A 70304-nucleotide genomic window follows, 5' to 3' on the forward strand; every position below is an offset into this window, starting at 1 on the left:
AATTCCATACTACAGATAAAACCATTTATGAACTAATTATCAAAAGGATTCAGCTCTTGTTGTGACAGAGCAAACAGAGTCCATCACAACACCAGAGTCTGAGGTCAGATTGTGTGGCTACAAATAAATAATAGCAGTTTTAAAAAAGAAGATTGCAGTTTGTTATTTACAATAAAGTGAGATCTAGACAGGATCTCCTCTTGGAATAAGCTTCAGCAAACCTGATACCCCATCAGTGTCTCATATGACGTTACATAAAGAAAAGAGATTAAAGATTATCATAAAAACGTGCTGTTGTATTGGTTCTAGTTTTCAAGTACCAGCTGGGAATATGGTGGATTTCTTCTGGACTTTGCCCAGAATTTCCCAGACCTTTAAATGAAAGTGAGCCTTACAATTACACAGTATTAAGAATCTATAGTAACTAACTAATGACCGCGCAGTCAAAATATTTCCACTGATGATACAGAGAGGCTGAGGTAAGATGTGCAGGAAAACACAGCATTTTAACATTCACTTGGCCGGTGTAAACCACAATCAGAAGAAGTCTCCAACAATATCAGAAAAATAAAAATTAAAAGGGATGTCAGATTGATTTCTGCAGAGTACAGGTGAATAACAGCTCTGATTCTGCCATCACAAAGCAAGAGAGAGATGCATTTCACCAGTATCACAAATATCCAGGCTTACTGCGATAAGTAAACGATGCATTTTGATTGTTTCAGAACAAATCTAAGACACTTTGCTAGCAAATGCAGAAAATAAACTTTCTCTCACACACTTGCTTGACACAGGGCAGATCTCACAAAAGCTGTCAAGCACAATGTACTGACATTTTACCCTAAGATTTATTTATTTATATATATATATATATATATATATATATATGTGTGTGTGTGTGTGTGTGTGTGTACATTGACAAGTGTTAGGAGACAAAAAATAAATAAAAAGACAGTCTCCATTTAAGCAAAATATAATTTCTGTAATTGACATTTTTGTGAGGTCTGTCCTCTATTTCGTGATTATCCATCTGAAATCTGGTTCATCCCAAAGCAGTTGTGTATATTCAGAGATCTTAAAGATGACATTTTACGAAGATGTTTATGATGATGATCATATTTTTCTAAGTATCACATTATATACGGTTAAATCTGATTTGAATTTCTTGATTAAGTTCAAAAGTGAGCGGCGACATTCATTTCTGCTGTTTGAAAAAGAAAAACCTGAGTTAGTTCCAAAAGCAGCTTTCCATTGCAGCTTTTTGATTGGTGCTTGTGTTTCCCTGACAACCTCCCTGACTAATCAGAGCTGTCGGGAGGGAAGGGGGCGTGGCTCATGTCCTCCTCTTCTCCTGTAGTGGAGGCTGTTGATTTCCCCTGAGATCCCGGTGACAACTGCTGTGCTTTGATTGGACAGTTGGCCACCACGTGGGTGATGCTTTGGCAAAAATGGCACTTTTTTGGCTGAGGTGGCAGCTGGCATTCTTTGGCGTGATGATTCGGCCCGCCACAGTTGAAACATCTGGAAGTGGTCAAAGAAAATGTGTGATTTACAGGAAAGAGCACTAGAGGGCGCACAAACATTAAACCATAAACAGCTTTAAACAGTAAGAGCCACTGAGATATCAAGATTTTAAATGTAATTGTTATTGTCCTGCTTTATTTACAGAATGATTCAAAGGAGAATGAGAGTTGTGTACATCTACAGCACTATAGAATCAAACACATTCTCTTTTATGATTCTTAGAATTATAACAAAAAGGTGAGTTAACTGTGATGAATGTGACTGAGCTCTAAAAAGGATGTAAATAAAATGAATGAGTTTATAAAAAGTTATTCACAAATTATGTCGCCAAATCAACAAACAAATGAAATTACATTTAGTATTATAACATTCACAATCCTGTTTACAAAATCACTTACATTTTACAAGATTTTTAAATACTACTACTACTACTACTAGGGGAGACCGGGGATGGTTGTAACACTTTTTTCTTCAGCGCCTAAAATTACCTTTTTCTTTTGGCTACACGTCTAAAACTTCTAGGCAAATTACCCACATGTTTATACTACAAATGGCAACAATTTAAATTAATTCAACTATATCACAGACTTTGTGAGATGATGACAAATACAAGGTGGTCCTTTGTTACAACCTACCCCACTACTGGGGTAGGTTGTAACACATACTGGGGTAAGTTGTAACAGGTAGACAAAATATACAAAAACTAAGGGTACTTCAAGTGATATGCCACAAAAACAGTTTTATTTTAAATGAATGGCTGCAACAATAAATATGTGTGGATATTGGGAGTGTATGAGCATATTGTGTGTTTTTGTGCATGTGTGCCTTTGTGTGTGTGCATGTCTGTACGTGCACATTCATGTGTGTGTGTGTGTGTATGTGTGTGAGAGAGTGTGTATGTGCTCTTGTTTTTGTGACATATCAGGACACAACTTTGTATAATGACATGGGTATGACACAGGTATTACAAGGAGAGGGTGACTTATGAGGACATAACCCATGTCCCCATTTTTCAAAATGCTTATATTTTTTGAGAAAGTAAAAATGCACAAAGTTTCCTGTGAGGGTTAGGATAAGGTGTAGGGTTGGTGTAGGGCGATAATATATACAGTTTGTACAGTATAAAAACCATTACACCTATGGGATGTCACCACTTTTCACAAAACGTGTGTTTGTGTGTGTGTGTGTGTGTGTGGGGTGGGGGGGGGGGGGGGTGAGCAAATTAACAGACGTATGTTTATCCCCACTCCAGAGAATGAACAAATGAAATGCATTCTTTACCAGTCACAATGGTGACAATAAAAAAAAATAAAAAAAATAAAATAAAAAACACTGAAAGTCTGGGGTTCCGCTTCATAAATGTGCCAAACCAATCAGGCCCTGCCATTTTCTTCTCATTTTCTTCTCTGGCTTATGACAAAGTCTCCTCCTGCTCCCTGGCGAAGACCTGGTGTGGACTGTAGTATCCTACATGAGAAAGGTCCCTCAATCCCTGGTCTTTCAGTTCTTTATATTTCTGCCAATATCTGTTCAATGTCACATGGCAGATTCCGTGGGATTTTGCCACTGCCCTAACAGACTTTCCTTTCCTAACTTTCTCTGCTGCTCTTTTTAAAAGACTAGCATCGACTCCAATATCTGTTTTTTCCCAACCAAGTTCTAGGCATTCTGTAGTGTTGTTAAAATCACAAAAATGTTCTTGGTTGTATGTAAGGGGATGGTTGTAACACTTTCAAAACACGTGTTACAACCTACCCCTTCACTGTCACCCATTGTTTAGCAAGCTGTATTAGCATGGTGCTTTGAAATTGGCAGAAGGTTGATACACCATTCTTTACTAGAGAAACTACAGTTTGATCTGATATAACTCATACAACATTATCTACAATGGTAGAAGTACTAAACAAAATATTATCTTGTTATTTTTTTTTACTTTCTAACCTCAGAATTAGATTTTCTGCTGTAGCTTCAGGAGAGATAGCAACAGAGACTGGAAAACCTCCATGTGGTATTGTAAAGGAAGCCTGATGAAACTGAAATTGTCACCTGACTCCTATCTTGTCCCTGATTCATGGAATTGGTAGGGTTACAACTCTCCTCGTGTTACAACCATCCCCGGTCTCCCCTACTAATAATAATACTTCTAGTACTGCATGCATCCTCTTTATTATTTATTTTTAAAATGACACTGAAGTAATGTATTAAAATTTACTTTATATACTCTAATATACTTACATTTACATATAGTGGAGTTGAAATATAAATATAATAAAAGAATATAATAAATGAGTGCAGTATACCATTTACAACTTATTCACAATTTACTTAAATACATTAATACAAACAAAGTAGTTCACATTATTCAAGCTATTTTCCAAGCTGTCTGAAGCTGCTTATGGAACCAGAATGGAAAAAAATAATTATTAGTGACACGATCACCTATAAATATAATGTAATTATAAAAATATTTGTAATATTGTATTAAACTCCACCTCATATATTCATGTGCCATGTACTAAGAGGAGTTTAGTACAATTTCAATGTCATTTAAAAATATAATAAATACTATAATTTTGTGTTAGCGATTAATTTAAGTGAAAGCTTCCTGTGTATTTAAGCCCAGCAGCTCTCGGTCTTGTGGGGGGAGTTATTGATCGGCCGAAGGAAGGGGGTGTGCCATCTCTGTGGCTCTTTGTTTCAATATGCAGCCTGACCTTTGCACTTTGATCCCTGCTCTCTCCTGCCTACCCCCACTGCGCTCCCATACATCACACCTCATGGTTGCCATGGCAGCGTTCACCTCTGACCTTTCTCAGGCACCTACATCTGTTATTAATGAAACGGACAGGATCTGATCCTCCATCAGGAGCCACAGGTCCAGAGAGATGTAATATCAATGATAAACAGTGTTATTTGAGTTGTTGCAAGCACATGTTGAATGTTGTCTCTCACAGAACTGTTATTACTGCAAAAATGCAGCATAAAAAGCATCACTATCATTCATGCACAGCTGTGAAAGCTGCGCTCACTCGGTTCTGGATCCACACTCAAGCAACGTGATTAGATGCAGCTGAGCATTGTGGGAGGACGGTTGGGCACGGGTGACTCTCTGTGAGCATAAATTCTGAGCTATTAGATTTTAAACAACCTATTGATCCAGCAGGTCAGGTCACACAGGGTGGGGGAAGGAAGTGCTCTTCTTTTGGTCAGAACCGGAGATATTGTGCTAAACAATCCAGAAGCAACATCTCAAACATTTACATAGAACCGCAACATCTCATTATAGGTAGTAAATGCGAGGGTATTTAGTTTAGTAATTTACCAACCCCAATAAAATGTTCAGGATTTTAGGAAAAACTCAAGAAAAGGAGAATGAGTCTTATTTTTTCCAACCTATAATCTTCAAGAAATTAATTCAGAAAACAGTGGACTTAAATGGACTTAATTCTCATTAAAATAATGGTTTTATTTTATATGTAGAAGAGTAGGCAAACTTTGAGATGCATCACGTCCTACAGTTGTGTCTTTAATGGCCCACTCTGTCACATGGTTGTATGCACCCTCAATATTTCAATTTATACTCCTACCATACAGGAAAGAAAAGTAACAGTAATTATGGATTTAAAAAAAATGTTGATTATTAGTACATCAACCCCCTTTATCTAAACCTCTGTCAGTCATGTACATCTGCCATGTTTGTGGTTTTTAATAATGCTTTTTATTTGCATTTGTAGTTCAGAACTGAATCCTTCAAAGCACATTGGATTGTGGGCAATAAAAGTATTCGCACTTAAAATCTACCTAAAATAGAAATCCATCCGGGGAATTTTGGCATAATCTTTTCAACATACTATGATTTGGATCAAATCTAAACTCTATTGGGGTTTGACAACACTTCTCAGGACCTACTCATTATCGAAATCATACTCTAGATTTAATACTGTCACATGGAATTGATGTTGACAGTGTTGAATTTATGCAGCCAAGTGCTGATATCTCATAAATCATTATTTAGTTTTGTGCAAACTTCTTACAGCTAAAACTGTAAATTCTACTTCTTGTTACAAGTATTGAAGAACCATCACTTCTACCACAAAAGACTGCCTTTTTAAGTTATCTTCCTGATGTATCCGAATTCCTTAGCATATCCAAAACCTCACAATAACTTGATGTAACAAACTATGGACTCTCTCTTTTCTAGCATTTTAAATTCAGTTGCTCCTTTTACGCTTAAGGAAGGTTAAGGAAAACAGTTTGACACCATGGTAATGAGCATACTCGCACCCTAAAGAGAGCAGCCCGAAAAATGGAGCGCAGCTGGAGCAAAACAAAACTAGAGGTATTTCGTATAGTAACCTATCCTACAGAAAAGCATTAAAAACTGCTAGATCTGATTACTTTTCTTCTCTTTTAGAAGAAAACAAACATAACCCCAGATATTTATTCAATACAGTGGCTAAATTAATGAAAAATAAAGCCTAAACAAGTGTTGACATTTCCCAACATCACAGCAGTAATGACTTTATGAACTACTTTACTTCTAAAATCGATACTATTAGAGATAAAATTGCAACCATTCAGCTGTCAGCTACATTATCACATCAGACAGTGCACTATAGACCCCCTGAGGAACAGTTCCACTCATTCTCTACTATAGGAGAGGTATAGAACTGTATAAACTTGGTTTAAATCATTTAAACCAACAACATGTATGTTAGACCCTATACCATCTCCTAAAAGAGTTGCTTCCAGAAGTCATAGATCCTCTTCTGACTATTAATTCCCAATTGTCATTAGGAAATGTACCAAAAAACCTTCAAACTGGCTGTTATTAAGCCTCTCATTAAAAAAAACAAAACAACAAACACTTGACACCAAAGAACTAGTTAATTATAGACAGATAGCGAATCTCCCTTTTCTGTCCAAGATACCAGAAAAGGTAGCATCCTCACAATTATAAGTGAAGTGAAAGTCGTGTCATTTGCCAAGAAAGGTTACCCATACTCAGAATTGATGCTCTGCATTTAACCCATCCAAGTGTGCACACACACAGCAGTGAGAAGTGAACACACCGGGAACAAACACCTGGAGCAGTGGGCAGCTATATATTCAGTGCCCGGGGAGCAACTGGGAGTTCAGTGCCTTGCTCAAGGGCACTTCAGCCATGGGTATTGAGGGTGGAAGAGAGCACGGTTCATTCCCCCCCAGCACCTCAGTATTTGAATGAGCTCTTGTAACATTATAATCCTCCATGCCCACTCCATTCTCAAAACTCAGGCAATTTGATAATACCTCGAATATCAACTGGGGGCGGCAGATCCTTTTCTTATTTGGGGCCTAAACTCTGGAATAACCTACCTAACATTGTTCAGGAAGCAGACACACTCTATCAGTTTAAATCTAGATTAAAGACCCATCTCTTTAACCTGGCTTACACATAACATACTAACATGCTTCAAATATCCAAATCTGTTAAAGAATTTTTAGGCTGCATTAATTAGGTAAACCGGAACCGGGAACACTTCCCATAACACCCGATGTACTTGCTACATCATTAGAAGAATGGCATCTACGCTAATATTAGTTTCTCTCTTGTTCCGTGGTCCGTAGCCACCAGTGTGTATCCAGACCAGATGGTGGATCAGCACCTAGAATAGACCTCTACAGCCCTGATAGACAATGGAGACCATGGCAACTAGAGCCCCAGATACAGATCCCCTGTAAAGACCTTGTCTCAGACGACCACCGGGACAAGAACTGCTGGTTTCATCTGGTCAGAGGAGAACTGGCCTCCCAACTGAGCCTGGTTTTTCAGTTGCTTTGACGCAATCCTTTTTGTTTAAAGTGGTATATAAATAAAGGTGACTTGGCTTGACATACTTAAGATGGATAGATATGAACATTGGGACACAGACCAAGTTAATCAGATGATAAATTCTGTATAACTTCATGAAGTATTCGTCAATAGAGTAAGAACACAGAATGCTGTAGCTCTGAACAGCACTCACCGATCTCCTTTTGAATGCCGTTTTTGAGTTCCCTTGTGTTTCTTCTCGCTGCCTACACACGGTGTCCCACCTGGTCCCGTCACCCATAAGGACTCCAAACCCTTAGAGGACCTTTTGAAGGTGAACTCCACAGCTTCTCCTTCCTTCAGACTCCGAAAGCCCTCCATATGAAGCTTGCTCTGCAGGGATAAGTTAGACAGTGCTTTAGAAGCTTAATCACATTTATACTGTCTTTATCTATAAATAAACACTTGCATGAATAAAGATTTAACAAATTCATCAACTTAATAGAACTTTACAGCCATTAGTGAAACGAAACAAATAAAGATAATATTAGGAGAGGGACACACAGCAGCACTAGCTGTGAGATACGTATGGATGTGCTACAGCCTGAGAGACAGCAGGTGAACGTCTATGTGTGTGTACGTGTGTGTGTGTGACCCTATTGTGCACCACAGTGATCCTTAGTATGTTTGTGTATTTCAATGTAAGTTAATGACTATGCTATCAAATGTTCACATTATAATTTGTTACAGTTTAATATTCCAAGATGTTGTAATAATCAGTTCCATTACTGTGATGTTAATTCTTTTGTTATTTATATATATATATATATTTTTCTATGTACACTAAACTTTGGCAATATTGTATCTTTACATTCATGCCAATAAAGCAATATTGAATTTATAGACAGATAGATTGATAGAGAGACAGACAGACAGATAGAGAGACAGACAGACAGAGACAATATACAAATAGAAAGACTGACATATAGATAGTTGACAGACAGGCGATATAAAAATAGACAGAAATACAGATAGCAGAACCGCTTTATTTCTTGTACCATTGTTTATCTAAAGAAGGTTTGAAATAATTGGTATTGTGAAGAGCTATACAAAATTTGACTGGATATATTGTAAATAAATTGAAGTGGAGTATCGTAGAGGTGTGGTTTAGTTTGTTGATTGGTGTCAATCTAGTTTAAATAGCAGGAAAACTAAATACATTTTTGACTCTACTCAACAGCAGTCTGATAAAAGTATGTGAATCTCGAGCTGTGAGGAAAAGCCATGCAATCCTTCACGATGCATCTCATCCTCTTTGTGGTGAATATGAGTTTTTACCATTGGGTAGAAGGTACAGGGTACCATTAATACGGTCTGCCAGTATATATCATCCAGTATAGTGCTTTTAATTTTTTTTTTTTTATATATCACAGTCATTTAACATCTATGGAAGCAATTCTGTTGTTGTGAGAGGGATGTTGTTTGATTCTAGTTGCACTGTATTTTTTAATGTGTTGTAACCTGTTGATGTTTGTACTTGTTAATTATTGTTGTTAAGGACAATTAACTAATAATTTATTACAGATTTTTAAAAGTTATATACTAAAAATTCATCAAATATTTTAATAGCACTTTCAAAACACATGCAATACACACCATTTCAAATGGTACAATCATGATGTTAATGCTTAGAATAAATGTACATATAAAATGTAAATGTACAACAATCTACTTATGCTTTCACAAACAATCTAAAACAGTACTTGAATTTTTGTGGTCACAGGTTGTATTTGAGTGCAGTGTCAAAATAAAATAAATAGTTTGAGTTAAAAAAAAAAAAAGTCAGTCTTTTGAATAGACTTGAACACTTTGTTGCCATTAATGGAAGTGCATTAGCATGGTTTAAATCATACTTATATGACCGCCATCAGTTCGTAGCAGTGAATGAAGATGTATCATATCGATCACAAGTGCAGTATAGAGTACCTCAAGGCTCAGTACTAGGGCCGCTACTCTTCACGCTTTATATATTACCCTTGGGAGATATCATCAGGAAACATGGTGTTAGCTTTCACTGCTATGCTGATGATACTCAGCTCTATATTTCTTCACGGCCCGGTGAAACACACAAATTTGAAAAACTAATGGAATGCATAGTCGATATAAAAAACTGGATGACGAGTAATTTCTTACTGCTAAATTCAGAAAAAAACAGAGGTGTTAATTATAGGACCTAAAAACTCTGCATGTACTAACCTAGAACACTGTCTAAGGCTTGATGGTCGCTCTGTAAGTTCTTCGTCATCTGTTAGGAACCTAGGTGTGCTATTTGATCGCAATCTTTCCTTAGAAATCCACGTTTCTAGCATTTGTAAAACTGCATTTTTCCATCTCAAAAATATCTCTAAATTATGGCCTATGCTCTCAATGTCAAATGCAGAAATGTTAATCCATGCATTTATGACCTCAAGGTTAGATTATTGTAATGCTTTATTGGGTGGTTGTTCTGCACGCTTAGTAAACAAACTACAGCTAGTCCAAAATGCAGCAGCAAGAGTTCTTACTAGAACCAGGAAGTATGACCATATTAGCCCGGTCCTGTCAACACTGCACTGGCTCCCTATCAAACATCGTATAGATTTTAAAATATTGCTTTTTACTTATAAAGCCCTGAATGGTTTAGCACCTCAGTATTTGAAGAAGCTCCTTTTACATTATAATCCTCTACGTCCGCTACGTTCTCAAAACTCAGGCAATTTGATAATACCTAGAATATCAAAATCAACTGGGGGCGGCAGATCCTTTTCCTATTTGGCACCTAAACTCTGGAATAACCTACCTAACATTGTTCGGGAGACAGACACGCTCTTGCAGTTTAAATCTAGATTAAAGACCCATCTCTTTAACCTGGCTTACACATAACATACTAATATGCTTTTAATATCCAAATCCGTTAAAGGATTTTTAGGCTGTAATCATTATGTAAACCGGAACCGGGAACACTTCCCATAACACCCAATGTACTTGCTACATCATTAGAAGAATGGCATCTACGCTAATATTTGTCTGTTTCTCTCTTATTCCGAGGTCACCGTAGCCACCAGATCCAGTCTGTGTCCAGATCAGAGGGTCACTGCAGTCACCCGGATCCAGTACATATCCAGGCCAGATGGTGGATCAGCACCTAGAAAAGACCTCTATATTCCTGAAAGACAGCGGAGACCAGGACAACTATAGGCCCAGATACAGATCCCCTGTAAAGACCTTGTCTCAGATGACCACCAGGACAAGACCACAGGAAACAGATGATTCTTCTGCACAATCTGACTTTGCTGCAGCCTGGAATTGATTTCTGGTTTTGTCTGGGATTGTATTTTGTTTAAAGCGCTATATAAATAAAGGTGACTTGACTTGACTTAATGAATGAATGATGCATTTATATAGTGCTTTGCGTGTTGTTGTACACCCAAAGCGCTTTATAATCATGTGGTGGGGGGTCACTCCTCAACCACCACCAGTGTGCAGCGGTCACTTGGATGATGTGACGGCAGCCACAGGACAATGGCACCAGTGCGCTCACCACACAACAGCTACAGGTGGAGAGGAGAGACCCACAGAGCCAAATCAAGTGGTTGAGGATTATTAGGAGGCCATGAATGACAAAGATGAAAGTGCAGTGAATGACATTAATGGGAGGGTCAGATATATGCAAAATAACTCCATCTGTTTAAACCTTACCCGGCTCACCAGTGCTGAGGGTCTGCAGTGGAAAAAGGTGGGGGAAGCTCACATTCCTGAGATACTTGCTCTAGAAGCACATTGAAATGGAGCTTGAGAAAGGATCTACCTTTAAAAACAACCTTCAGCTTGAACTCCTAACAAACAACCACCAAAAATAGGAGACCAAAAATTGGACTAGTTGGTATATTTGTGAGATTGTGCATCAAGCTGACTCCAGCCTTGGTGTTCACAGAACAATCTGCTTTAAGGTTGTGTTGGTCTGCTACCTTAAAATCAAGCCTTGTAATAAAATTGCTTATCTTGTTTAATGAAGTGATAGAGATTTTACCATCTATTACCCCAAATGCATTTCTTTCTTCTGCATAAAACAAAATATATTAAGAATTTTGACTGTTTTCAAAGTAGCTTCCCCATCATTGGTAGCTACTACACCAGGTGAGAAGTCCACAAACATCCACACTTCGGATCTCACACAACTTCAGGTTTAACTGACACCCATCTCTCAGAGGGGGTGGGTCGCTAGGAAAAGCAATTGGGCAAAAGTGCCTCCCAACCCCCTCCAAGGCTTCCTGAAACCATCCAGAGGTCCATCCTTTGACCTTCTCTACCACTTTCCTTCCTCTTTTACTCCAGAGTTTTTTTTTTTTTTTTATGAATGAGGTCAGCTAACAACCCCCTCCCCCAAATATTCCCTCCCTTCCTCCAATCTCTTGGTCTCCATTCCCAACAGGCAGGGTTTCCTCCTGTGGATTTGACAATGACAGCCATTGTCTTTTTAACCTGGTAGGTCCCAAATTATCAATATACTTGATCCACAGAGACTCAGGTCAGCTTGAGTGCTGCTTGATTCCTAGTTATCAAAACCAAACTACTCAAGAATATCCAGAAATCTGCCTCCTAACAAGCCAAGGTCAAATTCATATTGTACTGCACTACAAATGGGTTAATGTATTAATTTTATTTATTATATATATATATATATATATATATATATATATATATATATATGGGTTTTTCCATGATAGCTGAGGTCTTAGGGGCTATTTATCTACCATATAAGCTTTAAAACAGTCAGTCCACAGTAAAGTGCACACAGCCTGCATAAAGTATCTGTAATTTTTCATGAACTGTTGTGATCAGCGGTAAATCTCTACTCGTGCGTGATTTCACATGGAGCAGCATTAACTACACAGAGCCGTTGTTCACTGACAAGCTGCACTTGACATCAGAACTAGTCACCTCCTTCAGTCACTTCCAAGAGCACCGCCCACCATCCCACTCTCCTTATGTCAAACCCCCAGACAATATTGCGTTTGTGCCATTGTTGAGCACTGAGCAACAACAGCACTGAAACATGTCGAAAAGGTTAACTAACCACAAAACCAGATCAGTCAACCTGTAACATTACACTCTCACTCAAAGGATGGCTCAGCGTTACTCTCTGGTCAGAACTATTTTTCCAGCCACCAAAGACCAATTCAAAAATAACCTGCCTGATCTATCTCAACTGCTATTTGTACCCAAAAATACACATGAACTAGATGAAATGGCTGGCAATATGGGCACTATTTTCTCTAATACATTAGAAGCTGTTGCCCCCATCAAATTGAAAAAGGTTAGAGGAAAAACTTACTGTGCCATGGTATAATAGTAATACTCACTCTCCCAAGAAAGTAACTCGTAGTCTTGAACGCAAATGGAGAAAAACTAACTTAGAAGTTTTTAGAACTGCATGGAAAAACAGTATGTCCAGCTATAGACAGGCTCGAAGACTGCTAGGGCAGAGCATATCCACAAACTCAAAAGAAAAAAATAACCAAAACAATCCAAGGTTTTTATTTAGCACAGTGGCTAAATTAACAAATTACCAGACGCCACCTGATTCAAATATTCCACCAACGTTAAATAGTAATGACTTTATGAATTTCTTCACTGATAAAATAGACAACATCAGAAATACAATAACAAATGTAGATTCTACAGCGTCTAAAACTTCAGTTTCATCCATCACACCCAAAGATAAACTGCAGTGATTTACAACTATAGGACAGGAAGAGCTAAATAAACTTATCACTGTATCTAAACCAACAACATGTTTATTAGATCCTGTACCCACTAAATTACTGAAATAGTTGTTACCTGTAGCCGAAGAACCGCTTCTCAATATCATTAACTCGTCGTTATCTTTAGGTCACGTCCCAAAACCATTCAGGCTGGCAGTTATCAAGCCTCTTATTAAGAAACCAAAACTAGATCCTAGTGTACTGGCAAATTATAGGCCTATTTCAAATCTTACATTTATGTTTACATTTTTAGAAAAGTTGTGTCTGCTAAATTAAGCTCTTTCCTGCAAAAAAAAAAATATATGTATGAAGAATTTCAGTCAGGTTTCAGGCCCCACCATAGCACAGAAACTGCACTTGCTAAAATTACAAATGTCCTGCTTCTTGCGTCAGATCAAGGCTGCAACTCATTGCTAGTTTTACTTGATCTTCGTGCTGCATTTAAAATTATAGATCATGACATAGATTGATAACAAAACTATACAGGTATTCAAGGGCAGACTCTAAGATAGTTTAGATCCTAGCTGTCCGATAGCTACCATTTTGTTTATTTAAATGGGGAGTCATCTCATTTATCACCACCAAAATATGGAGTGCCACAAGGATCAGTCCTAGGTCCCCTTCTATTTTCAATATACATGTTGCCCCTTGGTAATATTATTAGAAAGTACGGGATTAGCTTCCACTGTTATGCTGATGATACTCAGCTATATATCTCAACGAGACCAGATGAAACTTCTCAAATATCTAAGCTAACAGAGTGTGTTAAAAATGTAAAAGATTGAATGACCAATAATTTTCTCTTATTAAATGCGGATAAGACAGAGATATTAATTATTGGACCAAAAAAACAGTACACAGAATCTTGTAGACTACAATCTGCAACTAGACGGATGTACTGTTACTTCCTCTACAGTCAGAAATCTGGGTGTTATATTAGACAGCAATTTGTCTTTTGAAAATCATATTTCCCATGTTACAAAATCTGCATTCTTCCATCTTAGAAACATTGCCAAGCTACGAAACATGTTATCTGTTTCTGATGCAGAAAAGCTAGTTCATGCATTTATGACCTCTAGACTGGACTATTGTAATGCACTTCTAGGTGGTTGTCCTGCATCTTCAATAAACAAGCTACAGGTAGTCCAAAATGCAGCAGCTAGAGTCCTTACCAGGTCAAGAAAATGATCATATTACCCCAATTTTACAGTCTCTTCACTGGCTACCTATTAAGTTCCATATCAGTTACAAATTATCATTACTTACATATAAGGCCCTAAATGGTTTAGCTCCTGCATACCCAACTAGCCTTCTACCACGTTACAACCCATCATGCTCCCTAAGGTCACAAAACGCTGGAATTTTGGTAGTTTCTAGAATAGCAAATCCACTAAAGGAGGTAGAGCTTTCTCACATTTGGCTCCTAAACTCTGAAATAGCCTTCCTGATAATGTTCGGGGTTTCAGATGCTTTCTGTTTAAATCTAGATTAAAAACGCATCTCTTTCACCAAGCATTCAAATAATGTATCTCTTAAATTGTGACTGCAGTTGTAGCTGATCAAATGTGCATTCTTATTCTTTAGCTTGGGTTAAACGAATTAATTTTACTTTGTTGGAACAGCGGCTATGCTAATTATGTTTCTATTTGTTTCTCTGTTTTTGCTGGGATCTTCATCCCATGGTTACTAGGATTTACACAAGCTCCAGTCTGGATCCAGAACACCTGAGAAGAGATGATGCTGACTCCCTCAGAGGACCTCAGATGATGCTAACCCTGAATCAACAACAGAACTAACAAATATTACTACACGTGTGATTGCATCATATAATAACTGCTGTTAATAATGTTGATCGTCTGGCTGAATACGTCTTGTATTAATTTTTCTGAAAAATGCTGTCATACGCACAAAAACTGACAATCACCACTTATAAGCTACTACTAAATATTGTAAAGTTAAATATTTTCTGTAAAGTTGCTTTGTAACGATTTGTATTGTAAAAGGCCCTATACAAATAAACTTGAATTGAATTAAATCCTGCCAGCTTACCATACAAATTCACTTCGTAAGATGTTATGTGAACAAACTGTATATTGATTTGCGTGAAACCAGTCCACATGACAAATCACACTTTTTTAATGTATGTGGAAAAATGTGTCACTTAAGTAAATCAACATAAGTTAACATTACTTTCAGTAGTTTTTTTAAAGGTTTAATTCATTTATTCACCATTATTTTGTTCCTAAAGTGTATGACTTTTTGTTATTTTTAGAAATGTATTTTTCTCCATACATTGAAAGTCAATTGGGACCAAAGAAAGTCGTATGCGTTTGGTACGGCTATCCCTGTCCCACACAGTCATCAGTTCAGGGTGTTGATGAAGACTGAACAAGCCATGCTCCGCTGATGTTCCCATTTCAGTTTGACATCCTGTGTGCAGTCAATAAGACTTAGTGTCAAAGTGTGCTAAGCTCTAACACCCTTGGCTCATCCTCCCAGACAGCCACTCTGGAGGAAACCAAAGACCTCTTACTTGGAGAGAGACGGAGAGATCACTCGACACCGTGTGTAGAGCTGCCTGCCCGTAAGATGCTCTAATCTCTGGGTAATTTTACACAATGACCTCAAGTCATGAGGCAGCGGCTCATTTGGCTCAGGGTGATAGGTGATCCACTGTTTGCCGACTTGCTGCTTGTTCTGGAGCAACAGCTTGTTGAATTATTGCTGATTGAGAAGGTTAGTGTTCATGACTGACTGTAGACAGTATTCTGCCCAATGGGGATTTTTAAATATAGAACTTTAGCAGAACAAAGTGACTGCAAATGTTATAATCATTGTGGTTTCATTTTTTGGCCTTTACTGTTCATTTACAAGACAGTATGGCATAGACAGCAAAATCAGAATTAAAGACAAGACAGGACTAGACAAGGAACATGCTGAGATCAGGCTTGAACCTGTGAGCATGTACAGTACACAACACACTGAGAGACAGTTCATACATGAACGACAAGAAATAACATAATTTGAGTGCACCCAACTGCACTGGGGGGTGGGAATGTTTTTTTTTTTTTTTGGTTTCAGGCCAATCATTGCAAGGATTGTGGAAAGACAGACCTGCATTAGTGTACTTAAAATCAAACCCAAGGATACATCCAAACCAAGTGAATAAAGGTAAAGTGGGACCACTGGCAAAATATTACACTGTTGCATTTAAAATATTACCGTTTGTGTCCTTAATATTTTATTAATTTTGCCAACACATGGTGCAGCAGTTTAAATATAATGGCTATATTGTATTATAATTGTATTATAATTTAAAACAGCAGCAATTAAATTGTATATTAATATATACACACACACACTTGAGACTGAAGTTGGGGGGGAATCTAAATTAAAAATCCATGAATTGGCATTCCATGAAATGCTCATAAAATAGTTTGTTAAAATAGTTTAACTTGTTTATTTGCATAAGTATTAAATAAAAAAGGATTAACCTTCTGGCCTCTTCAGATAAATTTAGTTAAAAACATTCCACCAAAAGAAATGTGGAGTTTCCAAAGAACCAAACATATACCGGCATAGTTCAAAAATAAAAACCACAGGACAATATATTGCGTGGTACAATAATAAAAAAATAAAGGTCCCACTTATAAAACAAGCTTTTAAAACGCTAAACAAATTGTCCTAGACCTTCAAGAACGAAAGAAAGAAAAAAAGAGACAATTCTGAATACAGAACCCAACACATGACCAAAACAAAATCACCATACAGCCCAGAACACCGTATAAAGCCTAGAAAAGGTGACTGATGGGAGAAAATAAGAGGTAGGCCATCTCTGCTGAACGAATGAAAAGCCTTTATTAATAAGAATACAAGGATTGATTTAGACCTTAATGTTCGTGCATCTGCACCCCAAACAAAATAATAGCTTTATAAATGGTAGGAAATTATTATAAATGTGGCCTACTGATACTGTAAATATTTTATTTTGAATAGTAGCCTAAACGTTTGTGAATGTCGCATGAGCAATGAGAAAATAAAGCAATGAGATGATCGAGAAAGAGGAAGGCCTTACACAAGCCCGGTTCGTTAAAAACGAAGGCATGATTTGCTCTCTCTCACCTGATGAACGAACACATCCACGGGTGAGTCCAGACAGATGTCCTCTTGATGGGTCATGGACAGAAAGCCGAAGCCCATCCGCACATTAAACCATTTACAGACGCCACTTCCACGAAACGAGCTCGAGTCTTCCTCCTCCTCGGTCTTTGCACAGCCCCCTAGATAAAAGCACACACACACAAACATCAGTCTCACTTAACTGTACAAACAAAAATATCATGCTATCGAAAGTGAAAAAATAAAACATAATAATAATAATAATCTGTGGGCTCTTACGACATGCGTGGAAACGCTCAAAACACGAGTGGATGAAACGCGATATATATTTCCCAAACAAAAATGTGCCTTGTTTTCGTTCAGCAATCATTTTGCACTGTCTGAATTTATAAATCTAAAAGAAAAATGTTTGTTTGGGCTATATAAAAGCGCAAATAAATGCACAATCCGACCAAGGTTATAAAGCGTAAATTCTTCAACAGGTAACTTTTCAGTTTATTTCTTTGCATTTTTTGTAGACTGCAACGAAACACAATCATTATGCCCGTTTCCACAAGAAATGCATTTAAATATCTTAAATTACAAAGCACCAACAAATCTTAGAAATGCACTTTTAAAAATAGGGAATATCGCAGTCAAACCATGAGAAACCATGCTGATTATGTAAATAAGTGATAAATAATTAACCGTATAATGTTTAAAAAAAAAAGAGACAAACTATAGGCTACTTATATATATGGCGCTATATAAGTGCCTCATTGATTCATTAAATTAGGCTACACAAATAAAATAAATTAATACAAATTAAAGTTGATTTATCAGTGGCCTTACCCGTGTAATATTGCTCATAAACTGAGCCCATTTCACCCATCTCGCCCATCAACCTCCAAATAAATCCCGAGTTAAAAAAAAAAAAGCTTCAGACTTTCCTCCACATTTCAAAACTCCATCCAAAACAAACACATAAAAACGAATTTATAACGTCGCCAGAAGAAACGAACTAAGTATAGATTTGGGCTATAGCCTACATTTTAGCGGCAACGACGCGAAATCCCAGGGCTTCTGGGAAGAGCCCTTTGTAAAGAGACCCAAATCTGAAAGACAATGCAGGAGCTCCGTCCCACCCCCTCTTCTTTATCCCCCTCTCTCTTAACTGACCCCCCACGGGAAGATCACCCACGACCTCACCTTCAGCCATGTCTCCAGGATGTCTTCAACCTCGTCTTGCTCCACACCGCATAAGAATTGCGGTGAGAAGATCATTAATTGGGCCCAAGCAGCATAAAACCGTGGTCCTTGTTTATCCCTGAGTGAATCATAAGACAAGGGTCACTGTAGCACCCCGTCAGTTTTAGGTCAAGTCTACGTGATGCTCAACTTCACAGAGCTGATGAATTGCACATTTCCGCGGCGACAGGGTCCAAATTCACCAATGGACCAATCGCAGATGGAGAACATGTAGGGCTTGGGAATAGGAAGTGCCCTCCCCTCTTAAACCCTCAGCATGCTGACACATACACAGTTTAGCAGGTCTATTTATTCATGATTAAGCCCAGTTCTCTTTACAAAATGATATCAAAGTAGCTACTGTAAAAAAAAAAAAAATTAAAATGTGTGGGTGGAAAGTGGTTATCAGAGTGAAGACGCTTCATCAAAACGTGACTTTTACTAAATAGGCCTGCATAAAACGCCATAAATAATGTTAACTAATTTTCAAAATAACATCAGATAGATTACAAATCACAGATAGGCTATTTGTTAGCAGATGCGTCTTAAACGAAGCCTTGAAACAAAACTTTTCTTCCTATGGAGCCCCTTCAGTAGCTCATGATCTTGACGATGTTCACAGATGACAGCAGTTCTGGTTTGGGCTTGGCACACGTGCGCAGTGTCCTATCTCGAGCAGAGAGCACGTGATCAATGAGACACTGAGCCGTGTAAATGTTATTTAATTGATCTCTGACGCCAGCGCATAATGAATATGTAATGCCCGTTTCAAACACCATTCACACTCAGCAATTTACAATGACATATATCTGCAAAAACATCCTGAAACATGGAGGAAAGTTTATTTTAAAACGGTAAAATAAATATTTATTTATTGCTGTTTTGCACATCACTACAATATGACAAATCTTAAATGACACTTATTTTTGGATGCAAAAGATATTCATTTTATATTAAATTAACTGCATATATTTCGCAAATTAAATGTGGATTGCTTATTTCTATTTTCGTTTATTCGTCATTGTATAGTGCTATCTGAGAAGCTCTCACCTGTGCGACTGAGAGGCGGATTCGCCGGAGGCATCTTCAAGACTTGAGATGGGCACTTGTTAAAAATCGTTGGCTGTCTCTTTGTTGATTAATCAACTAATGAGGACTGGTCTCCAGCCTGCGAGAACCTAAAAGTGTCAGTCCAAGTATTGCTCTGCTCGAAGGCACTTTATAGTGTGTGTGCATGAATGAGGAGCAGTGAGTCAGACGGGCTCCTGCTGTGGTTCTGCTCTGATGACTGTGTTAAGATTGTCATGAGGCCCGTCACCCGCAAACACAATTAAAGCCGCATCCACTTCCCAATGAAATATTCATGCAGGATTCTTGGATGCCGTTCATCAGCTTCCCAAACGCACTCCCAACAAGAGCACAGGTTGCTGACTCATGTCAGAGGAAACAGAACAGCACCTGTTAGTCGCGTTAGTCATAAAGCTTCGTCTAATTAAATACATCGAACAGAAGCAGAACTATCTTCATCATGTGCTTCTGTGGGTCACGTGACGCGCTCCTTCAACGCCAATCAAAAGTGCAGCTGGAGCTCTGGCCCTATTACCGCGCATGATCGGGAAAGAAAGAAAGAAAGAAAGAAAGAAAGAAAGAAAGAAAGAAAGAAAGAAAGAAAGAAAGAAAGAAAGAAAGAAAGAAAGAAAGAAAGAAAGAAAGAAAGAAAGAAAGAAAGAAAGAAAGAAAAAGAAGTATACAAATGTATTCATGTGAAATAGTTGCAATATCTAAACATAGCCTATCATACGTTGTCGCATGCACTTTTTAAGTCACGTTACATTCGGCAAATGGTGTCTGGTAAGGCTGTCTAATATTTTCAATTAATCATATTTTGTGTAAACTGCATTAACTTTTTTAAAACAGGGAAATAATAAATAAATAAGAGAAACAAACAAATCTGTTCTTTGGTCACAACAATTATTGAAGAAGATTATTGAAGAACTGCATTGTTGGATGGAGTATTGCAGTGCTTCTGATGTTTTATATATATATGCATGGAAAGCGTGGGCCACACTATTGACAATCATGGTCATAACCCAAAGGGTGATATGTCAGTTCAGTTCTTTCTCAAAGACCTTGGGGAATCGGTGGATAATCAATACTGTGAGAGCAAGTGTGAAACAGTGGAACGGCCAGTCACATCTAGGATCTGATTTCAGGGATCTTGTCTGTGAGTCATGACAGTGAAGGATGAGACTTATCCTCTGACTCACTGTCAGAAACTGGAGTACTAGAGCAATAGAGTTCAACAGTTTCTTTGGCCTATCCTGTATTTCTCACCTATTACACATCTGTTGCAGGATTAGGTTGAATGAAAACTCTTTAATAGTGTGTGCAAACTAAGTATTAGATCCTGCATGGTGATATCAGAGACAAAACCTGAAGTGCAGTAGTTTACAGTTTCAGCACCCTGGACAGCTCTACGCTGGGTTCTCTGAGATATTATGTAAAGTTCTTGTGTATTACAGCTATTTAAATTTTCTGACATGTCAACCGTCAGCCCAGACAAGACTAGGATTGTATAAATGTAATATTCCTTTAGCATGAGAGTTTTTTTTTTTTTTTTTTTGACAATCTGATTTTATTTGTCCATGTTGAAGCACTTGTTCTGTACTACTCCTCTCTTGTAAGTTACTTCAGATACATTTTTCTGCTGAGTGAATTAATACAGTGTCACTGTATCAATATAAAAACATGCTATTAAAATGCTATATAAAAACATGGAGAAAATGGCAGGTCATGTTACAAAGAATTAAATTAAGTCTGTAGCTGGGTATATTCAAATGGTCAAATAACCAAAAGTCAAACAGTGTAATTAATAGTTTACATTTTCTTTAAAGATCTTCTTTAAAGACTAACTGCTGCACGTCACCCTGGACTACAGTTCCAAATCATCCATTGCACTAATTACACACATACAGCTGAACACACTGATCACACACACACACACACACACAGCTGTATGCACTGATTGCACACAGCTGTAACCCATCATACATTCACTTTATAACACTCACTTAGATCATTTTCACCTGCTGAGTATTGTTTAGTGTTTAACTGTCTCCTAATGTTAGCTATGTACCAAGCAATTCTGTGTTTGTTTTCTGTCTGGTATTGGTCTGCACACATCCCTCCCCTAGCAATAGCAAGCCATTCTGTGTTTGTTTTCTTAGTCTTGTTTAAGTTCCTTGTTCTCATAGTCTTGTTTTTGTTTATAGTTTTCATAGTTTAGTTTTTATCTTGCTTTTGCACTAATATTCTGCATTGTCGTTTGACCTGCTCACACAGTGCACTGAAGGGATATCACTACTATGTACTAATATGAAGTACTACAATGAAGCGCTTGACTCAAAACAAAATACATCTTATATCGGGTAAATAATATATCCACGATTTATATACACCGGCTGAAATGTTTTGAAATCACTTGTACCCTACCTGTTGGAAAAAATCCAGTTTCTGCCTGTGTCAGTTTGAGTCTTGGTATAGTTTTAAATCCCTGCCATCAAGATGCTCCTCTGTCAGTCACGGATTATAGAAAGTGAAAACATAAATCTATGGAGGTGGTTGGATTTATTCACACACTTTAAAATATTAATTTGAAGCTTCTTTTTTTTCAGATTCCTACAGCTTTATCATAATAGGCTGCATATTTGCTTATTGGGAGAAAAACTGGTAGTTCTATGTGAAATCAGACACTTGAGCTCCCCCATATAGTCAAAATGGCATAACCTTCAACACCCCGTGAAAATTCAACTGTTAGATTGGTAGTCGAATCAGGCTCCTCGAATCAAAGCATAAATTCGTAGACTATTTGGGGTCACCCCTAAATAATAATTTAATAATAACAATTTTCTTCCCAAACAAGCATGCATTAACCCTAGAGTGCAAGCATAATTCAATTCAACAAATTCAAAAACTTTAATTAATAAATTAATAAATATGCATAATATGCATAACACACAGTTCTGTAAATGTGTATTATGTTTTTTTACAGATGCACTTCTGTTTCTCATTGACAAGGGTTTAAACTATCTAGTCCTCATGAATGAGAAACAAAAGGAAAGTGTCCATCAAGACTGTCATGACGACCCAGGGACGAGTGGACATCAAGGAAGGGGAAGGACTTATGATAAAATTGCCCAGTCCTGCTTGGCATTATGGAGGCCTTCAAAGATTGGGTAAGATGTATGGACCGCATTTCATACTGATATTTTGCTGTTAAGCAAAATGTAACTAACACCTAATTATATGTTAGATTGACTACTGTCCACAGTGTCAGCACAATTACACTATTAAAACAGTGGCTTCAGTCACGCACCCTATTAAAATGACTGAACCTTGGACCATCATAGGGATGGATTTATGGGGCCATTTTCACACAGTCCTCAGGGAAACAGTTATGTCCTCACAATGACAGAACTCACATATAATATGCTGTCATGGCGGCTCTGCTTGTGAAGAAGTGCTCGTCCCCGGTTATTGTCAAAACGCTTTCAGCTCCTCAGTTTATGGATGCAATGTGGGTATCACAAAAAGGTTGTGGACCACTATGAGAACCCAAGACATGTAGGGTCTTTGGATAAAAATGCCAAGAATGTGGGCACAGGGTTGGTTGGTGCCCCTGCTTGTGGAGATGTGATGAAACTGCAGATCAAGGTGGATGAGGCTGGGAAGATTGTGAATGCCAAGTTCAAAACCTTTGGCTGCTACTGAGTGGGTAAAAGGCAAATCTATTGATGAAGCCCTCAAGATAAAAAACACTGAGATTGATGGAATAAAAATTTTCTGAATAAAAACAATTCTGATGATAAAAAAGGCATTGTTTTTGGCCTGTTTGTTGTTGACGGCAGTACTGCGTTTGAGCTCGGTCACTATATTCTTTTCATTGACTATTTTTAACTTAAAAAAATCAATTTTATACATCATCGTTTCCGTTTATATAATGTGTGAATAAATCCTCTATTGTATTCTACACACATTACCACTGCTATACTCACTGTTACTTGCTTTAATGGCGGATGAATGTCTCCACTCTGTGCAGCTCGAGCTCGAGGCCTTGGGGAAGCAGATTCGTGACCTGGAGGAGAGGCAGGCCGAGCTGAGAGAGCGGAGAGCCGTGCTGGAATCATCCCGGGCTGACGCTCACAAGTCCGGGGTAAGTATAAAGCGTGCTGTTAACAGTCCCACCACGTCTACTCCGTGTGTTTCTCTGCGCAGGCCCGGTGCACCCAGGACGCGATCTTCCCAGATGTCCTTCACTGCGACGCCGGGACACCACGGACCCTGGGTGCATCCACAGCGGAGGACGCGAGCCGGGTCCCGGGCGACGACTTCTCCCCCTCCTGCCTTCGAGATCTCCATCCAGAACCGATTCGCTCCCCTCCGCGAGACAGGATGCGACGCTGTGATCATCGGAGACTCCATCGTCCGACACGTAAGTGCTACGTTAGCCAAAGGTAAAGTGCACACTCATTGTTTGCCTGGTGCTCGTGTTCTTGATGTTTCTGCGCAGATACCCGCGATCCTGAAGGCCGACGAGAGCCCCAGAGCGGTCGTGCTTCACAGCGGGGTTAACGACACCACGCTGCGGCAGACGGAGACGCTGAAGAGGGACTTTAGCAGCCTGATCGAGACGATTCGCAGCACGACGCCTGCGGCTAAGATCACTGTGTCAGGACCACTGCCCACGTATCGATGAGGACGCGAACGGTTCAGTAGACTTTTTGCTTTAAATGAATGGTTGTTTTCATGGTGCAAAGAACAGAAACTGCTCTTTGTTAATTACTGGAATCTTTTCTGGGAGCGTCCTAGGCTGTTTCGCGCTGATGGATTACACCCCAGCAGAGTCGGAGCGGAGCTTCTCTCTGACAACATCTCCAGGACACTTCGCTCCATGTGACTAGTAAGTCAATTCTCAGATATCTATTATGATGAGTTTTGTTCCACCCGCTTAAATGATAAAAGTACTTGCACTGTAAAAACTATTAAGACTGTGTCTGTTCCCCGAATAGTGAGGTCAAAATATAAATATAAATATAATGTAGGATCTAGAAAAAATCTTATCGTAATTAAACCAGAAAAATGTAAAGTAAATGAACAAAAACAATTTTTTAAGTTTGGCTCATAAATATTAGATCACTCACACCAAAAGCAGTTATCGTAAATGAAATTATCACAGATAATAGTTTTGATGTACTCTGCTTGACTGAAACCTGGCTAAAACCAAATGATTATTTTGGTCTAAATGAGTCTACTCCCCCAAACTACTGTTTTAAGCATGAGCCCCGTCAGACTGGTCGTGGCGGAGGTGTTGCAACAATATATAGTGATATTCTCAATGTTCGCAAATAACCTGCCTGATCTATCTCAACTGCTATTTGTACCCAAAAATACACATGAATTAGACAAAATTACTGACAACATGGGCACTATTTTCTCTAATACATTAGAAGCTGTTGCCCCGATCAAATTGAAAAAGGTTAGAGAAAAACGTACTGTACCATGGTATAACAGTAATACTCACTCTCTCAAGAAAGTAACTCATAGTCTTGAATGCAAATGGAGAAAAACTAACTTAGAAGTTTTTAGAATTGCATGGAAAAACAGTATGTCCAGCTACAGACAGGCTCTAAAAACTGCTAGGGCAGAGCATATACACAAACTCATTGAAAATAACCAAAACAATCCAAGGTTTTTATTGAGCACAGTGGCTAAATTAACAAATAACCAGATGCCACCTGATTCAAATATTCCACCAACATTAAATAGTAATGAATTTATGAATTTCTTCACTGATAAAATAGAGAACATTAGAAAAACAATAGCGAATGTAGATTCTACAGCGTCTAACACTTCAGTTTCATCCATCGCACCCAAAGATAAACTGCAGTGCTTTACATCCATAGGACAGGAAGAGCTAAATAAACTGATCACTGTATCTAAACCAACAACATGTTTATTAGATCCTGTACCCACTAAATTACTGAAAGAGCTGATACCTGTAGCCGAAGAACCGCTTGTCAATATCATTAACTCGTCGTTATCTTTAGGTCACGTCCCAAAACCATTCAAGCTGGTGGTTATTAAGCCTCTTATTAAGAAACCAAAACTAGATCCTAGTGTACTGGCAAATTATAGGCCTATTTCAAATCTTCCATTTATGTCTAAAATTTTAGAAAAAGTTGTGTCTGCTCAATTGAGCACCTTCCTGCATAAAAATGATCTGTATGAAGAATTTCAGTCAGGTTTCAGGCCCCACCATAGCTACCATTTTGTTTACTTAAATGGAGAGTCATCTCATTTATCATCAGTAAAATATGGAGTGCCACAAGGATCTGTCCTAGGTCCCCTTCTATTTTCAATATACATGTTGCCCCTTGGCAGTGTTGGGGCTAGTTACTCAAAAAAGTAATATATTACATATTACATATTACTCTCAAAAATAGTAATGCCTTACTTTACTTTATTACTCCCTGGAGAAAGTAACTAGTTATATTACTAGTTATATTACTAGTTACATCTTTTTTTCTTAATTACTCTATGATTGCCTGAGATGCATCAGATGGAGGGAGAACATACAAAGGAGGAGTGTTCTTTAGGGTCTTTATCAGTGGCGGCTCCTGCCAATTCTCTCAGGGGGGGCAAATGTTTGCTCTATTAATGAGGATAGGTCACCCATTCAATTGATAAATTAACGGGTAGTTAAAGATGTAAAGGGAACCAAACTACTGTAGTATTAATTAAAAATAAACTGACATTAGGAATCAATCTCTTGCACTCCTTATTTTTCTATATCCGTGTTAACACTATTCAGCAGCATATGAAGACTAACACCAGGATGTGGTTTTTCCAAAAAATACTTTTTACTTTTCGATTTCAGTTTAATAAGAAATAATTGAAGTCACATAAATCACTGTTTACACAACTCACTTATATTACTGCTCGTCAGTACACCTGTTCTCTAATCAGCGGTTAATTCCATCAGGTGCGTGATTTCACATAGAGCAGCTGTTACTACACAGAGCCGTTATTAACTGAGAAGATGCGCAAATCCACGTTCATTTTCAGCGTTTATTGGCACGGTTGTATGAACATATGGTTCACGCACCTGATGGAATAAACCGCTGATTAGAGAACCGGCTTTACTGAGATGCGCATTAACGAGCGGCCGATCGTGATCGGAGCACTCCTACAAAATAATTACTGAATCTCCACCCGTCGAAACTAGCTTTCTGTTGCTGGGAACCTTCCTCTGAAAAAGAGCTTGCCGTTGTTGACGCTTCCATTTTCCCCATCTGTCTGAGCGTGCCGCTCTGCTGCCGGCTGTCGACCAATCAGTGATGGTAAATTATACCTCGTGCCAAACCCAGACCAATCACTGTTCCATTCACGCCCTCCTTCCCTTCCCTTCTGTTCTCTGTGTTGTGTGCCTTGTGTGTGATGAAGGTGCTACTGGCAAATGTAACGCAAGTAACTAGCTTGGGAAAACTGTAATAATATTACCATTTTCAGACGAGTAATGCCTTACACTACTAGTTACTGAAAAAAGTAATATTATTACAGTAACGCGTTACTTTGTAACGCGTTACACCCAACACTGCCCCTTGGTAATATTATTAGAAAATACGGAATTAGCTTCCACTGTTATGCTGATGATACTCAGCTATATATCTCAACGAGACCAGATGAAACTTCCCAATTATCTAAGCTAACAGAGTGTGTTAAAAATGTAAAAGATTGGATGACAAATAATTTTCTCCAATTAAATTCGGATAAGACAGAGATACTAATTATTGTACCAAAAAACAGTACACAGAATCTTGTAGATTACAATCTGCAACTAGACGGATGTACTGTTACTTCCTCTACAGTCAGAAATCTGGGTGTTATATTAGACAGCAATTTGTCTTTTGAAAACCATATTTCCAATGTTACAAAAACTGCATTCTTCCATCTTAGAAACATTGCCAAGCTACGAAACATGTTATCTGTTTCTGATGCAGAAAAGCTAGTTCATTCATTCATGACCTCTAGACTGGACTATTGTAATGCATTTCTAGGTGGTTGTCCTGCTTCTTCAATAAACAAGCTACAGGTAGTCCAAAATGCAGCAGCTAGAGTCCTTACCAGGTCAAGAAGATATGATCATATTACCACAATTTTACAGTCTCTGCACTGGCTACCTATTAAGTTCCATATCAGTTACAAATTATCATTACTTACCTATAAGGCCCTAAATGGTTTAGATCCTGCGTACCTAACTAGCCTTCTACCACGCTACAACCCATCACACACAAAACGCTGGACTTTTGGTCGTTCCTAGGATAGCAAAGTCCACTAAAGGAGGTAGAGCTTTCTCACATTTGGCTCCCAAACTCTGGAATAGCCTTCCTGATAATGTTCGTGGTTCAGACACATTCTCTCTGTTTAAATCTAGATTAAAAACGCATCTCTTTCGCCAAGCATTCGAATAATGTATCTTTTAAATTGTGAGTGTAGTTGCATCTGATCAAAGGTGCATTTTTATTCATTAGCTTGGGTTAAACTAATTTTACTTTGTTGGATCAGCAGCTATGCTAATGATGTCTCTATTTTGTTTCTATGTTTCACCACGGGATGTTAATCTAAACTAAGTTAACTAAGATTTACACAAGCTCCACTCTGGATCCAGAACACCTGAGAAGAGATGATGCTGACCCTCAGAGGACCCCAGATGATGCTAACCTTGAATCAACAAACAGAACTAACAATTATTGCTAAATGTGTGACTGCATCATATAATAACTTAATTAATAATATTGATAGTTCATCGTCTAGCTGACTATGTCTTGTATTATAATTATTATTTTTATTTTTTCTAAAATCCTGTCAAATGTGCACAAACTACTAGCTACTACTAAATATTGTAGAAACATAATTTTCTGTAAAGTTGCTTTGTAACGATTTGTTTTGTAAAAAGCACTATACAAATAAACTTGAATTGAATTGAATTGAATTGAATTGAATTGAATTGAACTGAACTCTTCACAAAGTGGGTTATTGAAGAATAAGACTGCGTCTGAGGTGGCAGCAGTGGTTTTGGACAAACTGTTTTAATTTGGAGTGGTGGAAAGAATAATCACAGACCAAGGGAGGGAGTTTGTGAACCAGGTTATTATTATTTCTAACAAAGATTTGTGTTATTTGTCCTCAAAGTGCACACACATTATGGAGATGTAAATTGGCATTTTTTAGGCCTCAAACATACTTTCTTTTGTTTAACCGCCATCCACTTATGACAGGGGTTCTCAACACAAAGCACAAATCACAGACAAATTGCTTTGAATCCAGAGGTAGGTATAGATGCTCGGATTGCCGAGGTGACAGCACTGCATACTAAGGTAATTTTTGGTACAAAATTTTATTGCATTGTCAGTTAAGTGCTGTAATAATGAAATGTTAATTTGAATAACGTATTATGCATTTTATTCATGAGGTTGTGAACAATATAGAGAACGCCAAGCAGAAGTAAACTGACTAAGAGCCCTGCAAAAGGAAAAATGTGAAATAATTTCACATCCATGAAGGGGAGGAAGTACTCAAAGCCAATAAGTGAAAAGAGAAGTGCGAAGGTGGATGCTTGGAGAGCAACTGGACTGGGCCTTTTGTTGTGAAAGACAAATCAGGCAAGATTCTCTGTCAAAAAACAAATGTTTCACAACTGAAACCCTTTTTGAGATGTAATATCAAGATGGATGGTGAGAAATAACATGTATATCTATTTGTGGATCTTTTTTAATTAAATCAGACACACTGGAAAGGGCTCCACAAAAAAACTGGACGTGGCTTGGAGAATGGATAAATGGGTGTCATTGTGTTTTACTAAATTAGGGTTATTGTTCATATAATCTTTTTCAGTGCATATTGGGGACCATGACTATAGTAAGAAACCAGATACTTTAATAAAAAACATTGGTAAAAAAATCCACTGTGTTCACAGAAATCGTTCCATTTCCCATAAATCGCTTCAAAATCTTGGAGCTGGAAAATATAATATAACAGTAGAATAGAGATTTTATTAAACAATTTTCTTTATTATTTATGGAAATGTCTCTGAGAATTAAGGAGGAAAAGGATCAGAAAAAGGCACTGATTAACTAAACAGACTAAAATAGACAGTGTCCACGAAATAAAAGTTTTCCATGGCTAAATGAAGAATTTAACTAATTTGACCTACTAGAGACATAATGAAATAACTTCATAATGTTAATATTTGACTTTTTTGCTCTACGTTTTTAGATTCTTGACACTAGGATTGTACAGCTCTGTCGAGTTTTTGGTGGAACTGCTTTACTTGAATGTGTGCACACATTCATTCTGTGGTGGCAATCCTTTGTTGGCAAGAAAGCTGTGAATGACAGTCTCATTTTTTGCATGAAGGTAAATAAAATACAATAATATTACTAAAAGACAATAACTGCAGCACTAATTATTCCCTAAAAAACAGAGGGGTTGATGAGAATGACACGGTTCTTCTCCCAAGGATTGTTGGAGGAGAGAGCACAGAAAAGGGAAACCCACATTATGTGGGTGTGTGGTGGTAAACAAGAGATTTATGCCCCACACTGGTTAATACCTTCAGAGTAAAGCTTTTTGTGTTTTCCTTTTTTTCAGGTCTTGTATGGTTTGGTCAGTCAGATTTGAGTGTATTTGTCAAGACAAATATACTTCAGAAGAGAACATGGTCATACTGAGGTATTCCGTGCATTGTACAGTGGATGCAGACAAACTTCAACAACAGTGGGTTTTTGGTTTGTACAGTAAGTTAAATAAATTAATGTTTGTTTGTTTGTTATGATTTGTGTATTAAACATAAATTACTGAAATAAATGTTTTTCTTTCATGTTTTCTTTCATTAGATGGCAGAAATGGAAGTGAGGGAGAAATAGACCTCTCTCAAAACAGAGGCCTTACTGACAGATGGTCTGTGGCATCTGTACAGGTATATGTATGGCAAATATTTTTTCTTTTTTAAATGTATATAGTTTTGAGTACTAATCGTAATCAGTGTTTCAGGAGATCTTCAAAGGCATTCGGCAAGGTTCAGTAAAATCAGTGTGGAACAGATGGTGGCATCAAAATCTGGAAAGATGTCAGCTCCCAAAATTTTCCATCCTGCATTGTCGACATATTGAAGACCTCATAGGAAAGATAAGCAATGTCTGTTGGAGACCAACAATGAACAGATGCCTGAAAACATGCAGATGCTTTTCGATGACCTGATTCTAGAGGTAATTTTTTTTTAAATGTATTACTTAGCATAATTACTAATCTTTCTCAAATAGAAAGAGCACTACCTGCTCCTCTGCTTGTGTCTCAAAACACTGTGTTTCTGTTACTTTCAGCCTCCTGTCCTGGTATTCCGTAACAGAAGACCGGACCAAGACCGATCGGCACAAGCATGAGCCTCACGGACTCCTTCCAGGACCTGGTTGACGCTTTGCGTCGAACACTCATCACTTTTCCGGCATCCCCATCACCTGCTAGCACTTCCGCTAACAACACCACCACTTCCACATCTGCCATGCACGCCGGTCCCATGGCCAAGCCGGCACCTTCTCTGGGTTGGCTGAGTATTGCAGAGGATTCCTGCTTTAATGCTCGCTGGTCCTGGAGATGCAACCGCACTTGTATCCCACCAAACGATCTAAAGTGGCCTTCCTGATATCTCAACTACAAGGTAAAGCGCTTCAGTGGGCTGATTCTATTTGGACACAGAATAACCCAGATGTCCAGTCTTATTCTAGCTTCATCGACCATTTCCGATAAGTTTTTGACTATTGGTGAGAAGCTTTTTAAAACAAGGAAAAATGTCTGTCAATCAATAAGTTCAGGACTCTTGTGGCCACCAGCGCATGGAATAAGCAGGCCTTGCTGACCACCTATCATCAGGGATTGGAACTTTTAGTGCGGTTGCATCTCGCTGCATACGAGGATACCATAGGGCTCGAACGCTTTATTCAACTCTCCATCCGCTTCGCCACTCGTATGCAGTCATGCCTCGAAGAGCACCAGGGCCAGACGTATTCCAACTCACCATTCTGCCGACCAGAGACCATCAGCTCACCAGAACCAGCAAGTGAGCCCATGCTCGTCGACTCTTATTGAGTCTTATTCTGCTGCTGAATGGCAAAGACGGCTGGCCCAGATTCTATGTCTCTACGCATCTATGCATCCCCGGGGCATATCATCTCTTAATGCCCCATCTGTCCTCGTCCCATGGTGAGTGCCATTCTCCCCTCAATGTATCAAGTGAAACCACTCACCACTATAGTGACACTTACTGCCGCTAACATCTCTCTTACCGTTTCCGCCCTCTTCGATTCTGGGTCAGCCGGCAACTTCATCTCCGGCACCCTCTGCTGGCAGCTCAAGCTCACTACCACGGCAATACCGTCAGCCTACCAGGTACACACAATAACCGGAAAGATGTATTCGTCATAGTGTTGGTCCCATAACCCTCCAAACCGGGCTACTTCATAAAGAGGAGATCCATCTGCTGGTTCTGGAGGAATCCACTGCTGACGTCATCCTAGGGCATCCATGGTTGGAGCAGCATAACCCAGTCATTTCATGGAAGATGGGCAAAGTCCTGAAGTGGGGTACCTCCTGTTTCCAGGGATGAATCACTGGATTCCCTGTTCCAGCCAAACTCTCCCCGGAACCTCTGCCTGTCTGTATCATATCCATCGAGAGCCCAGTAGAAAAGCAATCTAATCCACCTGTTATGCCCCCCTTCAGTGATGTATTCTGCCCCAAACAGGCCTCCAACCTGCCTCCACACCGGCCATGGTATTGTGCCATCGATCTGCTTCCGGGTGAACCAGTGCCTAAAGGAAGGATCTATCCCCTTTCCATCCCGGAAGAGAAGGCCATGGAGGATTACATCAAGGAGGTGCTGGCGCAGGCTTACATCTGTCCATCTACCTCCCCTGCTGCATCCAGCTTTTTCTTCAAGGAAAAGAAGGATGGAGGCTTGCGGCCTTGCATTGATTACCGTGCCCTCAACAACATAACAGTCAAGTTCCGTTACCCACTTTCCCTCGTCCTAGCTGCCCTGGAACATCTCCGTGGTGCCAATGTGTTCACCAAGTTGGACCTCCGCAGCGCTTACAACCTCATTTGGATACGTGAGGGGGATGAGTGGAAAACTGCCTTCATCACCCCTACTGGCCAATATGAGAACTTGGTGATGCCGTATAGACTTGTCACTGGGGCACATCTTAGTCAGGTTGCAGAGGTCCTGCAATGCCTGAGGGCCTTGCAACTATGCCTCAAAGCCGAGAAATGCTCCTTCCTTCAGCCCCTCGGTGCAGTTCCTTGGGTATAACATTGATAGCAGTGGCATCCGGATGGACGAGGGGAAGGTGAACACTGTCAAAAATTGGCCCACTCCTACCACCATCAAAGAACTACAATGATTACTCGGCTTTGCCAATTTCCACCAACGCTTCATCCAGAACTACAGCTCCATCACCAATCCTCCCACTAGCCTCCTTCGTAGTAAACTCAAGTCTCTGTCCTGGACCCCAGCTGCCATGGAGGCCTTCAACTCCCTCAAGGAGGCTATCATGACAGCTCCACTCCTGGTGCATCCTGACCCCAATCGACCCTTAGTCATCGAAGTCAAACCCTAACACGGCACACTCACATGCATGGATGTAAAGCCTGTGCCATCTCCAAGACTCCACGCCACCTACCATCAGGCAAGCTACACCCACTGCCCATCCCGAACCACCCGTGATGACACCTAGGGGGTGGACTTCATCACAGATCTGACTCCCTCTGACAATAACACTTGTATCCTTGTCATTGTTGCCCGGTTTTCTAAATCATGTCATCTTCTCCCTCTGAAAGGTCTACCCACGGCCATGGAAATGGCCAAGTTAATGTTTAACCATGTCTTCAGATACTTTGGCATTCCAGAAGACATCATCTACGACATAGGTCCCTGTTAGGATATCAGATGTTAATATATCCAAAGTTCATCGGAGGTGTAGAAACTTGATGGTGTGTCTGATTAAAACACAGGACAGATACCAGTCCTTTGCTCTCTTTTATTTTAAGTTCAAGATGATTATTCATAGACAATTCCCATAGCATGGAGATGGACAGATGTTAATGGATGGACAGGATGAACTGGATGGACAACATGTACAAAATGTACAAGATGTACAAGATGTTCTTAAGTCATTAACGCATCCTAAGGAAAGGACTCAAAGGACATGGTTGGGTGTCCATTCAAACACCCACACCTTACCAAAGGAAGAGAAACAATGGAAGGATGTGAGGTCTACTTATAGACCTTGACCAGGAAGTGTATGGGTAATGTAGTGCACTTGCATGGGCATTGTAGTCTGCTTGGAATTGTGGGATATGTAATATAAATAAATATATGTCTTTCCATTAATAACGATCTCAACTACTCTAACATGCCCATCCTGACTAGGTAAGAGACATACTACCCTACCCATGGTCATTAAGATTAGGTTGTTCTCGGTTCCATTTTTGACGGAGCTGCAGACCTGGTAGATAATTTCAGATAAAGGATGTCTAGAACTGGTCCACGAGGACCTGGCTATGGCGCCAAGATATGTGGCTAAAGAGCTTAGTGTTGGCATAAATCACCTGAGGTAGATTAGAAATCTGTCCACATTTAAACTGCTCAACAAATCAAGATTCAGACATTGAGTGGTCTGGCATGTAAAAAAGAATGCCCCATCTATTCTCCATTCTACGGCCAATATTGACATGAAAGGGACCAAAACAGTCCATTCCGGTGGACCAAAAGGGAGTTTTAAACAACCGGAGCTTGGCAGATCTGACAGTTGAGGGATAGATGGCTTAGCTCTCCACTTCCTACATTGCAAACAAGACCACTTATGTTTTTTTTACAGCTTGTCTCCCTCTAATTATCCAGTAATTGCACCGGAGTTCTGAGAAAACTCTCTCTGGACCAGGATGGGATAGTTTCTCATCACAATCCTTAAAAAAGAAATGGGTTAATGGATGTTTGGGGTCGAGTACAATTGGATTGACCATTCCAGGTTCCATATCCTCTACACATCTGAGCATACCTTCCACTACAATAAATCCCGCTTCTTCATTGAATTCAGGAGAAAGTGTAAGAAAACAACTTTGAGGTTCAATGGGAAAACTTTGTTGCTGGGCCTTTCTAAAAAGAAGGGTTTGGACTGAAGAGGTATCACGGGGGTCCTCCCTATGTTTTAGCAATAACTCATTTGTTGCAGACTGTAACTCTGACCATGATTTGAAACTGGAAGGATCTGGGAGTACGAAATCATCCACTTTTGTTAAGCCACAAAGGAGTGGCTTGCGGAGCTCAGGATCAGGACTAGCAGGTCTGGGCACTAGATTTTTGGGCCATTCATGTGGAGGAAATTTCAGAAACATTGGGCATTGTCGCCATCTATGAGCAGGTTTGGCTAACTCAACAAGAGTTTTACCTCTAGTAATGTCATCTGCTGAATTCTGTAAAGAAGGAATATACCTCCAAGAAGAAGGATGTAAGTTGCTTTGGATAAAAACGTCAGCTAAATGAATTAATGTAATGTACATTATTACAATTCATTTAGCTGACGCTTTTATCCAAAGCAACTTACAAATGCTATATATGTCAGAGGTTGCACGCCTCTGGAGCAACTAGGGGTTAAGTGTCTTGCTCAGGGACACATTGGTGTCTCACAGTGGATTTGAACCCAGGTTTCTTCAACCAATGGCATGCGTCTTATCCACTGCGCCATCACCACCACCACCATCAAGTTCCAGAATTTCAGTGAGTCTATTAGCTACAAAAACTTTGTAACGGCAGGAGAGGGAATGCAGCCAAGACAAGAGGGTTGTTGAATCTGACCAAAGGACAATATTTGTCAAAGGATGAGTCAATTCATTCTGCAGGAGTTTACAAAGCTGTGCACCTGTTAGAGCAGCGCAAAGTTCCAGACGAGGGATGGAAATTTGCCTTTTAGGGGCCACTCAAGATCTTGCCATGATGAAGGAAGTATGTACCACACCCTTGTCACTTTCCATTCGCAAATAGGCTACAGACCCATTTGCACTCTCTGAGGCGTCACAAAATATTTGCAACCCTCTGGATGCAATTTGATTGGAAGGCAAGGTTGAATAACATCTAGAAAGCTGTATCAATGACAGATCATGGATCTCATTTTCCCAAGCCTTCCAGGCCTGTTGAATAGGATCTGGCATAAAGGGATCACCCCAGCCCCTGGACTTCATCCAGCATTGTTGTATGATGACTTTAGCTCGCGTTGTAAAGGGGGAGATGTAGCCCAAGGGGTCATACTTACTGGCGAAGACTTTATAAATATATTGCGCAGGGTTGTTGCTTTATACTACACAGCTCAGGATCGAAACCCCAATGAATCAGAGGGACAGTGCCAACTCATACCCAGAGCTCCTTCTTTAGGATCCAAAGATCTTGATTGATCCACAGTTCAGCACTTTCAGACCTAGCTTCAGGAGGAAGATGTCTGACAACATCAGGCTGGTTACTTGCCCACTCTCTGATTTCAAATCCTCCACTCCTCAGTAGAGAACACTTTCGGTCTAGAAAGTTTTTTGCAGTTTGCACATTTGGGAAACTCTCTAAACAGTTGTCCACATAGAATGACTGAAGTACAGAATTCACTATATCTTCATATCCTCCTTGATGACATGTCATGGACATGCCTTTGTAAAGCATATATTGCGCAACATGGACTACATACTGTGCCAAAGGGCAAAACTTGCCATTCGTAGATGTCAGGTGGGTTAGACCTCTGACCTCAGAAATGTTAATCCATACATTTATGACCTCAAGGTTAGATTATTGTAATGCTTTATTGGGTGGTTGTTCTGCACGCTTAGTAAACAAACTACAGCTAGTCCAAAATGCAGGAGCAAGAGTTCTTACTTGAACCAGGAAGTATGACCATATTAGCCCAGTCCTGTCAACACTGCACTGGCTCTCTATCAAACATCGTATAGATTTTAAAATATTGCTTATTACTTATAAAGCCCTGAATGGTTTAGCACCTCAGTATTTGAATGAGCTCCTTTTACATTATAATCCTCTACGTCCGCTACGTTCTCAAAACTCAGGCAATTTAATAATACCTAGAATATCAAAATCAACTGCAGGCGGCAGATTCTTTTCCTGTTTGGCACCTTAACTCTGGAATAACCTACCTAACATTGTTCGGGAGGCAGACACACTCTTGCAGTTTAACTCTAGATTAAAGACCCATCTCTTTAACCTGGCTTACACATAACATACTAATATGCTTTTAATATCCAAATCCATTAAAGGATTTTTAGGCTGCATTAATTAGGTAAACCGGAAACGGGAACACTTCCCATAACACCTGATATACTTGCTACATCATTAAAGGAATGGCATCTACGCTAATATTTGTCTGTTTTTCTCTTATTCCGAGGTCACCATAGCCACCAGATCCAGTCTGTATCCAGATCAGACGATCACTGCAGTCACCCGGATCCAGTACGTATCCAGACCAGATGGTGGATCAGCACCTAGAAAGGACCTCTACTGCCCTGAAAGACAGCGGAGACCAGGACAACTAGAGCCCCAGATACAGATCCCCTGTAAACACCTTGTCTCAGAGGAGCACCAGGACAAGACCACAGGAAACAGATAATTCTTCTGCACAATCTGACTTTGCTGTTGCCTGGAATTGAACTACTGGTTTTGTCTGGTCAGAGGAGAACTGGCCCCCCAACTGAGCTTGGTTTCTCCCAAGGTTTTTTTCTCCATTTTGTCACCGATGGCATTTTGGTTCCTTGCCGCTGTCGCCTCTGGCTTGCTTAGTTGGGGTCACTTCATCTACAACGATTTCGTTGACTTGATTGCAAATAAATGCACAGACACTATTTAACTGAACAGAGATGACATCACTGAATTCAATGATGAACTTCCTTTAACTATCATTTTGCATTATTGACACACTGTTTTCCTAATGAATGTTGTTCAGTTGCTTTGACGCAATGTCTTTTGTTTAAAGCACTATATAAATAAAGGTGACTTGACTTGACATATTACTTTGCAATTGTGAATTTCTATCATCTATGTGCATATGTTGGGGTGGACTACGTAACAATGAGGAAGGAGGAAGAGGCAGAGAACTAGGCCTACTCAATGGAGGAGGTGAAGGAACAGTTGAGGAATTATATTTCTCACATATACATTTCTTTTCAGCATTCTTAATACATCCAGACAATTCCTGAACAATAGATGTATTAGCCCATCTCCCATCCTTGATCTAATTTTTACAAATGTTCCACATAAATATACTGCTGTGGGAATATTTGCCAATGATTTAAGTGACCATTGTGTTGTCACCACTGCCAGACAAACAAAACTTATTAAAAGAAGACCTCAAATTGTGTTTAAACGGGATTTTAAACATTTCTGTGAACAAGCTTTTTATCATGACTGGAAAAAGATTTTTCTTATTAATGATGTAGAACTAGCTTGGAAATTTTTTTATGATGCCTTGTCTGAAATTATCAACAAACATGCACCGTTTCGCAAATTTAGAGTGAAGGGTCGCAACAATCCCTGGTTCTCCTGTGAGCTGTCTGAACTTTTGAAGGAAAGAGATCATGCTTGGGCTAAGGCCAGAAAAACAAAGTCTCAGGTTGACTGGCTGAGTTTTAGACAACTCAGAAATCGTTGTACTTCCCTTATTAAAAAGAGCAAATCTGAATATTACTTGTCTACAACCACAAGTTATTTTAATGATCCCAAAAAATTTAATAATAATAATAATAATTCTTTACATTTATATAGCGCTTTTTTTCTAGACACTCAAAGCGCTTACATAGTCAAGGGGTATCTCCTCATCCACCACCAGTGTGCAGCATCCACCTGGATGATGCGACGGCAGCCATAGTGCGCCAGAACGCCCACCACACACCAGCTTACTGATGGAGAGGAGACAGAGTGATGAAGCCAATCAGCGGATATGGGGATTGTTAGGAGGCCATGATGGTCAGAGGCCAATGGGCGAATTTAGCCAGGATGCCGAGGTCACACTTCTACTCTTTACGAAAGACATCCTGGGATTTTTAATGACCACAGAGAGTCAGGACCTCGGTTTAACGTCTCATCCGAAGGACGGTGCTTGTTGACAGTATAGTGTCCCCATCACTACACTGGGGCGCTTGGACCCACACAGACCACAGGGTGAGCACCCCCTGCTGGCCTCACTAGCACCTCTTCCAGCAGCAACCTAGTTTTCTCAGGAGGTCTCCCATCCAGGTACTGACCAGGCTCAGCCCTGCTTAGCTTCAGTGGGCAACCGGTCTTGGGCTCCAGGGTGATATGGCTGCCGGCCATTTTGGAAAGTTATTAAATCATCCTACGGAAACATACAGACCAATGAACTCCCAACATGCATTATGGAAAATTAACTTATTCTCACAGATAAATCTGAAATACTAAATTGTTTTAACAAACATTTTGTTTCATCAGGTTGTCTATATGAGACATTGAATCCAACTACCAAAATTTTTGAACAAAAAGGGATTTCATCGCCCCCTCTATTAGCTTCCTCAATAGGCTCGTTTGTTTTCAGACCAGTGACTGAGGCAGAGGTCTACAGAGCTCTTAAAGAGCTGGAAACAGACAAATCTGCAGGTCCAGACAATCTTGATCCTTTTTTTCTTAAAATGTCAAAAGATTTTATAACTGAACCTTTGACATATCTTTTTAACTTAAGCCTTTTAAACAATGTCATCCCTATGGTCTGGAAGTCTGCTTTTGTTCTTCCCTTGTTGAAAGGAGGGGACTCGGCCAATCTTAATAACTATAGGCCGATATCAAAGTTATGTATCCTGGCAAAGGTCTTTGAGAAAATTGTTGCAGAACAGCTTAGAAAATTTATTGAGGCTCATGAAATTTTATCAAACAATCAATCTGGTTTTCGAAAATTACACAGTATGATAACTGCTGCAGTTAAAGTAGTTAATGGTATAGTTAATGATATCATTGATGCTCTTGATTGTAAAAAGTTCTGTACAGTGTTGTTTATTGACTTGTCAAAGGCCTTTGACACCGTCGATCATGTCACCCTGTTAAATCGGCTTCATAAAATTGGTCTGTCTGACAATGCTATTGGCTGGTTTTCTAACTATTTATCAGGTAGAACTCAGTGTGTACACCTAGTTGGCATGTCTTCCTCCTTTCTTTCAATAACTAAAGGAGTCCCCAGGGTTCTGTTTTCTATTTTTGTGAATGATCTTGGTAAAAAGGTGTCAAATGCTTTTTTTCACTTTTATGCTGATGACACAGTTATCTATTGTTCGTCTCCTTCAATTGAACAAGCCTTTGATTTCTTACAGTCTGCGTTTGATGCTGTTCAGTCTCATCTAAATCAGCTGAGACTAGTGTTAAATGCGGACAAATCTAAAGCTATGGTTTTCTCAAACAGAAAACAGCTACCCTCTCAGCTTCCTAAAATAAAAACAGCTGATGGAAAAGAAATCCAAATGGTCTCTTCTTATAAGTATTTAGGCTTTGTTATTGATGAAAATTTGTCCTTTAAACAGCATATTGAGCATTTTGTACGTAAACTGAAGCTAAAGCTCAGTTTTCTTTTCAGAAATAAATCATGTTTCTCTGTTTATACAAGGAAACGTTTGATTTCTGCAACTTTTTTACCTTTATTGGATTACGGAGATCTCCTTTTTTCTGAATGCATCGGACCATCTTTTAAAAAAGCTGGATACTGTTTATCATTGTGCTTTACGTTTTATGACTGGCTGTGGAAATCGTGTTCACCATTGTACACTGTATGCTGCAGCTGAGTTTCCGTCCCTGTATGTTCGCAGGTGGTCTCATTTGTTGACTTTCATTTATAAATGTATTCTTGGGCTCCTTCCATCTTACCTCTGCAAATACATGCGAAAAAACCAACAACATTATGCTCCGCATTCTCAGAGGAACATACTGATGGTGGTTCCCAGAGTGAGAACAGAGTTGGGTAAGGCAGCATTTCAGTACACTGCCCCCCGTGCATGGAATGAACTGCAAAAGGACCTAAATCTTTCTGAACTTGTGACATTGGGAGAATTTAAGTCTATTCTAAAGAAGCGTGAACTCAATGAACTTGGAAAATTTAACTGTTTCTAAACTTGTACACATTGACTAAATATAATTTGTTTTTTTGATGTCATGTATGTTTTTAAATTGTATGTAAATGCTGTTGTCTTGGCCAGGTCACTCTTGAAAAAGAGATTTTTAATCTCAATGAGTTTTTTATCTGGTTAAATAAAGGTTAAATTAAATTAAAAAAGTAGCAAATGCTTTATCATCATCAGAAGCATCATCAAAAGACTCAGAAAATTGAGAACGTTTAGAGGAAGCTACTAGCTGTGACATTTTAGACATCATCTCACCAAGCACACCCTTAAGTCCAAGTATTTCCTGTTTAACATCCATATCAATTAAATCACATTGAGACAGTTGGTGAGTAGATAAACATGGGCCAGGTCTTGAAGATGAATTTCCATACTGGGTTTGGTGATGATCACTTACAACTAGTGTTGGTGAGGAAGGAGGAAGGGGAGCACATTCTCTCACCATACAGTCACCAAACGGGCAGGAGGTCTTCTCCTTCTTAGGATGTGCCGGATTGCAGGTCTTGAGTGGTAATCTATTCCACCAAATTTCTACGCTCCAGCTCGAGGGACCATTTGTTAGGATATCAGATGTTAATATATCCAAAAGTTCATTGGAGGTGTAGAAACTTGATGGTGTGTCTGATTAAAACACAGGACAGATACCAGTCCTTTGCTGTCTTTTATTTTAAGTTCAAGATGATTATTCATAGACAATTCCCATAGCATGGAGATGGACAGATGTTAATGGATGGATAACATGTACAAAATGTACAAGATGTTCTTCAGTCATTAACGCATCCTAAGGAAAGGACTCAAAGGACATGGTTGGGTGTCCATTCAAACACCCACACCTTACCAAAGGAAGAGAAACAATGGAAGGAAGTGAGGTCTACTTATGGACCTTGACCAGGAATTGTATGGTTAATGTAGTGCACTTGCATGGGTATTGCATTCTGCTTGGAATTGTGGGATATGTAGTATATATATATATATATGGGAAATAAAAAATAAAATTAGATACCATCCCCAATCTAACGGTCAGACATAGAGGAAGGTTCAGGAGATTGGCCGCTTCCTCCGTACCTTCTGCCATGGCCACCAGGACTCTTGGAACCAGTTCCTAGGGTGGGCCGAGTACACACAGAACTCCCTGCAACAACCCACCACCGGACTCACTCCATTCCAGTGCGTGCTTGGCTACCAACCACCTCTCTTCCCGTGGTCATGTGAGCCCTCGGAAATCCCCTCAATCAACTGCTGGTTCCGAGAAAGTGAGAGGGTCTGGGACGCGGTCCACCACCAACTGCAACGGGCTCTACGTAGGCGCAGGATGACAGCTGACCTTCGTGGCTCTGACGCCTCGGAATACCAACCTGGACAGAAGGTCTAGCTGTCAACCCGGGACATCCGCCTGCGCCTACCATTCCGCAAGCTTAGTCCCAGATTCATTGGCACATTTACCATCATAGAGCAGATAAACCCGGTCACTTTCAATCTCCAATTACCACCTGAGTACCGGATTCACCCCACTTTCCATGTCTAACTCCTCAAACCTTACCGTCCCTCAGTTTCTCCCTCCACAGAGCCTGGCATAACTGAAGCCCCCCTTCCTCTCCTCCTTTGAAGAAGGAGCTGCCTACGAAGTTCACGACATCCTGGACTCCCGGCGGCGTGGTGGACAACTTGAGTACCTAGTGGACTGGGAAGGATACGGTCCAGCGGAACGCTCATGGGTCCCATCCAACGACATACTGGATCCGAACCGACTAGACACCTTCCACTCCAATCATCCCGAAAGACCAGCTCCAAGGGGAACAGGCCATTCCAGGTTCCATCACCAACCAATCACAGCACACTCCCTCACCTGAGTACTAATCACTCCCACCTACTCCTCATCCACCTGCAATCACCTCCTCACTACAAATACCACACACACGCACCCAGTCAGCGTCTGGTCTCATTCGCAACAAGGTCTAACCTGAATGCTTACTCTAAGGACTAACTATCTCTCTACTTACCTCTCTCCAGCGATCTCCAGAAGATCCAAGTCTTCCTTGTGTGCATGTGTGTCACCAACGGATCACTTCATCACTGCCTCCAGCACCATAATAATTGCAATAATAGGCCTACAAAGACACACAAACATATTTATAAAATATGTATTGTAATATTAGTATTTGTATATGTTTTTGCTCAAAAAGTGTTTTTGTAGATTTTATTAAATGGAAAGGAAAAATAAATGTAACATGGATTAATTCACAGATCTCCTTGCTACATTTCAAGACTTGAGAACATTTCAGTTGTGTTGCTGTCTATGCAGGGTCAGAAAGCTCTCAGATTCCAAAAATATCTGAATTTGTGTTCCATGATGAACAAAGGTCTTAAGGGTATGGAACAATGAAAAAAAAAGAGGATGAGTAATTAAAGACAGAATTACCATTTTTGGGTAAACTAATCCTGACATTTTAGTTCAGGCGTTAAACCACAAAAATAAAATAGAATTGAACTTAACAGCTGCCAAGCTAAAAGAGACTGGTGAAAGATTTTAAAGCAATGTTTAAATGCAAAATAGACCAAGTTTAAGTTTTGTTTTTATAACAACATAGGGTTAAGCGAGGTTAACTAAAGTTCGGGAGCAGGGCCACGCCTCAAACAATCACCTGAATTCCAAACCTCCATATATACCGGGCCACCTCACACCACTCTGCTAGTCTCGTTCTCTTGAACCCACCTTTCCCTCCCTTTCTCATCCATTCAGCCAACCTTATCCCACATTATATTTCTATCAGGTTGTATCAGAAGGTCCTCATTGTCTGGCCTAAATATACGCTAGAGATTGTACCCCCACCCTGAGTCTCCCTGAGCCATCAATTCAAGATGCCCTGATCAACCTGACCATCATCCCATTCCCTCGACCCCTTCATCCTCTTTCTACTCTTCCCCAACTGGTTTGTGGCGTGGAAAACCGACGTGTCACACGAGAGGTCATCGAATAATCCGACAATAAGACAGGGCTAGAAAGAGGGAATAAGAAGCAGAGACAATCAAGGGCAAAAGAAGGGACAGGTGAGGAGAAGGGAACAAAAGGGGAAACAGCTGAAAGCGATAATGAGCGGAGGAGTGGATGTGTGTGCGAGATGTGTGAGTATGTGACCACAAGAGGGAGACAGAAAAGGAGAAGAAGCCAGGATCATGACATTATCATAATTTTTTGCCATGTTCGCTTTTATATTTAACAAGCTGTTTGAGCATTGCAGCCAAACTAATATCGCTATAAAAAAGGCAAATCTTGTTACATTAAGGTAAGAAAATATGAAAAAGTATGGATATTAAGGCCAAAGTGGGAGAAGAATTGTTTGCCATGTTAGTTTTTATATTTTGCAAGCTGTTTGAGCATTGCAGCCAAACTAATATCGCTATAAAAAAGGCAAATCTTGTTACATTAAGGTAAGAAAATATGAAATAGTATGGATATTAAGGCCAAAGTGGGAGAAGTTAAAAAAAAAAAAATAGAAGAAGCCCAAGCAGGCAGCCGCAGCCATCCGCCAGCTCCTCTGCCTATAGACAGGCGCAAAGGGAGAGTGTTGCTTCTAGAGCCCCCCTCAGGCAGCCTGGGGGCATAGACGACGCTCTCAGCCGAAGCCTCAGCCAGGCAACCTGAGGGCTGTTCTGCAGGCCAAGAAGGCTTCAACCTCTGCGGGCGGCCCCACCCATGGGGGACCGATCAAGGTCGCTTCCTCTGCGGAGCCCGCAGGAAATTGATGTCGACTTCCCACCGTTATGTGCGCTTTGGGACGCATCAGTCTCCAGCGAATGCGCCCTGCACTGTCCGCCCCACAGGCTTGCGGCCAGGCAGCATTGGCGTCCGCACATCGAGAATCGTTTTCGGTCGAACCCGGCCGGAGATCCACTTCGGGGGGCCAAGAACGAATCCCAATTAATATACCTTAGTAGAGTATTTCGATGCATGAAAAAATCTCACGAATATTTCTCCTTGGGCTTTGAGCACCATTCAAAAGGGGTACAGACTACAGTTCGGTTCCCTCCCACCAAAGTTCAATGGGGTGGTCTGGACTGTAGTCAACCCAGACCAGAGTTGGGTGTTGGAGCAAGAAGTAAACTCTCTGCTGGTAAGGAGGCTATAGAACGTATTCCTCCTCCAGACAGGGAGTCCGGGTTCTACAGCCGCTACTTCTTAGTTCCGAAGAAGGATGGGGGGTTGTGTCCAATAATAGATCTCAGGCACTTGAATCAGTCTCTGAGGAGATTCAGGTTCAAGATGCTCACTATTCCCATCATCGTGAACCAAATTCAATCCGAGGATTGGTTTGTCACGATAGATCTGAAGGACGCATAATTCCACATTTCCATCCTTCTGTCTCACAGGAGGTTCCTGAGGTTTGCCTTCGGGAGCGAGGCGTACCAATATGGGGTTCTTCCGTTTGGCCTAGCTCTCTCCCCTCGCACGTTTACAAAATGTCCCCGAGGGGAAACCCATTTCGCATTATCAGGGTTATGCGCAGATGCCTTCGTTTCCTATCTATGTGGAAGAGAGCTTGGTTTCTGTCCCAAGGTCCCGTGTTGGGAGCGTCATGTCGCCGGAAAACCGTCTCGACAGACACCTCCCTCACAGGCTGGGGCGCGGTCATGGACGGCCGCTTTACGAGATGTCCATGACAGGACCATCATTCCTCCTGGCACGTAAACACCCTGGAAATGTTGGCGGTGTTCTGAGCTCTGAGGAGCTTCCTGTCGGATCTCAAGGGTCATCACATCCTTGTGAGGATGGACAATATGTCTGTGGTGGCCTACATAAACCATCAAGGGGGTCTGAGTCTCGTGGCCGAGGCTGCGTCTGTATGCCTTTCCCCCGATCGCTCTGCTCCCGGGAGTTCTAGAGAGGGTTTGTTGCAACGGCATCAGTTTATTATTGGTAGCCCCATTGTGGCCGGCCCGAGTATGGTTCTCAGACATAGTATTACTCCTGGACGGCCCACCGTGGGAGCTTCCCATCAGGAGGGACCTACTGACACAGGCAGAGGGCTCAATTCTTCACCCTCGGCCCGAACTATGGAAACTGTGGGTCTGGCCCCTGAGGGGCACAGTACCGAGAGACCATACTCAGCTCTAGAGCTCCCTCCACGAGGAAATTATACGGCCTAAAATTGAATGTTTTCACTGTTTGGTGCAGAGAGCGTGAGGTGGACACAGTTAACTGCCCAGTGGCTTCAGTGCTGGAGTTCCTCCAAGACCGCATGTCAGCTGGTCTTACCCCGTCCACTCTCAAGGTGTACGTGGCTGCCATTTCAGCTTTCCACGCTCCTCTGAGTGATGGGCCTCTGGGGAGACAGCCGTTGGTAGTACGTTTCCTCCGTGGGGCTTGGAGGATGAGACCTGCGGCTCGTACCAGGGTTCCCACTTGGGACCTGGCGGTGGTTCTCGGAGGGTTGGTTGAGGCCCCCTTCGAACCGCTGGAGTCGGCTGAGGCCAAGAACCTTTCCCGTAAGGTGGCTTTCTTGTTGGCCATTACTTCTCTGAGGAGGGTAGGAGATCTCCAGGCGCTCTCTATATGTGATGGGTGCCTGGAGTTTGCTCCAGGCGACATCAAAGCTATCCTGCTTCCTAGGCCAGGCTATTTGCCCAAGGTGGCGTCTAATGTGGCACGGCCTATGGTTCTGCAGGCTTTTCATCCTCCACCTCACGTGACGGCGGATGAGGAGAGACTTCACTTGCTCTGCCCTGTCAGAACTTTGAAGATATATATCCAGAGGTACTCCTCATGGCGGAAGTCAGACCAGTTGTTAGTCTGTGGCGGGTCGCCCAAGAAGGAGCTTCCTGCTTCCAAACAGACCATTAGCAACTGGATTGTCCAAGCTATATCTATGGCCTACCAGGTGTGCAAATTGCCTTCACCTCTGGCCGTGAGGGCTCATTCTACTAGAGGCATGGCATCCTCTAGAGCCCTCCTCTTAGGGGCCCCCATCCAGGAGATCTGCGATGCAGGGGTGAGCCACCCCTCACACTTTCATTAGCTTTTACAGCCTGGACATTCCATCGACACCTGGCACCCTTGTGCTCTCGTCCTAAGTGTGCCTGTGCGCAGCTTCACACTAGGACAGGCAGGGCTCGTTGTGGCATAGTGGGTACTCGTTCCCTAAAGTGTCGTTCGACGCAGTTCGATGTTCCCTCGAAGGGGAACGTCTCTGGTTATGACTGTAACCCTTGTTCCCCGAGAAGGTGGGAAATGATGATGGTTGAAGAGATATATAGAGGGAGCATTTAGCCAAAAATGAGCGACACAACTGGGGTTCCCCGGAATAAAAAGCTGTTGGTGGTAGACGAGGCTCAGGAGAATGGTTGCTTTGATCCACGGCAACTGGTGGATTAGACACAGGTGATTGCTGAGAAGAAACAGTCTCTAACTTGAACCGCTGAAACTGAGTGGTAAGTTCCCTTTCGAAAGCGTCAGTCGATGCTGCGCTGCTTAGGGCATTGGGAAACATCTTATTCGTGACCAGCTGTGAATAGTGTGTAACACGTCACTAGAATTGACCCGGTGCTGATATAGCCCATGTTGATGACGTAATTGGGGCGCGCCCGCAACACGGGGATATATACAGATACGCCACAGGTGCATCAACAGTTCTTTTGTCTTCAAATCATTCTGTGCATGTGTGCGTCAGGAAGATTCTTCTCGTTAGCTACAGATCCTTGTAGGATGAGTCAACTAAATGGTAAGTGTTGTGTTCCTCCATGCCCTTTCACTTGCGGTGTCACCAGATCCACGCATCCTCTCTCGTGATCTCGAAGCGTGCTCTGGGGCTTCTTCGGTTCACGAGGAGGATGATATATCTCTTGGGTCTTCGGGCCATGAACAGCCTGCCTCTGAGCGTTCCTCTTACGAGAGGAAATCGGTCGAGGATCTGCATACCAGGCTGACCTGTTGAAGTACTTGAGTGTGGGCGGTACAATCGATGAGGAAAAGTTCGCTGAGCTTTGTCGGGTCACAGATTTGTCTCTCCGTGCGACCAAGCAGATGGCTCGTGCCATTGGCCGATCTATGTCAGCTTTAGCCAGCATGGAGAGGCATCTGTGGCTTAATTTGAGGAGCATTAAGGAGAAGGAACATTTGTTTCTTTTAGACTCTACTATTTCTCCATCTGGCCTGTTTGGCGATTCAGTTAATGCGGTTGTCAACAGGTTTAGGGCACTGAAGAAACAGGAAGAAGCGTTCGTTCAGTTCCTTCCTCGCCGGACTCAAAGGGAGAACAAGTTCCTCTTCCAAGGAGAGATTCAGGCTATTACAGCAAATACTTCCTGGTTCCCAAAAAGGGTGGGGGAGTGCATCCAATCTTGGATCTTCGAGGCTTAAACCTTAGAGTCAAAGCGCTCAAGTTCAAAATGTTAACCGTCAAGACGGTCGTGTCGCAAATTCGACATCTTGATTGGTTCATCACGATCGATCATGTACACGGGGATGTGGTGGAGTATCCGGTTGTCCCAATTATTTCAATTCCGGGGACAAAAGTATAGGAGGAGGCGGTTAGTCCCCACCTCCTGCATCCGATAATTTTGGGAACGAATTGGCCCGCATTTACGTTTTATTGGGGTCGTTATGTGCGGATGCCTCTTGGGGAAATAAGGCACGGAAGGAGACCACGCGGGTACAGGTGGGAGAAACTGAGCCAGGACCGCTGGGTTCTGCTTCAGAGGAACCGAAAGAAATCGGGAGACTGATTCTCTCGGAGCGTGATGACTTTCCTCTGGAGCAGTCTCAGGATGAGACATTTAAACATTTGTTTCAACAGGTCCGCTCCATCGATGGCCAGCCTCTCCAACTTGCCCTCCCGCTCACCTATCTGTATTTTGCCATTTTAAAAGATCGGTTGTATCGAGTGACCCAAAACGTGAAGTGAATACAACCCAATTGTTAATTCCGAAGAGCCGCAGGGAAATGCCTTTCCATGCGGCTCATTCTAATCCTATTGTGGGCCATTTGGGACAGGCAGCAACACTGAATCGCCTCATGACCTGTTTCTTTTGGCCGGGCATTCATGAAAACGTGCGCAGGTTGTGCGTGTCTTGTCCAGAATGTCAGTTGGTGAACCCGCCGGCCGTCCCAAAAGCGCCCTTAATGCAGGTCCTCTTCGAGATAATTGGTATGGACCTCATCGGGCCATTAGAGCGATCGGCACGAAGACAACGCTTTGCATTAGTCATAGTTGATTATGCAACATGATATCCTGAAGCAGTGGCCCTCCGCAACATTTCCGCTAAAAGTGTTGCAGATGCCCTATTTCGTCTTATCTCCCGGGTGGGGGTTCCGAAAGAAATCCTCACCGATCAGGGCATGGCGTTTATGTTTACGTAAGCTATGTGAACTGTACAGATTGTTGGGCATTAAATCGATTCGAACTAGCGTCTATCAACCACAAACTGACGGCCTGGTCGAACGGTTTAATCGCACACTTAAATCCATGATCCGTAAGTTTGTTCATGAAGATGACAAAAATTGGGGTAGGTGGCTAGAGTGATCTCCACCTGGAGCCAGGGCAAGGGATTGTGGTGTCGAAGGGGAATAAAAGTGACTTGCCCCCAGCTTCGTACACTATATCTGTGGCTCAGACCCCAGTTCCTTGCCTTGGGTCCCATTCTAGGGGCACCATGTCATTGCAGATTGCTAACGACAGATGCCGCCCTGATGGGCTGGGGAGCAGTCTTGGATGGCAACCCAGCTTGAGGGGAATGGGGGGGGGGGGGGGTCATATGCTCGATTGGCACATCAATTGCCTCGTATTTCTGGCTCTGAAATATTTCCTCCATCATTTGAGGGGCTGTCATGTCCTAGTATGGGTGGACAACACAGCGACAGTCTCTTATATAAATCACCAGGGGGGTCTGCACTCATGCAATCTGAACAAGATAGCAAGGCAGATTTTTCTTTGGGCCCAGAACAGGCTCCTGTCACTCAGGGCAGTTTACATTCCAGGGCGTTTGAATGTGGAAGTAAATTTAATTTCCAGACAGGCACTACCGACGGGGGAATGGAAACTCCACCCAGAGGTAGTGAAACACATTTGGAGAAAATATTACAAAGCAAATGTGGACCTCTTTGCCTCCCATCAGAGAGCAATGTCCCCTCTACTTCTCTCTAAGTCACCCAGCCCCCCTGGGTCTGGATGCGATGGCGCACTCATGGCCCAAAATGCTCCTGTATGTGTTTCCTCCAGTCTCTCTGCTCCCAGTAGTCCTTGCCAAAGTTCGCCAACAAAGGTCTTGCCTCTTGCTGATAGCGCCACGTTAGCCGAACAGAGTATGGTTCTCGGAGATAATATCTCTCCTCGACAGCTCGCCAATGGCGATTCCGGAGAAGAGGGACCTTCTGTCTCAGGAAGGGGGCACAATATTCCATCCCAGGCCTGACCTGTGGTATCTTCATGTTTTGCCCCTGAGGGGTACTAACTGAGGAACACAGGGCTTTCACCGGAGGTTATTGGTACAATTCTTAATGCTAGGGCCTCCTCCACCAGACAGAGTTATGCCAGTAAATGGGTTGTCTTTGACACAGGTGGTGTGTGGTACACAATGTTGATCCAGGCAACTGCCACATTGCTTCAGTTATGGACTTCATACAAGAGAAACTGTCAACAGGCACATGCCCTGCTACTCTTAAGGTTTATGTTGCCACTCTTTCGGCTTGCCACGCCTTGATTGATGGGATGCCACTCAGGAGACACCCTCTGCTCTCTCGCTTCCTTCGTGGGGCCAGACGACTGAGGCCTACAGTGAAAACCAAGATGCCTTCTTGGGAATTAGAGGTAAGTTCTCTTGTGCGCACAGCGTGGAAATGATGAATAGTATTTCACCACACACTTAGCACTTAGCATCCATGATCCGTAAGTTTGTTCATGAAGATGTCAAAAATTGGGGTAGGTGGCTAGAGCCCTTGTTATTCGCTGTGCGAGAGGTCCCACAAGCCTCCACGGGGTTCTCCCCCTTTGAGCTTCTCTATGGACGCCAGCCCCGAGGGGTGCTGGATGTACTAAGAGAAACTTGGGAGGAGGGACCATCTCAGGGCAAAAACAAAATTCAGTATATACTGGACTTGAGCACAAAACTCCACATGTTGGGGTAGCTATCAATGGAGAATTTGTTACAAGCCCAGGACCGCCAGAGACAGCTGTATAACAGGGGAACCAGATAATGCAAATTTGCACCGGGAGAGAAAGTATTACTCCCAACGTCAAGCTATAAGTTGATGGCTAAGTGGCAGGGACCGTTTGAGGTCGTACGACAAGTCGGAGATCTCGATTATGAGGTACTATGGTCCGATAGGAACGGGTCCCGTCAGATCTATCACCTCAACCTCCTAAAAAAATGGAATGAGGCGGAATCAGTGATGTTGGCAATGGTGATTGGGGGGAGGATGATCTCGGTCCAGAGGCGAATACCAAACCACAATCCCTTGCCCTGGCTCCAGGTGGAGATCACCTCTCGCCGTCCCAACTCAATGATTTAACGAAATTACAAGCAGAGTTTTCTCATGTAAATGTGTTAATGTGTGTTTGTATTCATGCACTCACGACAGACTTTAATTTCACTTTGTTTTTGTTCATTTTCCAAAGCAATAGGTTATGTTAAGTAGTAGTTAAAAATACTACTTATTGGTTTGATACGGGACAGTTTGAACCAATCTGGGCACGGGGTGAGACTAAGCGTCAAGAATCATTTCTGTTTGGCTCAGAGGAACGAAAGCATTGGTATCATCTGACGAATCAATGTTGTCAAAATGTGATGACGTAATCACGTACATTACGGCGCCTCTGAATATCCATAATGAGATAAGATATGATACCCCCGAAACGTTGAGAATCTCTGCTATACATCACTTTTTAAAGCATTCAGATAGGATTAGCATTTCAAAAGATATTAAACAATAAAGAATAACAGTTATTTTTAGCCGCGGGTGGCTGTCTCGGTCTTTGAGGGTTAAGCGCTAAGATCAATCGTTATCAGGAAACCCGGCCCAGAACTTTACACACAGGCAAACACAGCATGTGTAACACAGGAAAGCGCATTCCTATAGTCTAGTAAAGTAGGGGGTCATATGCTCGATTGGCACATCAATTGCCTCGAGCTGGTGTACGTATTTCTGGCTCTGAAATATTTCCTCCATCATTTGAGGGGCTGTCATGTCCTAGTTATGGGTGGACAACACAGCGACAGTCTCTTATATAAATCACCAGGGGGGTCTGCACTCATGCAATCTGAACAAGATAGCAAGGCAGATTTTTCTTTGGGCCCAGAACAGGCTCCTGTCACTCAGGGCAGTTTACATTCCAGGGCATTTGAATGTGGGAGTAAATTAAATTTCCAGACAGGCACTACCGATGGGGGAATGGAAACTCCACCCAGAGGTAGTGAAACAGATTTGGAGAAAATATTACAAAGCAAATGTGGACCTCTTTGCCTCCCATCAGAGAGCAATGTCCCCTCTACTTCTCTCTAAGTCACCCAGCCCCCCTGGGTCTGGATGCGATGGCGCACTCATGGCCCAAAATGCTCCTGTATGTGTTTCCTCCAGTCTCTCTGCTCCCGGGAGTCCTTGCCAAAGTTCGCCAACAAAGGTCTTGCCTCTTGCTGATAGCGCCACGTTGGCCGAACAGAGTATGGTTCTCGGAGATAATATCTCTCCTCGACAGCTCGCCAATGGCGATTCCGGAGAGGAGGGACCTTCTGTCTCAGGAAGGGGGCACAATATTCCATCCCAGGCCCGACCTGTGGAATCTTCATGTTTTGCCCCTGAGGGGTACTAACTGAGGGACACAGGGCTTTCACCGGAGGTTATTGGTACAATCCTTAATGCTAGGGCCTCCTCCACCAGACAGAGTTATGGACTTCATGCAAGAGAAACTGTCAACAGGCACATGCCCTGCTACTCTTAAGGTTTATGTTGCCACTCTTTCGGCTTGCCACGCCTTGATTGATGGGATGCCATTCAGGAGACACCCTCTGCTCTCTCGCTTCCTTCGTGGGGAGGCCGGACGACTGAGGACTACAGTGAAAACCAAGATGCCTTCTTGGGACTTAGAGGTAAGTTCTCTTGTGCGCACAGGGTGGAAATGATGAATAGTATTTCACCACACTTAGCATCGTTTTGAAAACACATGACCTGCTCATCGCAGAGGGCTTGCTAATGAAGGGAAAAAGGTTTGTGATATGTAACACCAATGAGCGGATGGTATTCAACCATCTGTTCCATGTTAATGAATCCTGACCCTTTTGACACATTCTACACTCAAAGACCAGAACGTGAGTTAAAGAAAAAACAAGGACTTTCGTTTTACAACCCTCTTACAACATAACTCACCACCCTGGGCGCCGCCATGACGGCAATGTCCTGGCGAGGATGAGAGTTATAACACCTTGAAGACTATCCAGAGATGCGATATCGAACTTCAAAAGGGAAGACAAACACCCCCCCTTCTTGATCGCACATTCCAGTGAAACAGACGCACACACATTCATGAGACGCACACACACTCAAAAACAGGCACAAGCATTTTTGCTGGCCCATGGACCTTCTTTTACTAAAACTACCTCTAAATGTATTTTAATGTCTCCCTTTTTGTGCTCAAATGTATGTATGCGGCATAGTGGAATATATGAATGTTACTGTGTGTTTAATGCAAACTTTATATGCATTTCGTTAAGAATAACTCTGTACCTTTGGATACGGACTGGTAAAATCATAGTTCTTAGTGTCGGTATAATCGTAAAAACACCACTGTAACGAATCTTGATAGCAAATTACAAAAAGATGCATTGTTTCAGAGGAACGATCTTGCTTAAGAAAAATGTTTAACTTTGACATCGCCATAAATTAGACCAGTGGGCGGAGATCAGCAAACAAAGAAGATTTTTCCCGCCTTAGTTTGTTTACACTTCATTGGCTCATACTAAAAAAATAGGTGTAAACCTAGAGTTACTTAAAAGCTCAGGGAAACCTGTATTCTGGGCATTCCGCCAGAGAGAAAAGAGGATTCCAGCTTTGCAACCGGACTTCAAGAAGTTCTCCGTTATTCTTCTTTACTTTTCGTTTCATTCTAAGTTTTCTTTATTGTCTGCTGATATTTGACTTCGTTCAATTGCCTTCACGAGCCAAACGAACTTAAGTCTAGTCATCTTTTGGCAAAGTTTACCTTCGCGTTAACCATCGAGCTCGCGTATCATCTGCTCTGGAAAGAACCAAGCTGAGGCGGCACAGACCGGACAATTTGAGCGCAGCTACGCACAAGAGCCAGATCAAAGCAAGTACTTTCTTATATCGCAACTAAAATTGCTGTTTAAGGTTGTCTAGGCTATTCCATGTTTGTGAAATCATTCAATGACTTGGGGTCTCTTGCAAAGTTAACTGTTTGAAATTGCCACGCTGAGATTGCTTTTCACTTTCACTTTCTCTCCCTCTCTCTCTCTCTCTCTCTCTCTCTCTCTTTATCTCTCTCTCTCTCATTTATCTCATTATTATTCTTGTTCATTTACCTTGTTTAAATTGTATTTTCGTTTGGCTATATACTCATATTTACTCCGTATGAATTGTAGTTATGTACTCTTTAGTCTGTTTTTATTAAATCCTATAATTTGCTTGAATTGAATTGTTTTATTGCTCATTGAGATCGAAGTCCCTGAATCGTGTGATCTACGCTACGAGCTTTGTTTTATATGAATTAATTTTCAGTAATCTTAGTAGTACAGACACAGAAAATATTGTTTTTTCCTGATCAGAAGATTAATATTTCTTGGAGTTTGTAAGAAGGGTATTTTTATTGGATTTTGATAAGGAAGTCTAGCTTCCAGTTCACTGGACGAACAGATTGTCTAGAGTAACTTAAATTAATTCTAGTAAAGGTTACCTTTAAACTGTTAACTGTTCAGCACAGCAGCCTAACAGTTTCTAAAAATACCTATAGTCACTGTTATTTTAATAAAAGTAAACTGCAGTAAATGTTAAAAGTCTCCTGTCAAGAGAAGACCAACATTTTCATATGAATAATTAAAAGATGAAGAAATCTTTTATTAATTGTAATATGTAAATCTGAACCTGAGCGATGTTCCTCTGATTTAGTTAAAAAGGCCTTGCATATTAAGTATCGTTATTGAATTTCGTGGTGAGCCACAGTGATATTCAAATTTAAACGATAAATGGTCTAAATTGGCTTAGCTACCCGATTTTAAACCTAAAACATTTAAATCATAAGTGCTATTTTGTTAAATGTTTATGGGAGGTCAACAGATGGACAAAACCTGTTATTAACAGTCGTGTGTTGGTTAGAGAAAAGCTCCGGCCTCACGCGCTGTTTAATTTAGCACCTCAAGGGTCATAAAACCTTTGTCTGTTTGTGAGTTGCGATTTTGATGCAGAGAATCAGCGCTGATGAGCGCACAGAGATTAGATCATAGTGAAACTGACTGTCATTCCGCTATCTAAACACCAGAGGGAATTTTAGAAGTTTCAAGTTGCCCTGTCTTCTGATTCCGGCTTGCATGAGTGCCATCTCGTGGCCGTTTCAGATAAGGCTCTCGAATTACTAACCTCTATTTCTCTCTGTGATTTATTGAATTAGCTGTCTAAATTCTCAATAATTATTTGCATTAACAGCTTTGCTCGTGCGAATATTATTTCAGCATTAGACAATTTTTGCCTGTTTTTGTTCACATTTACTTTGAATTTGGTTCAAACATGATTTGAATTAGAATTTAATTGTTTAATAGTGCAAATTAAGTGTCTCAGCCCAACCACTGATTAACCCATTTAGAAGGAAGTAAGCCATCTAGTGGCAGTAACCTGGTAAGTCAGTTCACAGCTTGCATCTCTCTGATCTCTTTCTTTTCGGTTCTGTTTTGAATTGCTTCATCTACTTTTACCCTTTCTGATTAATTTCATAATTATTAATGATACATTACTGTTATCGTTGGGTATTATAGGGCATTTATTCCGATTGTTCCTATTAATTCTTCTCACCTGCTTATTTTAAATTTAGATTTAAAACCAGTTTTGAATTTTTAATTTGAATTAAGTTTTCTGCCCACCAGGTTAAGCCACAGAGAGTGAATACGCCCCCTTTGTGGTGAAAACCAGCTTCTTCTTCTCCCGTGCTTATTCCTGTCTTTTGTTATTTATTTTGTTATTATTATTATTTTATTTTTATTTTTTTATTATTATTATTATTATTTTTTTCTCTTTTAATATTTTTTTATTATTAATTTGTATTATTATTATTATTATTATTATTATTATTATTATTATTTATTTTTATTATTATTATTATTATTATTATTATTTTTTTTTTTTTTTTTTTTTTTTTAGTTTTTATTCAACTTTTTATTTTATTTTATTCTATATAGCCCTTTTTGTTGTTTATCTTTCTTCTCTCTTTTGGCTTAGGTTATTTTGATAATTACCATCATTATCATAAGCTTTTGTTTTTGTTTTGTCATTATTAGGTAAAGCTGTTACCTCTCATTTCTACATATATATTTACTCAGTTGATGATTAAACATACCAAACCTTAATTCACTTTAAGTTTCCTTTGTTCATCCTTTGTGTATTTGATTGTAGAACTCCCTTGGTGATTGGACAGTCATCTCAGGTTTCCAGTGAGCAAGGGGGCCAACCGGCGTTAACAACACTGGCCGTGAGTGAAACTCGGTCCCTCTTATCTCTGTCCGTTTGCGGCACGCAGTGGAGACATCAGCAATTTGGCACTCCAACGGTGATCAATCAGTCCAGCCGACACACGACGCAATCTCTGGGACCAGTACCTAAACCGGGGGCTAAATCGGGGCCCACTTTCTTTTCTAAGGAGAGGGTTCTGGGGAACAGCCCAATTTTGTAGTGCTGTCTGGCGGTTGACATCTTGGTGTTGCCGGTTGTGTTAAAAGTCACAAGCTGTTTGAGAGGGCGCAACGTCAGAGTAACGGAGGGCCAGGGACACTGCGGTTGAGTGTTTGGGAGCGCCAGGGAGGCTGACCGTGCCGCTGGATTCCACCAGGTGAACCAAAAGTGATAAAACCTATCCACTTATTATAAGGCGCAGAATATTAGATATTCCCCCTGATATTTATGTTAAGTGTTTGGTCCATTTTCCTCTGTAAGCCACACCCTTTTCCTAGGTCCCCTAGCCGCACGTGCTGTAGGCCCCTAGCAGAAACTCTTGTGAAAAGCAGCAGGCTTAGTTTTTTTTTTATTATTCTCTACCTAACACTTCTAGCGTTCTTATTCATTCCATTTCATTGCAGACCAATTTATTTGGCGTTTTGTTTTCACGGTGCTCTTTCCTATCTTCACCTTTTTGCATGCTGTTGTGATTCTGTTTCTTGCAGTTCACCGAGAGACCCCAAGGAGAGCTAAGTAGTAGAGCGACAACCGAGCAGCCGGTGTCACCAGGTGACCCACGAGGCTATCCCCTGTCAAGTCTCTATTTTGGGCCGACCCTAATTGGACCCGCCTCCCTGTCTAACTGTCTGCATCAGTTAGCCAAAATTCTTATAGACGGCATAGCCGTACGATAGCTCGTTAACCAGAGAACGAACTTGCATTGGCCTCTTTGTGTGTGTGTTGTGCTTCTCTTGTCCGCAGTGAGCCAAGATGTGGCATGCATCCAGTCCTGCAGTCCCTTGGGATCAGCTAGCGACATGGCTGGAGACGATGACGACCTCCTTCCTGCCAAAGGACACCAGTGACCTGCAGCACTTGAGCCAGGGACAACTGGATACTGAGTTGGACCAGCTGATGGCGAACGATCCGACGCAGAGTTACACCCACAAAGAACTTGCCAGGATCACAGGGACCCTAGCTCACCTCCTCATCGCCCAGGCAAGGATCAGCGAAAGGAGCAACCACGACTTGGAGCAGGAAGCCGCGGCTCTTAGACTTCGAGTGGAGGAAGCCCTACAGCATCAGGCCCACACCCAGAGTCGTTTAGATAAGCTACTTCTCGAGACCCAAGACCAGCACGAGAAAGAGAACGCTACAAATCCAGAACTACAGAAAGAAGTGGAAAGACTTCAAAATTCCCTGGAGAACCTTCGTCTGGACACAGACCAAAGAGAACATTTGGAGAGAGAAACCCGAGAGAGACTCGAGGCAAAGCTCCGACAAGGTGACGCTCTCCTTGAAAGGGCTGAAATCGAACTGAAAGAAAGAGATGCTAAAGTGAAGGCCTATGAAAATCACCTGGAAATGGCCCGAGCTGAAATCCACGACCTTACACAGCGTAAAGACTCTCTAATAGATGAACTTGACATGGTTCACAGAGAACTGAAACATTCTTATAGCCTGCAACGTGAACAGAAAGAGGAAACACACTCCACAGAGTTTCCCCTGGCCAGCGTGTCAGCCAAGAACTTCGAGCTGGAAAAGGGGGTGAAAGCCTGCTTTTCAAAATGTCACCAGCCAGCCTCCACGAACCCCTGTCAGCAGTGGGGGAAGGAAAACCCTTCCAGAAAGTCCGGGTCACCAGCCACGGACACATAACTCCAAAAGAACTGGACAAGCTGGCTAGAAACATCCCTACGTTCAACCCAGATCCTGCAGGAGGCCACGACATTCACGCTTATTTACAAGATATAGACTTTCACTTGCAAACTGTCACCAACGTAACCACTTGGGACAAATTGTACCTGCTCAGAATTACGTCCAGTTGTGAGGTACGCAGTTTCTTAGACCGTCAACCAGAGACTGTCAAAATGGACTACCAGCAACTGCGAAAAGCTTTGGTGCGTGAATTCTCTGATCCAGAATCAGACCAAGGGCTAGTAACCGCAATGGACCTCAAGCAAGGTCGACTTGAAACCCCACCAAATTTCTACAACCGACTGCGACGTGCCTACTTCGGAGCAAGGAATGAACCAGGCATGGAGGAAGACGTCAACTTCCGAACTTTGTTTCTGCGAAACCTCCATCCTACTGTCAGCCACCATTTGGGAGTGTTAGCGTGCCCGCGTAGCATGTCAACGCAACAGTTACGTGATTAAGCACATAAGGCCTACACCAAACAAAAGACTGTGTCAGAAAAGACTGTAAAACACCCAACTATTTGCTCTGTCTCTGAGTCCCATTCAGAGTTGACCCTAGAGGGCGCCCAACAGCACCCCAGTTATACACCCATCAACTGAGAGTCAAGACCGTTCCAAGCCAGCAGAGGGCAGCGCGGTCGCGGTGGTGGTGCCCGTCCGAAGCACCAGAACGACCGCTCTGGAATATCCTGGGACCGGCCTCGCCCCTCCCATAACCAAAAGGGGGGGGCCACCTGGGAAGCCGGCCGGCGACCCAGAACTAGCCAACCTCCAGCCTCCAGAACACCAAGCCCAGGGAGGCGGGAGGGGGAACACTCTCGACGTGATACTTGGAAACTCAAGGCTGAGCCCACATCTAAAAAGGAAAGTGCAGCCACATCCGAAGCTGCAGAACTTCTGAAAATACTGAGAGAGTTCCTTCAACAGAAACCTCACAAGGAGGACAAGAAGGATAAACCAGACACCGCATGACTAAACCTTATGCCTGAAACCAGCACCACTCCCAACGTCTCCACAACTGAACCAAGCACACAGAACACTGTTTGTCAACCACGAACTATTGAACTAGCTGTTGCCTCATCAAACAATAGCAACACCCACTCAATCCAGCTGACGTCTGCACCTCCTGACCAAGAAAGCATCATCCCACACACTGAGGTGCCAGAAAGTGCTGTTTTGGTTATCTGTACCCACAACGAAACACACAAAACATACCCTAACTGCTTATCGATCAACACACAAGCCCCAACACCAAAACTCCTGGGGAACCTGATCGAGAAGGGAGTGGCTCGGAAACTCTACCTAACCATCACTTTACAAAAGGAAATGAGACTCGAAGCCCTTGTGGACACAGGCTCAGACTTCACGTTGATTTCGGCTCAACTATTTAATAAGCTCAAATTTGAAGCTCAGAGACAGAATCGAACTCTAAATTTTCACACTTGCAAGCTGAATGTGCAGTCATACAGCCAAAATGACATCCAGCTCAGAAATGTAGCTCCCATCCAACTGACGATCGGACCTATGAGCCTAGTACATCCTATTTATGTCTCACCAATGAACAATTATTCATTTCTCATCGGGAAAGACCTGCTTGATCGCTTTGAGCCTTTACTAGATTTCAAACAGCTGAAAGTCTGGGCTCAAGTGCGAGAACCTCTTCCCCTCCAACCACACAGGTCGCCGGTGCCAGACGGTCAGGTCACAGAGGTCACGAGAATTCCCACAGAGCCAGACTGTCGGGTCACAGAGGTCACGGGAACCCCAGCAGCCAGCCATAGGTATCCAGCCTCAACAACAAACCAGGGCTCAAGTTCGATCCTCTGTACCTTCAAGGCCACTAAAGACTCTGATACCTACTGCCCCAAGGTCAAAACCGAACTGCAGCTGCATGATATAACAACAACGGACAGTATTCTGGCCATATGGGCAGACAACTCAGCCATTAGTCTGTCACTATACAATGCAATCACTGAGAAGACACCTGACCTCCCTTATGCCAGCAAGCGCACTCGTCTCCCTTTGAACTCACACCCATCCTCAATGGTGTCTGCTAGAGGAATCTGCGCTTTGCATGTGAAATGGAATTATCGGTGCCTGACTCATTATTTCCTGGTCCTTCCGGACCTGCCACACGATGTTTACGTTGGAGCAGACCTCTTGATTCGCCTCAAGGCTCATGTGGACACTTTTAATGAAGTTGTATGGGCCCCATTGACTTTGCAGCCACACGTTTCCATCAACCATGACAACCTCATATCAGGGCAGACCATCCCAGAAGTCTGCACTTTAGTCAACGAACAGGAAACGGTGGTACCAGCTTACACCAAAGGGGTCGCTATTCGGCTCAACATGCGATGGGGTCAAACCTTAAACCACACGCTGGGTTTCTTCCAACCCTCACCTGAATGTGTGAAACTTGGACTCACACTGGAAGCCACACCCCTCACTGAAGTGTCATCTCGTGTAGTCTACATCCTGTTCAACAACTGCACGGCAACTGACATCAACATTCCCAGGGCCTACCGGCTGGGATGGCTAGTAAGCCATGACTTTCATGATTTTGAACTTGTACTACCTGTCATTGGTCCCATTCCACCCGCACTGATACCCGAAGGGAGTACAGACAGTACATTGTTCACTGCACCCTTCAAACTCATTGCCATCACATCTGTTATGTCGGTGCCTAAAGACCAAGTGTGCAGAACGGAGCTGACCGAGGACGAACACCTCACAATATACACAGTCTCCCACAAGAACGTCGGTGAGGCTCATGAACCTACTATACCTCTCAATGCCAACCCGACTGATGACACACCGATGGAAGAGCCTTACCCAGGTTTTGAATCTCAAGTGCAGCAAATTCTACAAGACGCTAATGCACTTCAAAGCGATACAGATCGTCAAGGACTCAGACAAGTTCTGTATAAGTTCAAAGAATCCTTTGCCAAAGACTCTCTAGACTGTGGTCTCACCAACCTCCACACGGTGCGCATCCCTACGCACCCTGATGCTCCTCCCACTTTTGTCAGACAGTACAAGATTCCCATCGCCTCACACGAACCAGTGCAGGAGATCATCGAATCTATGCTTGAAAAGGGGGTCATCCGTCCATGCAACAGCACCTACTCAGCCCCCATCTGGCCCGTCCTCAAACCTAACGGCAAATGGCGACCCACCATTGACTACAGGAAACTGAATCAACAGGTGCCGCTGTCACGATGGCCCATGACCCAGCTAGAACAAGAACTACCCCGAATCAGAGGAGCCACAATCTTCTCTACACTTGATGTGGCCTCTGGATTCTGGACCATTCCGGTGCACCCGGAAGACCAACACAAGTTGGCATTCACATTTGGCAACAGACAGTTCACCTTCAACAGGTGTCCGTTCGGCTACGCCAACTCACCAGCTGAATTCAACATCTTTCTGAACAAAGCCTGCCCAGACGCTAGAATGAGAGGCAACCTGATCTATGTAGACGATGTTCTCATGAAGAGCACAACGGTGGCCGACCACCTGAGAGAAATAGACTATGTTTTGAACCAACTATCCACCGCCGGAGCCAAGATCGCCCTCCACAAAGGACAGTGGTGCCGAACTAAGGTTAACTACGTGGGCCTGCTCATCGGATCCCAAGGCATTGAACCTCAGTCAAACCGCATTCATGCCATTCAGAACATCAAGCCTCCCACCAACGTCTCTGAGCTGCGGAGTTTTCTAGGGGTATGCAATTACTCTCGACAGTTCATCGAAAACTACTCGGACATTGCCAGACCTCTGACAGCTCTGCTAAAAAAGGACTGCCCTTTCGTCTGGTCAGAGGCTCAAGAACACGCCATGAAAGAACTAAAAAGACATTTATGCACAGCTCTGTGTCTTGCTTACCCAGATCCACAAAAGGAATTCTACCTGGAAGCTGGGTTCTCCAACCAATGTCTCAGTGCTGGCCTGTACCAACGGCATGATCAAGACAAGAAAGTAGTTGCCTATGCCAGCAAGACACTGCTTCCACCAGAGTGTAAGTTCTCAGACTGTGAAAAAGCTCTGCTCTGCACTGTATGGGCCATTCAGCGATTCTCCAATTACATTGGGGCACAGAAAGTTATCATAGAGACTTGCCACCAGCCAGTAATGTTCCTCAACAGCCAGCGAATCCGAGATGGCGTGGTCACCAATTCACGCATAGCCACATGGTTAATGGCTCTCCAAGGACGCAATGTTGAGGCACGGTATGCACAGAATCACAAGTCTGCACTGGGCAATGGCCTGGCCGCATGCCAAAACTGTTCTGATAACATATCTGCAGAAGAAATGGGCGTGCAAGAACCCCAACAGCAACAACCGACCTGTCACAGGTACTTTGAAGAGAATGCGTGTCAGGGCATGCTCACAGCCTACGTCGATGGATGCTCCTACAACCACGATGGCATCCTCAAGGCAGGTGCAGGAGTGCTGTGGGTCAACGACCAGCCGTGTTCCCCACAACACTTCAAGTTAGGTCCCCAGTCATCACAATATGCAGAAATAGCAGCCATTCTCATAACTCTGCAGATCGCATCAGCCCATGACATCAGAGAAATCCTCATCTGTACAGACTCTAACTATGCCAGACTCAGTTTTGTGTGCCACCTTACCGGCTGGAAACAGAATGGTTTCAAAACGGCAAACAACAAGCCAGTCAAACACCAACACCTGTTCCAAGAATGTGATAACATCACCGAAATGCACAATATGACTGTGTACTGGAAGAAGGTAAAAGGACACTCTAAGCTACCAGGGCTGGACAAAGACTTAAATGATAAAACCGACGCCCTCGCCAAAACAGGCGCACTACACGGGGAGGTGTGGTCACCCCCAGAACCCACACCCAGCCCCGATGTTGCAGTATTAACCCGCAGCAAACGACCTTCACCTGTGGCAGTGCCCGCCTCACAGTCGCTATCGCTAACTCCGCAGATCTCCAACAACGACATTGCGGATATGCAAGCCTCTGACACTGCCATAAAGACAATTCTTAACCACCTCTCTGACCCCTCCAACCACCCTATCACTGAAGCTGAGCTCAATGATGACTCGTGCCTCCGACACCTGTATAACACCAGACACATGCTACGTGTACAAGACGACATTCTGTGGTTTGCACCTGATGACAGCACATCGCCACTGCTCGTGGTGCCACGATGCCAAAAGGGGGTAATGCTAATGTACGCCCACGACACACCATGTGCTGGACACCACGGTGCCAGAGCCACGTATGACACACTGAGACAGGTGGAATTTTGGCCCGGCATGCAACAAGATGTGGCAGAGTACGTCAGAGAATGTCTTGTGTGCTGCCAGTTCACACCAGCAAACCCAAACCACAGAGCCCCACTGCAACGCAGAGGGATCACGTTCCCGTGGTCAGACCTCCAAATCGACTGGGTAGGGCCCATGCCCAGATCAACAAGAGGCAACAAGTACTTCCTCACGGTGGTGTGCCAGTTTACCAAGTGGGTAGAGTGTCTGCCAGCACCCAATGACACTGCCCAAACCACTGCATACCTCCTGATGAACCATATCTTCTCCCGGTTCGGATTGCCACTGAGAGTCAACTCAGACAGAGGTACCCACTTCACGGCCGAGATCATGCAACAGATCTGGAAATGCCTAGGGGTACAAGCTAAACTACACATCAGCCACCATCCAATTGCATCCGGCCAGGTAGAGAGATCGAACCGAGCGGTGGTCGCCATGCTGAAAAAGTATGTGTCTGCTAATCAGAAAGACTGGGATGTGAAACTACCCCTTGTGTTGATGGCCATCAGAGCCACCCCACAGGAATCAACACGGGTGTCCCCTTTTGAACTCATGACTGGGCGGCAGATGACCCTGCCACTACACTTGCTGTATCAACCAGGAGACTCCAACCTTGTCACTGCTTACACCACATTCCAGTACCTTGACGAGCTCCATAGACACTTGAAAACAACGTTTGCTTTTGCCCAGCAACACCTGCAAAAAAGCGCTGAAGGCCAGAAAGCATACTATGATTGGAAAGCGTCACACCAGGAACTGAATGTGGGCGACAGGGTCTTGTATTACCGCTTCACCCCGCCAACTCAGACAGGCCCCCAGCGGCTGTCAAAGAAATTCCTGCCACACTGGACGGGACCTCATGAGATTATGAACAAACTCTCCCCAGTTGCGTACCAAATCCAGCTAAGTCGGGGATCGAGAGAACCAGTTCTCAAATGGGTCCACCGTAACCAGATTAAGAGACATGTGGCCACTAGCAGAGAAAGACAGGGAGGGGCCAATGCAAGCTAAACACCAACCGCCGCCATCGAAGCGAAAAGACTGTCCCATCCAACCCGGGACAAACCTCACTGACCTGTTCCCTCTCTCTTTTTTCCCTTTTCCTCCCCATCTCTCTCTCTCTCTCTGGCCTGTAACAGGATGCTGCTGTGGATTCTCATCCTGTGCCTCCAGTCAACCAGAGGCCAGCCGTCATCAGACATTATCACACCGGGTCCTGCCTCGGGCATTGTATTGAGAGAGCAACCGGGACTCCTGATCACGAATTGTCGGACATACACCCAGAAAGTATACGTTCGACTCGACCCCCGCAACGTCTACAGAGCACACTACCCCCGCACAGTAGCCCAGTACAGCTGGGCCGGTGCCCGTTGGACAGAGGATTCCCTCCAGCACGCCGAGGCCGATGTCAAGCACATGCTCAACCAACTTGAGAAGATGACTGTTACCCAGGCGGAACTAGGTGGACACAACCGCCGCCCCAAACGTTTCCTGGGAGCGCTGCTCGGAGCCGCCGCTGCTGTGGGAACTCTGTTCAACATTGGTATGTCCAGTGTCAATGCAGTAAATATAGCCACTGTGAGACGGCATGTGGCTGAAATTCAGACTGGACTTCCACAGCTAAAAGAGCAACTCACTACACAGAGTGCATCCTTGCAAACCATTGGAAAGACTTTGAAAGGAACGGTGGTCATTCTCAACACCCACAGCGTGCTTTTGAACCAGACCATGAACTCCATGAAACAGCTGTTCACTGTGTTCCAGAATGACTTTGCCCAAACGCAGCTGGTCACAGCATTAATGACTGACATGCTACGGGAAGTGAGTTCTTCCATCGACAGTCTAGCCATGGGAAGAATTCCACCATACCTGATACCCCTAAGCTTGGTGCAAGATGTGCTGGCTTCCGCCATCACCACACCCACTGATCCTATGCAAATCCACCTTGCCTACTCTCTAGGTAGTGCTATTCCCCTTTACGTGGATCCTGAGCAGAAGGAGATGAGTTTCCTCCTGAACTTACCCATCATAGAGTCAAGCCGAATCTACAGACTCAAAGACATTGTTAATGTGGGGTTCTGGAAGGATAACACTCATATCAAGATACGTACCCCTGAGGTGGTGGCGTACCATGACAGCAACACCCAGCTGTACTTAGCCCCAAACCTGCACATGTGCACCCTAACTAAAGACATTCACTACCTCTGCCCCAGCAAACCATTTCTCAGAGACAATACTGATGGAATCTGCGGGTTGCAACCCATGATCAGCGACACGCGTTGCCCTGCCGATGCCCAGCCTCGCAGCCACGTCACCGAGACGCAAGCTGAGATTGTAGGTGATAGATGGCTCGTTAACACTCCAGTACGTACCGCTACACTGACCTACGACCAGCATGACACAGCCACCCGTGTCAATCTGCTCGACCAGAGCATGTGGATTCAAGTCCCACGAGGGGCCATCCTCCACCTCGACGATCTGGCCTTATACCATCTTCCGAGTGAAGAGTACCAATCAGAACTAGAAATCCCATCCTTCTTCAAGAACTACAACTTCACCCTAGGTCTGGAGTTGGAACTGTGGATTGAAAAAGGCGGGCCTCAGCTCATTGACATTGCTCCCGTCGACGCAGCCCTCCAAGCCTTGTCTCGATTGCCCATCCTGAACACCTCACCTGTTGTCCAAGCCTGGACTGCAGCTGACACAGCACTGTGCATCTCCATGGTCGTCGGCCAAACCCTGACCCTTGGCGTGGCCTTAGTCCTATACAGGAAACTCAACGAGATGCGAATCTCTGCAGCTAAACTCAAGACAACTAGGATTGGAGGTCTCCGATGGAAACCCCGAAGGGAAGGTAACACACCAGAGACGGATAAGGACCTCATCGAGTTGAGTCCTCAGCCCTAACAAACACCTGCTACCCGACTGTCAGGATTCACCTGCCATCCGACCATGGTGGTGGGTGTTGTCCGATAATGACCACAGGGCATCATCCAACCACAAAGGGGGAATGTAACACCAATGAGCAGATGGTATTCAACCATCTGTTCCATGTTAATGAATCCTGACCCTTTTGACACATTCTACACTCAAAGACCAGAACGTGAGTTAAAGAAAAAACAAGGACTTTCGTTTTACAACCCTCTTACAACATAACTCACCACCCTGGGCGCCGCCATGACGGCAATGTCCTGGCGAGGATGAGAGTTATAACACCTTGGAGACTATCCAGAGATGCGATATCGAACTTCAAAAGGGAAGACAAACACCCCCCCTTCTTGATCGCACATTCCAGTGAAACAGACGCACACACATTCATGAGACGCACACACACTCAAAAACAGGCACAAGCATTTTTGCTGGCCCATGGACCTTCTTTTACTAAAACTACCTCTAAATGTATTTTAATGTCTCCCTTTTTGTGCTCAAATGTATGTATGCGGCATAGTGGAATATATGAATGTTACTGTGTGTTTAATGCAAACTTTATGTGCATTTCGTTAAGAATAACTCTGTACCTTTGGATACGGGACTGGTAAAATCATAGTTCTTAGTGTCGGTATAATCGTAAAAACACCACTGTAACGAATCTTGATAGCAAATTACAAAAAGATGCATTGTTTCAGAGGAACGATCTTGCTTAAGAAAAATGTTTAACTTTGACATCGCCATAAATTAGACCAGTGGGCGGAGATCAGCAAACAAAGAAGATTTTTCCCGCCTTAGTTTGTTTACACTTCATTGGCTCATACTAAAAAAATAGGTGTAAACCTAGAGTTACTTAAAAGCTCAGGGAAACCTGTATTCTGGGCATTCTGCCAGAGAGAAAAGAGGATTCCAGCTTTGCAACCGGACTTCAAGAAGTTCTCCGTTATTCTTCTTTACTTTTCGTTTCATTCTAAGTTTTCTTTATTGTCTGCTGATATTTGACTTCGTTCAATTGCCTTCACGAGCCAAACGAACTTAAGTCTAGTCATCTTTTGGCAAAGTTTAACTTCGCGTTAACCATCGAGCTCACGTATCATCTGCTCTGGAAAGAACCACGCTGAGGCCGCACAGACCGGACAATTTGAGCGCAGCTACGCACAAGAGCCAGATCAAAGCAAGTACTTTCTTATATCGCAACTAAAATTGCTGTTTAAGGTTGTCTAGGCTATTCCATGTTTGTGAAATCATTCAATGACTTGGGGTCTCTTGCAAAGTTAACTGTTTGAAATTGCCACGCTGAGATTGCTATTCACTTTCACTTTCTCTCCCTCTCTCTCTCTCTCTCTTTCTCTCTTTATCTCTCTCTCTCATTTATCTCATTATTATTCTTGTTCATTTACCTTGTTTAAATTGTATTTTCGTTTGGCTATATACTCATATTTACTCCGTATGAATTGTAGTTATGTACTCTTTAGTATGTTTTTATTAAATCCTATAATTTGCTTGAATTGAATTGTTTTATGCTCATTGAGATCGAAGTCCCTGAATCGTGTGATCTACGCTACGAGCTTTGTTTTATATGAATTAATTTTCAGTAATCTTAGTAGTACAGACACAGAAAATATTGTTTTTTCCTGATCAGAAGATTAATATTTCTTGGAGTTTGTAAGAAGGGTATTTTTATTGGATTTTGATAAGGAAGTCTAGCTTCCAGTTCGCTGGACGAACAGATTGTCTAGAGTAACTTAAATTAATTCTAGTAAAGGTTACCTTTAAATGATTAAATATTCCCTCTTTGGGTAATTTAATATTTGTAAGCAATAAGCACGTTATATTCATAGACTCATGAATATTCACTTCATTTGAGTTAATTATTCCCCAGAAAGTGATTGTTGCTACAGATACCTGGCAGTATAAAAGAAGAAGTCCTAGAGAAGACACATCAGGGGCATAGAGGCATCACTAAACTCTTGGCAAGAGCACACATGTCAGTATAGTGGCCTGGTGTAACAAAGAAAATCAAAGACAGAGTCAATGTGAAATTTGTGTCAAAAACAGCTACATTCACCCAGAGCCTATCTGTCTACTCTTTTACCCTCCTTAATAGCCATAACCATAACAGAGAGTGACAGCAGATCTTTTCCACAGGAACAAGGGTAACTATTTGCTGCTGATTGACTTCAACTCACACTACATAGAAGTTCCTTCTCTCACTTGAACAGCAATAACTCCTGTGATAGAGAAACTTAAAGTGATGTTTGCTCATTATTGGGCTCACAGAGCTTTTAGTTTTGGACATCTCTGGTCCGTTCCTTACTAATATGACAACAGACAGAGACACCTTTTGAACGGCTCACTAATTCATTTATCATGAGTTTCCTGTTAGTTAATAGTGTGTTACTCATTTATTCCGGTGTAGTAATTCATTAACGTTAGCACTCGTTAGCTTGTCATTAGCGTTTTCATTTGGCCTATCACTGTTTTTTTTTAATCTCATCTCCTCTCCTCTCTCTCTCACTACTCTCTCTCTTCTGTTCCAATCAAAACATTAAACATGTTCTCCCCATTCAGTGATGCACCCACTGAGAAACCTGATGAAAGTGCTCTAGTTATTGGTGATTCTATTGTACGGAACGTGAATATAGAGACACCAGCCACCATAGTCCACTGTTTACCTGGAGCCAGAGCGCCTGACATCTTGGCAAATTTAAGAGTGCTGGCTAAAGCTAAATGTAAATACAGTAAGATTGTTATTCACGCCGGCGCTAATGATTATCTACTTCGCCAGTCAGAGATCACTAAAAATAACATTAAAGAGGTTTGTGAACTTGTCAGACACCCGGACTAGAAGATACAAAAAACGCACAAACCAATCAAGAGTAACAATTTAATTGAGGTTCAACAAATAAAAAAAACAGATGCAATACAGATAAAAAAGGATAAAGCTTGGCTTATTGAATATCAGGGCCCTTTCTACAAAAGCACTTTTTGTAAATAATATGATCACTGATCATAGTCTACATGTGCTCTGTTTGACAGAAACCTGGCTAAAACCTGATGATTACATTATTTTAAATGAGTCTACCTCCCCAACAATACCATTATAAACATGAGCCATGTCCAAAAGGTAAAGGAGAGGTGTTGCTTCAATTTATAACAATGTTTTCAGGATTTCTCAGATGGCAGGCTTCAAGTATAACTTGTTTGAAGTAATGGTGCTTCATATAACATTATCCAGAGAAAAAAATGGTAATAATAAATCCCTTGTGATGTATGTACTGGCTACTGTATACAGGCCACCAGGGCACCATACAGACTTTATTAGATTTTGATGATTTTACATCCGAGTTAGTGCTGGCTGCAAAGAAAGTTTTAATTGTTGGTGATTTTAATATCCATGTTGATAATGAAAAAGATGCATTGGGATCAGCATTTGTAGACATTCTGAACTGTATTGGGGTTAGACAACACATGTCAGGTCCTACTCATTGTCAAAATCATACTCTAGATTTAATACTGTCACATGGAATTAATGTTGATGGTGTTGAAATTATACAGCCAAGCATTGATATCTCACATCATTATTTAGTTTTGAGTTTTTTAGTTTTAGAATTTTTTAGTAATGAGAGCAGCCTGGAAAATGGAGCACAGCTGGAGGAAAACAAAACTAGAGGTATTTTGTATTGCTTGGTGGGAAAGTAACCTATTGTTACAAACATGCCAGGTTCCACCTCCATACAATCACAGTGCACACCCTAACCGGAGTTCTAAAT

The 70304-nt window shown here is 42.2% G+C and overlaps 1 protein-coding gene and 1 pseudogene across 3 annotated transcripts; one reads left to right on the forward strand and one right to left on the reverse strand.

The window, feature by feature from the left end:
• Nucleotides 1-957: 957 nt before the first annotated feature.
• LOC113119081 (protein lin-28 homolog A-like) lies at nucleotides 958-19978 on the reverse strand. 3 transcript variants are annotated; one of them, XM_026288271.1, is made up of 4 exons: nucleotides 19519-19978; nucleotides 17245-17402; nucleotides 7533-7711; nucleotides 958-1521 (listed from the first exon to the last, which is right to left on the reverse strand). In XM_026288271.1, exons 1-4 carry the CDS (start codon nucleotides 19550-19552, stop codon nucleotides 1299-1301), a joined length of 594 nt encoding a protein of 197 aa, XP_026144056.1. In that variant the 5' UTR covers nucleotides 19553-19978; the 3' UTR covers nucleotides 958-1298. The 3 variants fall into 3 exon arrangements, with proteins under 3 accessions (XP_026144056.1, XP_026144057.1, XP_026144055.1); XM_026288272.1 differs by lacking the exon at nucleotides 19519-19978 and adding an exon at nucleotides 18430-18624; XM_026288270.1 differs by lacking the exon at nucleotides 19519-19978 and adding an exon at nucleotides 18073-18352.
• A 2986-nt stretch (nucleotides 19979-22964) lies between these two features.
• Nucleotides 22965-23314, forward strand: LOC113120167 (iron-sulfur cluster assembly enzyme ISCU, mitochondrial pseudogene; annotated as a pseudogene).
• Nucleotides 23315-70304: the final 46990 nt, after the last annotated feature.

The sequence above is a fragment of the Carassius auratus genome, chromosome 19, assembly GCF_003368295.1.
Source record: "Carassius auratus strain Wakin chromosome 19, ASM336829v1, whole genome shotgun sequence".
NCBI lineage: Eukaryota > Metazoa > Chordata > Actinopteri > Cypriniformes > Cyprinidae > Carassius > Carassius auratus.

Excerpts from the sequence above, each read along its gene's own strand:
- LOC113119081 (XM_026288270.1), bottom strand. The coding sequence starts at position 18,121 with ATGGGCGAGATGGGTGAAATGGGCTCAGTTTATGAGCAATATTACACG. Across the intron at positions 17,403-18,072 it reads TTATGAGCAATATTACACGG|GGGGCTGTGCAAAGACCGAG; the intron begins GTAAGGCCACTG and ends GCTTTTATCTAG. Across the intron at positions 7,712-17,244 it reads TGGATGTGTTCGTTCATCAG|AGCAAGCTTCATATGGAGGG; the intron begins GTGAGAGAGAGC and ends TTATCCCTGCAG.